General features: G+C 31.8%; 7 protein-coding genes and 1 pseudogene across 10 annotated transcripts in view; 4 read left to right on the forward strand and 4 right to left on the reverse strand.

The window, feature by feature from the left end:
• Window positions 1-4,612, forward strand: part of LOC105124332 (2-C-methyl-D-erythritol 2,4-cyclodiphosphate synthase, chloroplastic-like) — a 14,997-nt gene extending 10,385 nt beyond the window's left edge. Inside the window, exon 4 of the transcript XR_842026.1 lies at window positions 4,602-4,612. The gene's annotated coding sequence lies outside the window, so the exon portion shown is untranslated. The remainder of the gene's footprint in view (window positions 1-4,601) is intronic.
• A 2,334-nt stretch (window positions 4,613-6,946) lies between these two features.
• Window positions 6,947-9,684, forward strand: LOC105124333 (1-aminocyclopropane-1-carboxylate synthase-like). The gene is made up of 4 exons (XM_011024316.1): window positions 6,947-7,274; window positions 7,388-7,519; window positions 7,614-7,774; window positions 8,631-9,684. Exons 1-4 carry the CDS (start codon window positions 7,110-7,112, stop codon window positions 9,613-9,615), a joined length of 1,443 nt encoding a protein of 480 aa, XP_011022618.1. The 5' UTR covers window positions 6,947-7,109; the 3' UTR covers window positions 9,616-9,684.
• A 10,555-nt stretch (window positions 9,685-20,239) lies between these two features.
• Window positions 20,240-21,771, reverse strand: LOC105124334 (uncharacterized). Of its 2 annotated transcripts, none has more exons than XM_011024319.1 (4): window positions 21,551-21,771; window positions 21,031-21,106; window positions 20,483-20,869; window positions 20,240-20,430 (listed from the first exon to the last, which is right to left on the reverse strand). In XM_011024319.1, the coding sequence occupies exons 1-3, from the start codon at window positions 21,554-21,556 to the stop codon at window positions 20,502-20,504; spliced, it is 450 nt and encodes a 149-aa protein (XP_011022621.1). In that variant the 5' UTR covers window positions 21,557-21,771; the 3' UTR covers window positions 20,240-20,430; window positions 20,483-20,501. The 2 variants fall into 2 exon arrangements, with proteins under 2 accessions (XP_011022621.1, XP_011022620.1); XM_011024318.1 differs by having other exon boundaries at window positions 20,240-20,396; window positions 20,460-20,869.
• Window positions 21,772-32,707: 10,936 nt separating this feature from the next.
• Window positions 32,708-34,328, reverse strand: LOC105124335 (uncharacterized). Its single transcript, XM_011024320.1, has one exon. It carries the CDS (start codon window positions 34,084-34,086, stop codon window positions 32,893-32,895), a length of 1,194 nt encoding a protein of 397 aa, XP_011022622.1. The 5' UTR covers window positions 34,087-34,328; the 3' UTR covers window positions 32,708-32,892.
• Window positions 34,329-46,949: 12,621 nt separating this feature from the next.
• On the forward strand, window positions 46,950-49,304 carry LOC105124336 (transcription factor MYB46-like). Of its 3 annotated transcripts, XR_842027.1 has the most exons (5): window positions 46,950-47,188; window positions 47,340-47,469; window positions 48,158-48,786; window positions 48,889-48,979; window positions 49,060-49,304. XR_842027.1 is itself a non-coding variant. In XM_011024322.1 (4 exons), exons 1-4 carry the CDS (start codon window positions 47,056-47,058, stop codon window positions 48,921-48,923), a joined length of 927 nt encoding a protein of 308 aa, XP_011022624.1. In that variant the 5' UTR covers window positions 46,950-47,055; the 3' UTR covers window positions 48,924-49,304. The 3 variants fall into 3 exon arrangements, 2 of the variants coding, with proteins under 2 accessions (XP_011022624.1, XP_011022623.1); XM_011024322.1 differs by having other exon boundaries at window positions 48,889-49,304; XM_011024321.1 differs by having other exon boundaries at window positions 48,158-49,304.
• Window positions 49,305-53,611: 4,307 nt separating this feature from the next.
• Window positions 53,612-56,915, reverse strand: LOC105124337 (heat shock protein 83-like; annotated as a pseudogene).
• A 3,378-nt stretch (window positions 56,916-60,293) lies between these two features.
• Window positions 60,294-64,751, forward strand: LOC105124338 (mitogen-activated protein kinase homolog MMK2-like). Its single transcript, XM_011024323.1, has 6 exons — window positions 60,294-60,702; window positions 61,547-61,676; window positions 61,847-61,984; window positions 62,933-63,265; window positions 63,909-64,092; window positions 64,210-64,751. The coding sequence occupies exons 1-6, from the start codon at window positions 60,488-60,490 to the stop codon at window positions 64,380-64,382; spliced, it is 1,173 nt and encodes a 390-aa protein (XP_011022625.1). The 5' UTR covers window positions 60,294-60,487; the 3' UTR covers window positions 64,383-64,751.
• Window positions 64,752-64,967: 216 nt separating this feature from the next.
• LOC105124339 (probable polygalacturonase) lies at window positions 64,968-68,228 on the reverse strand. Its single transcript, XM_011024325.1, has 6 exons — window positions 68,167-68,228; window positions 67,620-67,952; window positions 66,487-66,607; window positions 66,232-66,406; window positions 66,037-66,107; window positions 64,968-65,878 (listed from the first exon to the last, which is right to left on the reverse strand). Exons 1-6 carry the CDS (start codon window positions 68,197-68,199, stop codon window positions 65,172-65,174), a joined length of 1,440 nt encoding a protein of 479 aa, XP_011022627.1. The 5' UTR covers window positions 68,200-68,228; the 3' UTR covers window positions 64,968-65,171.
• Between the last annotated feature and the right edge of the window lie 3,514 nt (window positions 68,229-71,742).

Here is a 71,742-nt window from a genome sequence, read left to right on the forward strand (position 1 = left end):
AATAAAAACAAAAAAAATTATTTATAAAAAAAATTTGATGAAAAAAATGATGAAAAAAAGTAAATGAAGAATGAATTAAAATTTGAGTTAATGGCATTGGTAATATGACATGCTTATCGATGGAGTTATTGATGGAAATATGCTGATAATTTTTTTGTGGCACGCTTTTTCCATATATAAATCCATTAGTGAGTTTAATTAGGGATGAAATTACTGACATAATAGAAATCACCAAAGATAAGTTTTTTTGGCAAACAATATCCGTCTGTGTTTCCATCAGGAATATTTTTTCTGATAAAATCAATATCTTAATATTGACGGGATGATTCGTTGGTAATATGTAAAATTTTAGTAGTGATGCATGCATACATGTATTGACCCACGATATATTCAATTTCATTTCATACACACATATAAAAGAACAATGGAGTGTGTTAAAGTACCATTTCAACCCAATAGCTTAAGCTGTTAAGTGAGATACTAAAATATGATTGATATTGTTTTCTAATACACCCTCTCAAGTGAAAACTCTTTTGACTTGAAACATGCATTTTCTCAAATTACAATGTGCTTAATTTTTATCAAATAAAGAGAGATTGTGAAATTCGATTTATCAAATAAATAGAGATTGTGAAATTCAAACTTGTGACTACTTGGTCATCAAGACTCTAATATTATGTCAAAGAACTATCTCAACTTAATAGTTTAAGTTAACAGATAAGATACCAATATATGATTTATATTATTTTCTAATAGAGTGATATCTTGATTCTTCATGAAATCACTACAATATTTCACAATTTTACCGATAAAAATATTATGTCGGTCTGTAATTCAGCGTTTAACAATAATTTTTTTACTGAAGACATCGCTGATAAAAAACATCTGTAGGCTTTACTTTCATCGATAATACCTCATTCGGTCGCTAAATCAATTAGTAAAAAAAACATTTGCCGATTGTTTTACAGACGGACATTGCGTGACAAAAAAAAGTTTCCCGCTTGAAAAATACCAATTGACGTGTTCCGTCGGTGATTATATGAAATATTGATGGAATAGGCTGTCAGTAACATTGGCGGTAAGTGTGTAAAATATCGACCACATATATCCGTCTGTATATTCATCGGTGATTATAACAGCTACTATGAAATGTCAACAGACTAAGTTCATTTGAAAATTTATCGGTATGATTGACAAATACCGACGGTGATAGTTCGTTGGCAAAACCTCCTAGGATTCTTTTTAAATATGCTTTTAAAACATTATTTAGAATACATAATATTATATAAATTAATAGTAAAAAAAACAATGATGCAAATAAATTTTTTATTAAACATTAAAAAAAATAAAGTTAAATAATTTTCATTACAACTAAATGTGTTTCAAAAAAATATTAAATTAACTATTAAAGTTAAATAATATTCATTACAAATTAACATAATGGTGAAGCTGGAGGAGGAGGAGGAGGCTAGCTGTTATACGGTCAAAAAGAAAGAGGCCCACATGTATCACCACTCTATGATGCCATGTTCTTGACCATTTAGCAAAGCTGTTCATGATCCGCTTTGAGTTGCATATACTCCGTTGACAGGTAGTCATATTTTTCGGTGAGATAAGCCGTGTGTTGCTGCAAGGCCATGAACTTTTTAGATTGGGTGCTCGATACTGATTGAGTGCTCCTAACATTTAAAAAACTACGGGCCACCCACAAGTCTTTGACCGTAGTGTTAGAGAGCCTGTACACTCAATTTTTATTAGGTTCACCGGATGATCCAACCTCTATCCATAAATTTGGATTGAAATCCAAATAGGTTGAAGGATTGTCTCCATATCTCTTTCTCAAACGACTATTATAGGTCTCTTAAAAATGAAAAAAGTAATCATTATATTCAATTCAATACAAATAATAACTTACAAAATAAAATGATTGAACAAACATATTACAAAGTATTGAGCACGGTTGTCAATGAACTGTTGCGTCCCTTTTTAGCGGTCTTAACTTCGCACATGTTTCTCAACAAAAAGCTCCGTTGGGCTCGGTTTTTTTACCTTTTTTATGTTTCTTATAAAAAATCATATAACCTACTTCCATAGCAAGAAATTAGATTTTGAAACATAATTTTTTTCTCAAAAAAATGTTGTATTGTTTTCGATGTTACCTAATTGCCGCCTGATTTTTCCACATTCTCCTTACAACAGTGTCTTGCGCACTGTCCCAATCGAATTTGTCCTATATATAAATAATTAATTTTAAATAAAAATAATAATTTATTTATAATTATATCAATAATTTATTAGAAATAAGCTGGAAATTAAAAATTAACACCAACCTTAAATCTATCAAACCATGCATCGATTTTAGGTATCCATTTAGGATGTTTGAATACCCAACTCCATTAAAATAATGGAATCTCCATCAATGATTTAAATGCCGATGATATTACTCAGGTGGCCTTAATGTTTGTGAACTTGAAAATAAATTGAATTAATGAAATTTTGATTAATTGTTCATAAATTATGTTAGAATTGAACTTAATGTTTGTGAACTTGAAAATAAATTGAATTAATGAAATTTTGATTAATTGTTCATAAATTATGTTAGAATTGAAAAAAAAACTAAAACTTTAAGAAACTTACATTGAAAGGTCGTCCTTCTAATATGTCTCGTACTTACAGGTGAATTGATTATGCTGTAAAGGCACATCGCATCTGCGCTGTGAAACTTCGCTGAAAGAGGCAACATCGGTTAAAGACGCAAGTGCCTCTTCTTGAGAGGCACCTATGGATATATCATCCTCGCTGCTAGAAGAACTAGCTGCGACCATACGTGAGCGATGAGCTATAGATTTCATTCTATGCATCTACATAATTTTATATGAATAATTATATAATTAAATTTGAATGTTAAAAAAATTCAACAACACCTTCCCTATACTGAAGACTATCCAAATTCACAAACCTAGAAATATTGACAATAACCACAACCAATTGACCTTATCTATCCTAATATTGTATATAACATAACGTCTTGTAATACAACAATAAAGTATATTCAATAAATTCAAAAAAATCTAGACTAACAATTAAAATGAATGAAAATAATTAAACACAAAAAAATAGAGTAAAATTACTAATTATTCTAACATATTCAATTACTAAGTCTAACGTAAATTCAACATTAATAACTACAATTCAACAAATTATTCAATTATTATGGCAATACAACAATAAAATATATTCAATATATTCAAAAAAACACAACTCATGCAATAATAGAGTAAAATTTCTAATTATTCCAACATATTCAATTACTAATTCTAAGATAAATTCAACATTAACAAAACAATTCAACAAATTAATTAATTATTATGGCTATAAAACAATAAAATATATTCAATAAATTAAAAAAAAATATAGACTTTATGAATGAAATTTGCTGACCTTAATAATGTGTTTATTTCAAAACTTTATCTACATTACAAAAATACACCAAAACAAAAAACATAACAAAAATGAAAATAGCTAAAATAAAGAAAAAAAGTACTTAAAGTAAAATGAAATAGAGGAAACACATACCTTTTAATTTGATGAAGATTCAATTAGAGATTACAAGCCAAACAAAAAAAATATTTAAGGAAATGAGAGGGAAAAAATCAAAACTTAGAGAGGATTCACGAAGCAGATGAAAAAAATGAGCTAAAGGGGCGGTCCCTAAGATTTAAGCGCAATTTTACCGATGACTTCATTGACAAAAAAAAAATATTTTAAATTATTCCATTTGTGAAGTTTTGAAAATCCGTCGATAAATTTTGAATTTCACTTCATCGTTTTTAATTACCCTCCATATTTTTCACAGTCTGTCGGCAATTCTGTCGGCAACTTTACGTGGTCAGAGATGCATTTAATGTACCGCCCTTTGAAATTCACACAGTTCGTCAGTTATTTTGTTGGTAATAGTGACCTGTCAATAACATACCGGCGGATTGGAATCCATCTGCCAATTTGTTGGTGATTGTGGCATTTGCAGTAATTATTTTTTAACTCTCTGTGAAATGTCGACAGACAACATTTCATCCCCAAAGTCATCAGTAATTATGGCATTTTAGGTGATTATTTTTCAACTCTTTGTGAAATACCGATGGATTTAATTCCGTCTGCAAAGGCATCAGTAATGATGGTATTTCAAGTAATTAATTTTCAACTCTCTGTGAATTGCCGACGGACCTTAGTCCGTTGGCATGGACATCGGTGATAGTGCATTGTACAAGAAAGATTATATTTGTGTTGCTTATTTTTGCAAACACTTAAATGATAAATTATCCATCGCACAAAACAATAACAACAATGCTTAAACAATACATAAACCTATAAAATAAATATTTCATGTTACAACATATATCATCCATAATATATATTACATGAAAAAAATATTATAAAGTCAACACCTTTATTACAATCTTTGATATGGATATCATTATTTTCATCGACATTTGCTTGTCCGCTAGAGCTCAAAACAATATTCAACTCCTCTACGTCAACATCAACAAGACTATAATTGAAAACATAAAAAATTGAATTTTCTTCAAAGTCAATTGAATGAGCAACTTGATATGGTTTAACCATCTTTTTAACTTGAAAGACTTCATCTCGTACACTTGTATCTTCGTTCTCATCCTGAACAAGGTCGGCACAACCCTTGAATTTTGTTTTTAAAATGGATAACTAATCCACTCTTGATTGATCCTTTCTAAAGGAAGGAGTATATGTGTAATAAACTTGTTGACATTGCTTTGCGAAAACAAAGACATCATTTACGTTGTGGAGTCTAGCTTTTGAGTTGATTGACTATCATGCAGATCAACTCCGATTCCTCTGTCAGTCGTCTCATACCAATAACATTTGAATAAAAACACTCTATTTTGCTCGCTATGATATTGTATTTCGACGACCTCTTCTAATCTACTATAGTAATCAACTTCTAACTTGCTACTAGTTGATCTCTTAACACAAACACTAGTGTTGTATATCTTTCTTCCATGCCCATATTCTTCACTATGGAACACATATTCATTGACAAAATACCTATTGTAGCACTTAACTTTTTTTTTTCCAGGGTCTACGCTTAGTGAAGACAATGACTTAGCAACACTCCTTCCTATTTGATAAAAATTAAAATGGACCTGTTAAACAAACTATTAATTATTTTAAAACAACACATGTAATTTGATAATTCAATAAAGTTTCAATAATTTACAAACAGATACAATTTTATAAAATCTAAAACAAACCATAACAAGTACAAAATTATACATTCATATACTATAAGTTTGTTTGAGAAATAACAATAAAATATGTACATATACTAAAAAAACAATAAAATTGACATTTAAATGTTAAAATTATAAAGATAGAATTACTTGCAAAAACTGATAAAATTCATCGTTAAATTAAAACACGGATGTTGTGACCCCAAAACTTTAAGAAATATGACTTGTTGTGCTGAGAAGAGGGTTTTTTTTTTTTTTTTGGGGGGGGGGGTGTGAGGCTAGTTGTTTGTAGTAGGGGAGAGTTGAGATGGGGAGAAAAAGGAGAAATAGGGGAGGGTCGGCAGAACAGGCATATATTAACTTTTGCCAACACATTCACCGATATAATTATTTCGTCTATGATTCCAATGGCTATTTTGACGGTAAACAGGGCATGTCACTGTATGGAGATTTCGGTTTGAATCCCTTGGTGATTTTGTTGGCATTTCAAATTGTGAATCAGTCACATCACCATACGGAGCTGCTGTTTTGAATCCCTTAGTGATTCCATCGGTAACATCACCAGCAAAAACCTTCACATCAGCGAACCGTTTTTTTAAATTTTGAATATTTTATCTGTCATTCTATCAGCAAATACCGATCAAATATGTCTGTCAGTATATACTAGTGGAATTATGAATAGAAAAAATACCATCGGTAATTGTGACCTTAAATTATCAAATTACCAACAGAAGTATTTCATCGGTAATGCGTTAGTATTAAATGAATTTCTGGTAGTGAATATGTTTTAATGTTATTTAAACTATTTTTTTTATCTCTTGAAATCTTAGTTTTCTTAATTGGAAATAAAAAAAAGTTGTTGGCAAGTTTTTCAAATTAGAGCCAAACATTTAAAAATCATGCAAACAAATAAAACGGTTTATCAGTAGGTGTTGAAAATTGCTTTCCTTACAAATAAACAACAAGACAATGTAATAAACATGCATGTTCTGTACCCATTCCCACGATGTGATCAACTATCGCTTGTAGAGATTGTGGTTTAACTATTATTTTGTTATTTTTGAAAAAAAAATTTGAAATTTTTTATGTAATTTACATTTTTTTACTATACTAATATCAAAAATCAATTTTAAAATTTTTAAAAATATATTATTTTAATATATTTATAATTAAAAAACATTTTAAAATATAATCTTCATATCACTCCTAAACACTTCCAAACAGAAACTAATCTTTTTTATACCTCTAAAGCATAAATAATAAAAAAAACACACCCTAAAAAGTCTATATGATAATCTATATTTTTATCATAAATCAAAATAAGATGTTTAAAAATATAGTAATAATTATTTTTAAAATATTTTTTGTTTGAAAATATATTAAAATAATATTTTTTAAAAATTAGTTTTTATATTAGCATATTAAAATAATTTAAAAATATATAAAAATTTAATGTTAAGTAAAAATTTAAAATTTAAAATTTCATGAAATTTAAGCGCCAAAAAAACCACCTACGATGAATCTTCATCATTAACTAATTTATGAAAAATTAAAAAAGCATGGCTATCTCCGGCCACAAATATCCATGACATTGGAGAAAAAAGAAATTAATATTCACGCCTTAGCGACTATAAATACTCGGTGAATGAAAGTAGCAAGCTATCATTCTTGCAGACAGCTTGTCTCTCTTTGTTTACCTCACCTCAACATACGTGTATTAACGCCAGCAATTACGACTGCATCAAAAGTTAAAATTCTCTATAAAAATTTGCTCTCTCAAAAACATATTCTCTTCTTGAAATTCTTGGTTGCAAACTCGTGGTGAATTAATTTGAAGAAAAAATGGTTTTCAAGTTGAATAACCTTTTGTTGTCTAGAATAGCAAGCGGCAACGGACATGGTGAAGACTCCCCATATTTTGAAGGCTGGAAAGCCTATGACAGTAATCCCCATCATCTCACGGAGAATCCAAATGGGGTTATCCAGATGGGTCTTGCAGAGAATCAGGTAAACTAACTAGCTGGGTTGAATATGATGTTTTAATTTGCTGGTTCTTGAATTTCCATGAAGATTTTTCAGCAGAACATAGTCACTGATTTTTGTTTCTATATGAAATGCAGCTTTGCTTTGATTTGATTCAAGACTGGCTCAAAAACAACCCAAAAGCCTCCATTTGCACTCCTGAAGGAGTTAATGAGTTCAGAGAGGTAGCTCTCTTTCAGGACTATCATGGCCTGCCAGAATTTAGAAATGTAAGGAAATATAAATTAATTAAGAAAAAAAAATGTTTTGTTATCTTTAAGTATTATGTGTAATAGCTAAATAATTATGGACTTTACGATACAGGCTGTAGCAAAGTTCATGGAAAAAGTGAGAGGAAATAAAGTTACATTTGATCCTGACCGCATTGTTATGAATGGAGGAGCTACCGGAGCTCATGAAACAATTGCCTTTTGCTTGGCAGATCCCGGCGAGGCATTTTTGGTACCTACTCCGTATTATCCAGGGTAGTCTACCATTTACTTTACCTTTTATTTTCTATCTTCTTTATTCTAATTTATTGTAAATATTCTTCAAATAAAGGTTGATTAGTTGAATGATTAATTATAACAGTAGTAAGCTTCACCTTGACATTGTGCCCACCTATATGTGGTGAGTGGTAAGCCTTGACCTTTTCTTTCCTCCATGGCCAAGAAGGGGAGAGTCTCAAGAGGAAAGTGGGAGGGAGGGTAACTGCAGAGAGATTAATTATAAATATTTGACCAAAATGAAAATACTATAGATTAATAATGAAAATACTATAGATTAATTTATCTAGACTTTGGCAACCATATCATTAAGTGCATACAAGTACCGATAATAAACAATTTGTAATGTTAACATCTTAAGCTATTAAAGAAATGCCAGAATCAATAGTTTTCAGACCTGCTTGTATAATTACTTTTGTGGGGGCATGAATATATACAAGTTGGGGTCCCAAAAAGTCATCAAAACTACACTTTGATTCTTCTCTGTAGCAAGGCTTATGGTGTGTCAGAACGAAAAATGCCAAACTAGGGGGAGGAAAGTGAGGCCAATCTTCTGCATTGGTCTGGTCTCCATTTATTTTGCTTGACTTTATAGTTCAGACATATATGTCTCCGCTATTGACTTTTGTGGAGGATAATTCCCTCGTTCCTTTTTCCTAATTTCTATAGCTGTCATCCGACAAAATGCTTTTGGCATATACGTAATTGAATTAAATGACAATAACTTTGCTAAACAAACTTAACATGAATGATTTGAAAGTGGTAGTAGTAGTGTTCATGACAGCAACAATATTAGTAATTTGTATTACTAATTAATTTTTGTGCTTCATTGCAGATTCGATCGAGATTTGAGATGGAGAACAGGAGTAAAACTCATTCCAGTTGATTCTGAAAGTTCTAACAACTTCAAGGTAACAAGAGAAGCCTTGGAAAATGCCTACGAGATGGCAAAATTAGACAACATCAAAGTAAAGGGCTTGCTCATAACCAATCCATCAAATCCGTTGGGCACCATGCTAGATAGGGAAACTCTAAGAAGCATTGTGAGCTTCATCAATGAAAAGAACATCCATTTAGTCTGTGATGAGATTTATGCAGCCACGGTTTTCAGCCAGCCTGATTTCATTAGCATAGCAGAGATACTACAGGAAGATATCGAATGCAATCTTGATCTTGTACACATAGTTTACAGTCTGTCTAAGGACATGGGGTTCCCTGGCCTTCGGGTTGGGATTATCTATTCTTACAATGATGCGGTAGTGAGTTGCGCCCGAAAAATGTCAAGCTTCGGATTGGTATCCTCGCAAACTCAGCACATGATAGCATCAATGCTATCAGATGATGAATTTGTGGGAAAGTTCATTAGGAAAAGCAAAAGGAGATTAGCCGCAAGGCATAGAGTCTTCACTTATGGACTTGCTCAAGTAAGCATTAAGTGCTTGACGACAAGTAATGCTGGCCTGTTTTTGTGGATGGATTTGAGTGGACTCCTCGAAGAGAAGACATTTGAAGCTGAAATGGCACTATGGCGAGTTATAATCCATGAAGTCAAGCTCAATGTCTCGCCAGGTTGTTCTTTTCATTGCCCGGAGCCAGGGTGGTTTCGGGTTTGTTTTGCCAACATGGATGACCAGACCATGCAAGTTGCTTTGTCAAGAATTAGAACTTTTGTCAACAAGGATGTCGACACCAAGAAGCCTAAAAAGACCCTACGCTGGCAAGGCAGCCTTAAACTCAACTCTCCTCGAATATACGATGATTTCATCAATTCTCCGCACTCTCCCATACCTCAATCGCCCCTTGTCCGAGCAAGGACTTAGATGGGAATCTCAATTTCATCCCTCCATTCCTATATGCGTGTTGCTTAGGGAAGATACTTTGGTTAATTCTTTCTTATTGATCGAGATATGTATTCAACCCAACACAGGTTGTCAATTTCGTTCTGTTTTATTTGAAATAACCAAAATATTTCATATTAATTTAAAAAATAGAATAATTTTTATTTTATTTGAAATTTTGATATGTTCCAGATTTTTCGATTAAATTTTAGTTGAAATGTTCCGGTTTTATTCTACTTGATCTATTTTGATTTTAAAAAATTATTGAATCAAATTGAACTTGGTTCAATTTAATTAATTAAATCACCAAAGAATCTGTTCCGGTTTTATTCTACTTGATCTATTCTAATTTTAAAAAATTATAACCTGGTTCAATTTAATTAATTAAATCACCAAAGAATCAAAATTCTTTTTTATTATTATTTTCAATAATAATGATATTAAAAATAATATTAAAAATTATTATTACTATTTCATTAACAATGATAATAATTTTTTTTAAATTAAATTTATTACTAATATATATAGTTTATATTCATGTTTTTTTTTATATTTATACTTTATAAGAATTTGAGCAAAACAATGAATGCTTTATATCCCATTAACCGTAATAACATTAACCTAACTTTATATTTAAAATATTTGCGTTAGAATATTTTATTTTCATAATATTTTGATATTTTATTTAAGTTGAATTACTTTAAATTAAAGATTTATTTAATCTTGACTATTTAAAAGTATTTTAAATTTTAAAATTATGTTTTTATTGTATAATATATAAATAATTTTTCTTAAATATATATATATATACATATATATATATATATATATAGTGTAACCTCGAAATAATATGCCAAAACACTTCAAAACTAAAATATTCTATTCTAATTAAAAAAAAAATTGTTACCAAAACAGAATTGACAACCATGATTTCCATGTTTTTTTCACAACAATTCATGCAATTGTGTGTGGGTTTGTCTATCTTAGAGTGTATAAATTTATGGTTTCCCATAGAAATAACGACTATCCAGGGATAATTGCAGGGTCATCCCATCAACTACCAGCTTTTTATCCATGAATGTATGGATTTTATTATTTCATTTCATTATATCAATTGTTTTTATTAATTATACATGATCAGGCACTATCATAAAAAATAGTCAATTTTATTATTTTTTTATGGTAATTTTTTTAGAGAATAATATAAATAATATATTAGGATTTACCTAATAATTTAAGTTATTAAGTTAAAATTATTCTTTATCATGGTATTTAAATTTTGATAATCAAATAATCACGAGATCAAATTTAGATTTAGATCATTATTTGAAAATTTTAATTTAATCAATTAACTTAAGGTAAATGAATCTTTTTTTTTCTGAAGCAAATTTCTTTCTAAAATAATATTGTAGATGATGAATAAAAATTAAATAAATAATTTTACTTATATAAAAAAAAATCTAACTATACCATTATTAATAAACTTCTTTATACGAAAAATAATTAGACTTATCTTTTATAGGTAGGGTCTATTTGGATATATGGATGCGGTTACTTTTTAAAATATTTTTTATTCTGATATATGGATGCGGTTACTTTTTAAAATACTTTTTATTCTGAAATACATTAAGATAATATATTTTTTATTTTTTTAAAATTATTTTTAAGATCAACACATCAAAGTAAAATTATTTTTAATATCAGCACATCAAAAGTAATTCAAAATATAAAAAAATAATTTTTAATAAAAATTTATTTTAAAAAATAAGAAATGACTTACATTCCCGAACGCTCTCTTAATCGTACTATTAATCACTAGCAGTCTTGTAAACAAGTTCTGAGATACATTAACGGTACACTGGATCATAAGCTTCTCATGAAAAAGTCTTCTATAATTACTTTTCAAGCATATTCAAATGCAGATTGTGCAAGCAGCTATGATGTTCGAAGGTCCACTAGAGGCTTTGCTATATACTTGGATAACAATATAATCTCTTGGTCATCTAACAAGAAGCCTACGGTTGCAAGGTATTTCACAGAGGCAGAATATAGAGACATGGCTAACGTTATTATTGAACTTTTTTGGCTTCAACTTTTGCTCAAAGAACTTGGCATCAAGCTAGCAGCAGCTTCAATATTATGGTGTGACATTATTGGAGCAACCTACTTGTCTTGCTATCCAGTTTTTAGAGCAAGATCAAAACACATTGAGTGTGAATATTATTTTATCAGGAAGCAGGCATCACAAAAGCTTATCCAAGTCTCATTTATTTCAAATGAAGATCAGCTAGCAGATATTTTTACTAAATCTTTGTTTAGACAACGGTTTATAGAGATTAGAGTCCGGATTAGGCTCATAAGCAAGCCATGATATTCTTCTGTGTTTAGTTAGTGTATTTGAACTTAAAGGCTAGATTAGCTCAGCATAGTCTCATTTATTTCCAATGAAGATCAGCTGGCAGATATTTTTACTAAATCTTTGTTTAGACAACGGTTTATGGAGATTAGAGGCTGGATTAGGCTCATAAACAAGCCATGATATTCTTCTGTGTTCGGTTAGTGTATTTGAACTTAAAAGCTGGATTAGGCTCATAAACAAGCCATGATATTCTTCTGTGTTCGGCATGATGTATAGGATATTTTATCCTTTTATCTTATTGTAGCGAACACAAACTCAAACACCAATAATTATTGGTGTATTAATGAAAAGTATTCTTGTGAGCCTCATTTTGTGCAACTCTATCAAATGAAAAGTATTCTTTTAAGCCTCATTTTGCGCAACTCTATCAAATATGTATATTATAAAGGAAGAAGAGGAGGAGGAGGAGGAGGAAAAACCCTTCATCTATGTAGACTGTAAGGGGAAGCACTGTTCATTCGGAACCTTGTTTTTTTTTTTTTTAATTTATTCCCTGGGATTTTTTATACTTTGATCCCTCAATTTCTTTTTCTTCTTATTTGGCTTTTTTAAATTAATTTGATTTGAGGTTATTCTTGGTAATTTATTTTCCAGACATATGTATGGGCGAGGTATCTAAAAAATTTTTGTTACTCAATTAATTCTTGATTCCTTTGTAAAGCAAATGCCAAGACAGGTGCTAGATGGAGTTTCATCTTCAGTGGCATTCTAGAACCGAAGTCGTTCAGTCTTTACTAGCCTTGAAAGGGCTTGCGAGTTTTTGCGAAACAAAATTTGATTTAATTCATTTAGAATAATTAGAGTTTCAGAATCAATTTTGAAGCTTAAAGAAATATTTAGCTTTTTTTTAGGCCAACATCAAGGACTGTTTTCCACGGTCAAGAGGGAAGTTCATATGTCCTTTATTTAATTTTAGTTCCTCAATATTTTTTTCTCTTGATTTAATCCCTTCATATCGATTTTATTTGAAACTTCACTTGAACTATTAGGATCTTGTAATATCGATAGAGATTTTTGGTGCTTAATTTTGTAAAATAAAATAAAATTCAACTAATTTAAAATAATTTAGAGTTAAAGAACAAAAACTCAAACTGAAACAAATATAAAGATTAAGGGTAAACAAGCACGAAGGTGGGAGGTATCTTCAGTTTTCAAGCAATGCACAAAGGTTGTTTAATGACCAGATAGTGCCTTCCACGACTGTGTTAAAAGTACTCTTCCTGATGGTCTAATGTGTGTAAGTGGTGGCACGCTGGTGGGTTTTCAATGACCTTTTGTTTTTTTTTTGCCTGTCTCATCTCATTGGAAGTCATAAAAATTAAAAGATATCTTGTTATTTATTTCTTGTATCAATTTTAGTTTTAATTTTTAAAATGTTATTTTTTAATATTTAATTTTATTTAAATTTTATATCAAATTTGGTTTTTATTTTTATTTGTTTTCCTTCTTATTTGTTATTTAATTGATTTTTTTTTCAATTTCATTCCTTAATATTTAGTTTCATTTGAGTTTTATATCAAATTTAATCCTTATTTTTTTATTGCTATTTATTTATTTATTTTATTATTTTTTATTCCTTATTTTTTTTATTGCTATTTATTTTTTATTTTTTTTTTCAATTTCACCCCTCAACAATTTTTTTGATTAGGGATTTGACTTTGTAATTCTTTATGGTTCTTCTTTTATAAGATTTGACTTTGTAATTCTTTATGGTTCTCCTTTTATAAGATTAGATTAGTCTCGGTTTCATGACTCGAGTTATGGATTTCAAAGATTAGCATAAGTTGACTTTAGTTTTTTTTAGTTTTTTTTTTAATTTCATTATTCAACATTGAGTTGATTGAAGATTAAGTTTTGTGACTTTTTTTACTTTCTTTTCTATAAAGTTATCTTGATCTCGTGTATAGGGTTGCATGATTAGTGGATTATCTTGGGTTGAATCAAGGTTTTTTTTTTCACGACTTATTTTTTTAGATTTTTTTTAACTTTTTCCCTTCAATATAGGGTTATCTGATATTTTAGCTTTGTTTTTTTATTTAATTTTTTATATGTTATTTTGGTCTCACAACTAGGTCATGTATTTGGTAAATTGATTCGAGTGGAATCAAGATGATTTTTTTGTATTTTTAAAATTTTTTATTTAATTTCATCATTCAAAATATGATTTGATGGGAATTGAGTTTTGTCATTTTTTTATATTTATTTTCTATAATGTTCTATATTTTTATTTAATTTTTACTTTGTTATCAAATAAAATTATAAAGACCTTTTAATAATTTTGGTAGGATATCTCTCTATATTATTGATAAGCATTGATAATTGTGTGTTTGTGTGTGTGTGTGTATATAAATTATATTATTAAATTAACTGCCTTCATTGAACAAAGCCGAGTTAATCAAGTTATTAATTTTTCTTACTTTTTTAAAATCATTAGTGTTGTCTCGACATATTTGTTTTCTTCAACATGGAACACGAAACTAGGAAAATCTATTTATTAGATTAAAATCTTTTTTAGTCACACCAACAAACAAACAAATAGAATCACATGTGCATCTAAAGTAAATAAATATTCAGTTCTTATACATATGATTGTAAAAACTTTTACGAAAGAATTGACTAAAATAGAAATCTGTCCTTTTACCAAATGGCGTTTTTTTTTAACAAATAAAAAAAAATATTTGTTTTAACTTGAAATATTTTCTATTTATTGATTACTATAATGTTTTGGAAGGAAATTCCCCTCTGATAAATCCAAAATTTAAAATTACTTGATCAAAATCAATCAAGATGGTTTTGAAAAAACAAAAAAAAAGAAAGAAAACGAGGGAGTCTAAACGAAAATACTTTGATAGAAGCACTTGTAAGAAAATTGAAGTCAATGTACTTGATTGATGGGAAGCGGTAAGTGGGAGTAACCATGCAACTTTCTCCCTTGGAGATATTGTAATCATCACACATGCATTTGTTCATTGTGATACTGTTTTTTGGTTCATGAATCTCCTTTGTATTTCCTTTTTTGAATATTTAGACAGACAGACAGATATAATAGAGATTATTGTTTTCAAGAACCATCCAAAAGCACATTGCACAATTATAATATGAAAGATGTTGTGGAGTTTTGCTAGTTGACCAAATTCGTTTAATCTGTATAAAAGTTTCTTTAATTTTCAAAAGGTGTTCGAAAGGATCAAACTAGTCATGAGGACGATTATACTTCCTCTTCAGCGTTTTTTGTTCATTTATGTGTGGACAATCGGTCCTTGAAATGTATGAAATCAAGCCATTCATTATGATTTTTTTATAAAAAAACTTCATAATGAAACTTTCATGCCCCGGCATTGAAAACTCGACATGGTTTATAAATTTTTGTTAAAAAAATTAGATTTGTAAATTTTTTTATTATGTTTTTTACATAAAAAATTTAAATATAAATTAAAAAAGCTATGTAAGTAAGATTAAGATATTTAATAACATAAAATGAGATATGTATCCGATTATAAAATTTAATTAAATATTAAAAAAAAATTAAGAAAAAATTTAATTGCACAAAAAGATCAAAACAAATGAGGGATGAGGGTTGGAAAAGACATTAATTAGAGAGATATAAATTGTCAATTCGAAGGTTTAACTAAATTGAAAAATAGCTTTAATAAAAAACAAATTAAAATAATAAGGTTTAAACTGAAAAAAAATAAAACAATAAAAAATTTAATTGAATAATGAAATTGAAAGAAAAAAACTTTCAACAAACATACAAAGGATAAAATTAAAAATTTTAAAAAATCAAGACTGAAATGAAAAACAAAAAATATGAGAAATTGCAAGTGAAAGACTAAATTGAAAAAAATAAAAATTATATAAATAGAAAACAAACAAAATAAAAAAAATTAATAAAATAGGGACTGAAATTAAAAAGTAAGAAACAAAGAGAACAATTATATACATTACTTGTTGAGAGAGAAAAAAATAAATCAAATGACCACCGGTGACAATCTAACCACCTTGGATTGCCACACACAACTTCAAATAGAAAAAGACACGATGTCGCTTATAAGGATATAACAGAAGACCAATTATATTCATTAGACAGCATCACACGTATCGCTTGAATGACATAGACTCCACTTGCTTAAATGACACAGACTCTACTTTCGTGTTGGGGTGTACTAAGCATGCTTTGGCATTTTAAGCATTAAGAAATTTAAAAATAATATTAAAATATCAAAATGTTTTCATGGTCCTAATAATTACACAAAATATATACATGAAAGTACAAAACCATCCTCATTGTTAAGTTTATATTTTGTTTTTTTCAAAGTTAAAGATGTAATTACACAAATATATTAAAATTTAAAAACCTTAAAAGGTCCATATCCAGTGACATAATAATTTCTTAACTCTAAAGTCAAATAAAAAAAAAAGATATTAACACCTTAACTTAAGAAGCTTAATTTTTTCGATCAAAAGACACAAAGTTAACTTTACTGTAACCCAAATACATTTTACTGTGAATTTGGCTACAATAAAGCACCCACAGCATTTAAAAAATAATTTAGTTTGTTCTAGTACGGAGTGTTTAATTTTTTAAAACCTGTTTATCAAACTGAGTCATTTGCTTGCATGTAACCTCTACATTACAATTCAGGTCATTTTTATAATATATCAGATACAAAATTTCTTACTTTTTTTTTTGAAAGTTACTAATTTCTTAATTGAAAACGTAAAGATAAGATACTCCTTTCTCTTCTATTTAGAAAAAATTATTAAGGTTTTATTTGGTTGTTAGAAAATAGTTTTTTGAGAAAATAAATTTTTAAAAAGTAAATTATTTTCTGATATTTGATAGTGTCATGAAAAATAAGTTGGAAAACACTTTTCAGTATTTGGTTATGTTATGAAAAATAATTTAAAAAATATCTTATTAATTTTTTATTTTTCTTTCAAGTTTAGTAAAATAATAAATAATAAATCTTACAAATTAAAAAGTTGAATGAGAATGAAATTTTAAAAAAATCTATTTTCATAAATGATCTCAAATAAAAGAAATAACAATTAAAATAATAGAGAACAAATCTAACAAATAAAAAAAATTAAATGATGATGAAATTAAAATAATAATAATAATAATTTTATAAATTATTTCAAATAAAATAAGCAACAACCAAAAGAATGAGAACCAGATTTGATAGACCAAAAATTTCAATTAAAAAAATGATAAGAGAAAAGCAAATAACAATAAAAAAATAAGAATTAAAGTTAATATAAAAATTAAATTAAATCAAATTTTAAGGAATAAAATTAAAAAATATATAACAATTAAAATTTTGAAGATCAAATTTGATATAATCAATAAATAATATATTATTTTTAAATTTTTAACAACTTCTAGAATGTGTTTTTTATCCAAAATAAAAAAAAATATTTTTCTGAAAATCAAGTTAAATTTTTATTTAGCTGGAATGTGTTTTTTATTAACTATTTTTTTAATAATAGATAAATACAGAAACATTCAGAAATGTTTTTAAAAAAACTATTTTGATGAAATAAATAAATAGGGCATAAAAAATTAATAACTTTCTAAAAGAAAATTAAGAATTTTGTTCATGTCGGGCTTGTTAGTGCATCATACATGGGCTACAAGGACAGGACTGGCATAGCCCATATGAAAAATGTCTCATCATAACAATCATTTACAGTGATGTGGAGACACTTCAACTGCGAACAGGATGATTGAGTTCATCTCACATCATCACTGCTAATCAAAGTTGGAAGCCGGTGGATTAATGTCTTTTTAAACCTGTTCGTAACGATCCTTCTCCTACAAATTAATAAAGAAGTGCTAATAATTTATGGCAGAAAGGGGCTCTATGATGTGGGAATTAGGATTGAGTGTGATAGAACAACCTCAGAGTAGTTGGGTATTGGTGGACGAATTCCTTTGCGGACGACACTGTCTGCAATCAGATAAGCACATCCATTCCACGAGCATGCAAACAAGTTACCGGCACCAGCCAGCGAGTTGAAAACAGAGTCTGTGACATAAACATGCATGCCACTAATTAATTTGTGGGTTATTCGGCCTTCAAGATCCATCACCTGTTTTCGTAATCAAATATCTGGGTTTTATAGGGCCCATTGTGTAAAACTTGGAGTTTTTTTGTAGAATCTTGCGGGACTGATAAGTTTTTGGGAGGGCTGAGGATGGCCTGCCTACCTCTTGACGTCTAAATCCATACTTGGGCGATTTACACCTTCATTCTACCCCTATACGTAAAGTGCGATGTCCTTGTTAGCAAGGGGCCGGTCGGCTAAAGTCGAAAGGGACACTTTGCAGGTGCTTTTGCAAGTACTTTAATCTTGGAGTTTTTCCCCCCCCAGACCAAGGCACTTCTGAATTTTTATTCCCAAAATAAGATAACTTCAAAACTTATTTATTAAAGTAGGGTCTTTTATGATTTTAATTTGCAGGAAATTAATCAATATTCAAGAAATTCATCTTCTTCTTTTTTTGTTTCATTAGTTACCAAGAAGAAAGATGAACCTGAACATGATCAAGAGATCCCTTGTTATTACTTAAACCTTCTTTGTTTAGGCTATGCCGGGGGGTGTTATTATTATTATTATTTAAAAATTATATTTAAATATCACAAGCATATATATTTTAAAGAAAGAAGAAAAATCTATGATTTGGATTATATTCCCAACTATGTCATATATATTGGTTTCATTTTAATAAAATGATTAAAACAAAAAACAAAAAAGGATCTTATTACCCATCTAGGCCAACCTTTTGTGTTGAAAGAGACATAATTATCTTTTTACTGTTTCAATCTACAGTGCCACTAAATCTAGAGCTAAAAGATCTTACACTTTGGATTTCACCCTTCCATTTTATTTTATTTTGTTATTTGGGCTTCGTCTCCTCTTTTATGCAAACCTCATAAATAGTTATGTTTCTTCTTCTCTCCTTTCAAGCATATTATTCTTGTGTTTTTCATTAAAAGGATAAGTTACATACAAAGAGTATCTATATACCAATTTATAGACAAAGAGAAACAACTTTATCTTCTCTTGTTCTTAAAAAAATAAAGTTGTACCTCTATTTTACTTGGATTTTCTTACTAAAATAATTAATATTAAATTTTTATTAGGTAAAAATTATTGAGTAGCCTTACAATATTAGACAAATATTATCTGAATATATTTATTAAACTTGATTTTATTATTAAATTGTATTAAGCATTATGACATAAATGTAAATAAAGGTTAACAAGTTTGTTATTGAAACTAATTCTTGTTTAAAATAATTATAAAATCAAATCAAATGACTTGATAATTAAAATGATAATGAATAGTATATATTCGAGTTATGATCTTGTTGTTTTTTGTTTCCAAAGCTAACCTCATAATTTTTCTAATTAATTATGATACTTGAATAAAATTAAGATTTGTTAACATAACATAAGTATGTTTGATTTAAAAAAAAATATTTAAAATCTTTTTCATTAACAAAATTTTATCTCTTTTTATTCAATTTTGAGCTTAAATGTTTCTTAGATAATAATTCAAATTAAAATCACTTCTCATATTAATTTTTGCTTGAATGATGAATGAAATCCAATGAAAAAAATATGAAAGAGATAAAACGTATTTCAAAAGTCAACGGAGAAAAAATAATCTCCAAAGTATTCTTAAAGGGGGTGATAATATGATATGTCCCTTAATGACGTGTCATTCTTTATCAGGAAAAAAAATAAATAAAATACTATGATGATGAGATATCATTCATCCAATGAAAAGGAAAAGGAAAGAAAACTTTTCTTGTCAAATAATTAATGCAAGCAACAATCCCATGTTGACGTATTTAAGCATAATAAATCATTGCTTCCTGCACAACTTGTTCGTATTATATTGTAGAATTTCTTAGTGGATTTGTTGATCTATGCAATTTGTTCACCTTTAAATACTGAGATAAAATAATCTATGGAGCCACATCATTGCATCATATCCGATGTCATGTCGTAAAATAGATCTTGTAATATGTCTCCGTGACACATCTGCTTTAACGTCGAGGAAAAGGGGTTTTTACTGATGGAGCTGCTCATATTTTTCTAATCAGAGGACCCTGTGAAGTATAGAAGGTTTTGAAACTGAATTCTTCTATTACCAACATTCACTGGCAAATGATTTTGAAACCAAAGTTCGTTTATTTTCTATTAGTCTTCTGTACACATCTCTTGACTATTAAGCCTTATACTTTAATCAAACCCATCATCGTAAACTATACAAAACAAGCACCCTGTTCTTTCGGGTTCATCTCCATTGTGCTTCTAAGTTTTTTTTTTTTTGTTTTTTGTTTTTTTCCTGTCAAAAGTCTCCTCCATTGTGCTTCTAAGTTTTTTTTTTTGTTTTTCCTGTCAAAAGTCTCACACCACCATGTCTCTTTCTTTTAACAGATAGCACAAACATTTGGATTCTCCTCATCTCTCACGACACGGTAATGATACTGAGGTGGGTAAGGATTGTAATTGTAGTAGTTTTTGTAGAGTGCCATGAGATCAGCCATCTGTTGTTCGTTAGGGTTCTTTTTATCGCCTTCCTTCTTGCCTTCGTCTTTCTTGCCTTCGTCTTTCTTCCCTTCATCTTTCTTGCCTTCGTCTTTCTTCCCTTCGTCTTTCTTCTCCTCTTTAGCTGGTCCAACAGTCAAAATCTCTGTGTGCCAAGATTTTCTCAACTTGCTCACCACATCAACAGGATCAATATCTCCAACTACTGTCAATTTCCTCTCCTTCATGTCCATTGAAATGGAATCAATTCCTGCGTGATAAAACAGGGCAAAGGTATTGCTTCATTGGGATTGAATGGAATGAACCAAAACAGGAACGAATTCCATGCCCAGAACAGAAAACAAAGATATTTACACTTCTAAAAAGTGGAACTTGACAGGATGTACTCAGTAACTAAAGAAGTCAACAAACCTGATAAGCCCGAAACAGCTTTCATGGCCTTTTGTTTCCCCTTGTCATCATGGAGGTCCAATTTCAACACCACTTTCTGTAATAGAAATAGAAATTAGTGGGTTAGAAACAAGAAATTAAACAAGATACTTACTTCAACTACAGACAAGGACTTGTCGAAAGAAGGGGATTTTCCTATAAAGGACCAAAAGGGAGCACAAGCCTTGTATTAAACTCCGAACTACTCATTGTCTTTCAAAGAAATAACAATGAAGTGACCATGCTGAAACATCAAGAAAACTCAACAAGATGTCCGATTCCCTAATCTACACATGTAGTCACAACACTGAACATAAGCAGAAAAAAGACTGATGCTTTATCATATTTCAACGAGGGAAAAAAGGCGTAAATTTTACAAGAAATCATAGTTTTATAGCCGTAAAGAAAGAACCAATAAATTAAATCAAATTGAACTAAAACAAAGTTCATGTTTTTTATAGGAGGGTTAGCAAGAATGGAGACTGGATAGAGGAAGATTCACCTTCATTTTCAGTTGGGATTCAAAGCTGAGACCTAGACTCAAGAAATTAAGAGAGTAAATGAAAAAAAGGATAAATTAACAAGGACACGCAAAAGAAGAGGAAAAGAGTAGATATATAGGCACAAGAAGGCAATGAACGAAGCTTCTAATCCGTGTTGAACAAGTGTGTAGGCAGGTAGCAACAGGATTTCATTTAATAAATAGAGCCAAAACAAGTCAAACAAAATTAAGTCGCGCATAACCTCAAGAAACCCTTCTCAACATGGAACCAAATGAACTTGGAACAAGTCAAGCAGAGGACTTGGAGCAAGTCAAGCAGAGGACTTGGAGCCTAGCCATGTCCACAGCCTCTGTGAGTCTGTTGGGCTTCTTTTTTTTTTTTTCTTGTTTTTTACAGACACTTGAGGTTCTTCCAGTGCCTCAGAGTCGGCTTTCATTTACGCTAGCTGTAACAACTTGAATTTTATTTATTTATTTTAGGAACAACTCTGGTTCGGTTTATGTACTAATGGACATAGAGGAATTAAAGACAATTTGGGTCCTGAATTGATGAATTTGGATTTCGCCCATTTCGAAGGTAATTGAAAAGCTAACAACAATTCCACCTTTTAATTAGCTGAACCTTCCAATATTTTAAAGAAGTTTTATGTGATATCATCGCCTATGTAAGCCCTTAGAAGGAGAAAACATAAAGAAGATTGCAAAAGAAAAGGAAAAAAGGGCACTCGTTTTGTGATCATTGAACTGGAGTCGATGGTTTCCGCAGTTAAGGGGTAATATTGGAAAACACTGAACTACAGGGGTCAAAGTGGAATATTACTCAATATATATATATATCTTGCAGAAGTGTTGGCTTTTCGATTTCATTAATGTATTATTATGACAGAATCACACAATTCAAATTTGCTGTGTATAGCCACAGAAACTCTCTCTTTTTAACAAAATTGTCATTTCATTTTCTTCTCCGGCATAGATGCCCTCTACCCACTTCTATTTCGAAACAAGGTTTGAACATGATGTCTATGCTTCTTCACGATTGATGAAAGGAGAGTGATATTAGACTACACGTGTATATCAAGATATAGTTTTGTTACTTTAAATTTTGTTTAATTAGCTAGTCACTTTAATTCTCAAAATATAAAATTATCTTAGCTAAACATCATTTAGCTTAATTAGGGATTAAATAAGTCCAATCCAATTACAAATTGCTTATTTATCTATTTTAATTGATAACTAGTTCTGTGTTCTGTATTGGGTTATATGTATATATATTACAATACATCTTTGGTTGATTCACAATTCCAAGTTTTATTAAAATTTAAAAGTACACACAAAGCATTAGAATGGTAAGATCTAATGATCCAAGGATTTATATATACTCTTGGATTTATTTTGTCATCTTGACGTTCAGCATCACTTTTTTTTTTTTTTTCAAAAGAGTGATGCTAACCTGCTAGTTTGGTGACAAATCCATCTCACTTAAAAAATAGGAGTGATTTGCTTACATCAGAAGCCGAGTTGATAAATCATTATCAAGTTGGGACACTGACTCAGTTTAATTAATTAATTAATTATATATGTGTGGCAGTGGTTTTCAAATAAGCACCGAGGACGGAGGAACGCCCTAGACAATTGAGAGGTCGCAATTATTTCTTGCAATTGTCCAAAATATAATTCAACGAGTGACATACTTAACCTAAATCATCGACAGGCCGATGTTGAATAGCAAAACAGGCATGATGAGGACAGCCCCTAAAAAATAAACACCCTAACGTGGAAATCAAGAGAATAGAATAAATTAAAAAAGGAAAAGAACAAAACATGAATTAGTTATTAGGTGAAGCTCACAGGTTACAACGGCTGAAAATCCTTTATATATATATATATATATATATATATATATATAAAATACCCAGTAAATAATTTTGCTTTAAAATGGAAAAAATTTAAGCCGGTGCCCCCACTATAGAGTATTGACAAATAAACCGGCCCCTTCAGAACCTGGTTTTCCCATTGCTTATATTATTATCTGCACCCGTCAATCCCAATCTGTCTATTGATGGAGTACTTGGAAAAAGTCAAGAAGCCTTCAGTCCTAACCTTATACGCATGTACTTATCGTCAGCTGGTTGCACACAGTACCTAGCCTTAATGCTATTTTGTTTTTTCCTTTTAAAAATAATATTGTTTATATATTTATATTATATCATATATTTATATATAATTTATTTTATAAAATATAACAATACATTTAATATAAATATTTTAAATTTAATATTATAGACATATAACTATTTGCTAGTGTTTGGAGATCGTTGAGAATAAATTTCCTTTTTATAGTATTTTAATTTTATAATATAATTTATATGATTATTATATAATATAACATGTTTTGTATCGTAAAATATTTTCTAGTTATATTATCTAAATTAAAGTATTATATGTATTCAAACTAATATACTCTTATATTGTATATCAATAGATCTGAATATATTATTTTTAGTAATTTATTATCTTCTAATAATGTTATATTTTAAAGTATTTTATTAATATATTATTGTTTATATATATAAGAATAATAAAGTACTGTGTATTTGTGTTAATTTAGTTTTTTGATTCTCCACTGAAAGTGGTTTTTAATTATTTAAATAAAAATAATAACTTTCTCTATCTAAAATTTATGTTTTTTAATTAAAAATGAATTTAGTTGATATTTTTTACAATATAACTAAATATAAGAAAATCATCAAAGTGCTTTAAAAAAAAAAAAAAACCTTTCCATGGAAAAAAAACAATTCCTTTAAAGCCCAACAACCCCAGTCTATAGCCTAGCAATTAACAGTTAATCCTACTTAAAACAGATAGATGATGGAGTCCGTACACCTCCTGATTCTGAGAACCAGCCCATGTATAATTTGCCAGGCAAATGTTGACAGTGGTCCAGCTACCGGTTACAATCATGTCAGCATATACTTGTTCAAGTGCAACAACTGAAAACCTTTCAACCCAAGAAAAACATCAGAGCGAATTGAGCGGTAAATGATCATATCAAACTGTTTTCTACACACATTCTTATTCCCCCACCTTACCAGAGCACCATAGCGTTCAAATTTATAAACTCCCTACGGGCTCTAGTTTCATCCAGCATTTTAAAGAAGTTGAAGAAAAGAGATCCTCGACGAAAAATTTAACGAGCTATTTTAGGTAATTTTCGGATTACTCAAGCACTTTATTTCACCTAATACACAGAAGAAACCTGCAATTTGCAAAGTCTGCTCAATTGTACAATGATACTTCGTAATATTCCTATGATTCTTCAACTAAACTACAGCCTGTAGGGATGTCTGAGCAATTTCTAGGGCCTCTTTCACTGAAGATGTTGATGAAGTTTGGATTTATCAGCAATAGGCTGGCTATAATTTGCAAGTTTACGGAGCAGTTGAAATTCCTGAAACATTACATGAACAAGTTTATAGTTTGGCAAGCGGAATGAGCTGAAGTATCTGATGCAGGACCTTAATAATTCATTCATAAGGAGGGAAATGATAGGAAGCGTGCCGTTCTTTGTAAAATGAAAAACAACTGACTGCCGATTGCTTATCCATACCACCAATAAGTTAGAAACAAACCTCGGGACTTCCTCTTCCAAGCAGGAGCAATGATTAACTAAATCATCTTCCAACAAAAAACACTGAAGAATGATGAGAGACAATATATATATATATATATATATATATATATATATATATATATATGAGACAATATGCAGAAAAAACAAACTGCATTGCTAAAATCGATCCAGGTCGCACTTTTAATATGGATCAAAATTCCCAACTTCAATTGTCTCTCCAACTGCCAACAAGAGAAAACACGAACCAAAATGTAAAGCATTACAGTTAATTAAGACACCATATTGTGAAAAAAAATAAAGAGGTAACATGTTTGTACCATTGTCTCCGAAAACCTGCCACCATATTTTTCTTTAGCTCCCTTCATGCTAAAAAACCCCTGAATAAAAATATAGGAGATAATCATATCTGGATTTCATGCGTAAAGACGTTCATCTAAAAGGGCATTTCAACAAGGAATAATGCACCTTTTAAGCCCCGGAAATGTGAAGGTGAAAAATCCGTACTTGCGTGATAGTATGGGCAGTAAGTAATGGTTCAACCATGACTAAATAAAATATAATAAGGCAATCATGGATAAATACTGTTTTATCTTATTTTTTACAAATAAAAAATATTTTAATAATATTTGATATAAAGGGGTAGTTATAAGCATATGTCATTTAGAAAAAAATAAAAAGAAAAGGAAGCAAAAAAAAAAAAAAGAGACTAAAGAGAATATGAAAAGTTTGAATAACATGAGTAAAGGTATGCGGTGGAACAAGTCACTAACAATAAGTGGTTATATCAAGAATAAAAATGTATTGAGTGTCTTGAACTAATGATGGAAAGGATTTGTCTTTTTTTACTGTATCTAGATTCGAATTCTCATATGCATGTTTATCATTCTCATGGTACGTTATATACTTATTAGGTTTGCAGGGTGTTCAATAGATCATAGAATTAGTCATGGTACGCATAAACTAATCTAAACATCCACATAAATAAAAAAAATAAAATAAAAGTGTTCTAGAAATTGATTTTTGATTTATTTTATCGCATAGAGATTAATAAGTGTTAGATGACAATAACACAATAAATATAACTCGAGTATAAGTTCTTTCCAATCTAAGAACAGTATTATAGAATCTGAATTTAAAGATTAAAAATCACTAAATATATAACTCGAAACTTGTCATGCCTGCTTCTATAGTATATCCATTTTCAAGTTTGATTACAGCTACATACCCATCAAAAACAGTTTCTATGTTCTTAACGGAGGCTCATTGGTGATAAGAAAGTCAACATTTATATTATAAGGTTATTTTAAGAAAATAAGCTATATAGATACCTATTAATATAAATTAAGAGGGGGTAGTACCTTTATAAGGTTAACATCATTCTCTTGATATAATTCTTCTTATTTCTAAGCAAGTACAGGAGTTAAAATTCTTTGCAAAAAGTTATTCATAAGAAAAATGATATATCTCAAAGAATCAAATAAAAAGTACAGATTAAAGTTTACCTACCAGATTATCCAGGAAAGATATGCATCAAAAACATAAAGTAGTATTGCCTTTTTTTATTATTTAATTTATTGTAATTTTATTTAAAAAAATACACTTACAGCACCTTACACATCGTTTTTTACAACAAAAAATAATAATATAGCCACAGGACTGAGCCCATGTCTGCCTTTTACACATGGTCATTTAAAGGAACAGTTTGAACTTTCTTGAAGATGTGAAAAGCTGAATGACTATTTATTGCGGCCTTCTTGTCTAAGGCTATTCATGGACCTCATGAACTGGTTGGATCCACGGACCAACACATGTGAGCCGTACACGGCAGCCTAAGTGGGATACATGATGATTTGTCATGTAAGGTTTTTGCATACGAGGATGTTTGTTATTGGTGATTTTATTGCTTTCCTTTTTAGTTGTTGCTGAAATCTATCTAAAAAATAAACTGAGAACAGTAATTTTTATGTTTTATTTTTTTTTATTGTTTTGTATATATTTGTTTTTATGTGATGGATTAACCTTGTTAAATAATCTTTAAAATATTTTGTTCACAAATTTTTTTTGTCTTTTCAATAGTCTTAGTTATTGTGTGAAGGATGATTGATAATTTTTTTTATAATAATTTTGTTATGTAGGTTTTTTTTTCTTTTTAAAATTGTTTCTTACTTGTTTGTTTCTATGTTGTTAAGTTTCATTGTTGTTATACTTGTTTGTTTCTATGTTGTTAAGTTTTATAAGAGTCTTTTACGAAAAGAATTAAAGCCAGCATATTCCATGTTTCAGTTTTTCTAGTATTTCATGATTGTGTCCATACTTAGTTTTGTATGAAAAGTTTGAATTGCTGGGTGGTCTTTATATTATTTTATTGGTAGGTTTGCGGCTTCTTTATTGCTTGATCTTTTCTGCTTTCTCTTGGGATTGATTTGGATGTGCTTACTTTGTTTTGATATTGGCTTAGGATTTACGAGCTATATGTTTTAACCAAATAACAACATCCTCCTACTATTAACAGGAATAGTGCTCTGTATTCTTCAAGCTCTGTTCACATGCTCTGTATTCTTCAGACATATAGCTCTGTTTTACCAAACTGTGATGCAACATATGCTCTGTTCCCATGGTTTCAGTTGCCTGCTCTGTCGAGCTTTGGGAAGGGTTTTGCTGCTCGACATTTTCACTGCCCTCTTTTGGTTCCAGCAACAACAGTTTAATTAACGCTTTTTGATGAATTTTCCATTATAATGACATTATACTCATACACTACGGTTTTCTTTTTTATATAAAAAAATCTGTTATCTCCCTTTGAGCTGCCTGGATTGGTTTTTTTTTAGAATTTGTAAAGAAGCAAGACCTTTGTATATATACGTAAGCAGTGATGATTACATTATGAATTTTCTCTTTACAACAATTATGATATACTGTGTTGACGTTTTTTTGCTCTTAGCCTGGCCATTGTTTGTTTCAATTGAGTTGGAAAACTATTGTTCTAGACATGGTTTCTTTCCTAGCTTAAGACAACCACTTTAGCCATGGTTCTCTTTTCAAGCAATGGTCAGACGCCATTGCACGGCTGCACTGTTCTCAGATTTTATTCTCTCTTTTTTTTCCCCTTCAATTGACCTCTATTAACTTGATTCATTGCACCCATCTCTTTTGTTCCTTTTTTTTTTTTTTAATATCTGTTTTGTTTTCGTTTTCCCATCTCTCATCTACATTTGACAGCCTTGCTAGCTGGCTTTGCCAACATATCTTTATGTTTCTATTCATCTTTTCATGCCGAGAAAATGCACCACAGATCGACTAGGTCTCCGACTAGGATGCTTTGTTTAGAGGTGCGGCAAAATAGGTGGCTTTTTTGTTGGTTTTTGCAGATAAGAACATGCATAACACAGCCCCATTTCAGCACCTTCGTTGTCAGAAAATGCTCCGGGCACCTACTTCTGCTGGGAGCCCTATTATGTGTGCTTATTTTTGTCTTGAAAGGTGTACAAGGATTGTATTTTATAGATTCTTAATTTTTTAAACATGTTGATATCTTAGAGGTTTATTCTATTTTTTTTCCGAGTAATTTTTTACCTTGTTTTTATCTGGTTGTAATCACCACTAACTTTATAAATACCATATTTTTTACTGTATAATATTTCTAATTATTTTATCACTGTTTATTATAATAATTAAAATTAAATTTTATTTAAAACAACCCAACATTGCGCCGGCATCAAAATTAGCAATACTCCACAACGCATGAGAAAGTATTATTGCTTTCCTCGTATTTTTTTTTGTTTTTCTCCACATATTTTTTGTTTTTTTTTTTTGGTTTTACATGTTTGTTTTTTCTTTTTTTCCTAAGATTGTCTTTTCTTTTTTTTTGTATGATTTTTTTTGTTATAATTTTTTTTTAATTTTTTTTATCGATTTTATTATTGTTAACATTGAGCTAATTGAGAATTATAATTATAGATTTTCTTATTTAACACTATAGATTACTACAGTGTTTCATCGCATGATTTGTTTTTTTGTTATAAGTTTTTTCTAAAATTATTTTTATGGATTTTATTTTTTAATATTAAACTGAACCTCGTAGTTTTTTTCTTGAATTGTAAAAGTTTTTCTTCATATATATATTTTTTATTTTTTTATAAACCCATAATAACATACCGTAAGACCGTGGCATTACATGTACATGGCATGGAGTCTGTATCTTAAATATTTAATCCCTAGTGTGAATGCAATGAATATTATTTGGAGGATGTTTATTACAACCTAAAAATTTAATTTTTTAGTTTTTTTTAAATATTATGAATTGCTATAATATTTCCCTACATATTTTTTTTTTTCAAAATAATCTTTGTCGATTTTTTTTTATATTAAACTAGTTAAAAATTTTGCTTCATTGTTTTTTTTCAAACACTATGAATTACTATAATATTTTACCACATAATTTTTGTTATGCTATAATATTTCCTCACATATTTTTTTCAAAAATTATCTTTGTTAATTTTTTTTAATATTGAGTTGGTTGAGAATTTATCTTTAACTTTCCCCACATGTTTTTTTTTTTTAAATTTTTTTTATATAAATATAAATATAAATAGGAGTAGATAAATAAAGAAGCAACATGAATCATCAACAAAATGCAAAGTTCGGACAGGGACAGATTAATGGTTCTTCTTCTTTTCTTCTGAGAATTTAGTTTTGTATTTAAAAAAAAACACTGTGGATTGCTACTGTATTTCCCTTCATAGTTTTTTCTCTTTTTTTTATGATTTTTGTTATTTTTTTCTAGAATTGTCTATCGATTTTATTTTTTTATATTGAGTTAGTTAAGAATTTAGTTTCATAGTTTTTTTTAAAAAAAAACACTATAAATTGTTGCAATATTCCCCTACATGATTTTTTTTGTTATAATTTTTTTTTAATTTTTTTTATCGATTTTATTATTGTTAACATTGAGCTAATTGAGAATTATAATTATAGATTTTCTTATTTAACACTATAGATTACTACAGTGTTTCATCGCATGATTTGTTTTTTTGTTATAAGTTTTTTCTAAAATTATTTTTATGGATTTTATTTTTTAATATTAAACTGAACCTCGTAGTTTTTTTCTTGAATTGTAAAAGTTTTTCTTCATATATATATTTTTTATTTTTTTATAAACCCATAATAACATACCGTAAGACCGTGGCATTACATGTACATGGCATGGAGTCTGTATCTTAAATATTTAATCCCTAGTGTGAATGCAATGAATATTATTTGGAGGATGTTTATTACAACCTAAAACATATATATAAATATAAATATAAATAGGAGTAGATAAATAAAGAAGCAACATGAATCATCAACAAAATGCAAAGTTCGGACAGGGACAGATTAATGGTTCTTCTTCTTTTCTTCTTTCTAAACGCACCAGGGCAGAGATATTACTCTCACGATTAGTTTCATAGTTTTTTTTTAAAAAAAACACTATAAATTGTTGCAATATTCCCCTACATGATTTTTTTTGTTATAATTTTTTTTTAATTTTTTTTATCGATTTTATTATTGTTAACATTGAGCTAATTGAGAATTATAATTATAGATTTTCTTATTTAACACTATAGATTACTACAGTGTTTCATCGCATGATTTGTTTTTTTGTTATAAGTTTTTTCTAAAATTATTTTTATGGATTTTATTTTTTAATATTAAACTGAACCTCGTAGTTTTTTTCTTGAATTGTAAAAGTTTTTCTTCATATATATATTTTTTATTTTTTTATAAACCCATAATAACATACCGTAAGACCGTGGCATTACATGTACATGGCATGGAGTCTGTATCTTAAATATTTAATCCCTAGTGTGAATGCAATGAATATTATTTGGAGGATGTTTATTACAACCTAAAACATATATATAAATATAAATATAAATATAAATAGGAGTAGATAAATAAAGAAGCAACATGAATCATCAACAAAATGCAAAGTTCGGACAGGGACAGATTAATGGTTCTTCTTCTTTTCTTCTTTCTAAACGCACCAGGGCAGAGATATTACTCTCACGATAATAGTTGGAAATTGGATGCTTTTAATGCTCTTATGACTTTCCTCCTCTACAGTAGCCTTGATGAGGAGCACAGTGTTTTAAGCGACGCAGAATCAATTCAGTAAAATCCAGGTTTTCATTTACAAAAATCAGAACGCACACACGAGACTTTTCGCAAGTGGCAGGATATGTTCCCAGTTTGCAGGTGCATGGCTCCTTTGAAAATGTTTCAAACATGGCTGAAAATGATGAGAGACATGGACCACCTTGTGGGAAAATAATATGACTAATAATAACAACAATGAATGGATTACATGGTAAGGACTTGGGATTAAGGGGTTTGCTCCCTCTGTGGTCTCAGGTTCGAGTCCTTGGTTGCTCATATGATGGCCACTGGAGGCTTACATGGTCGTTAACTTCAGGACCTGTGGGATTAGTCGTGGTGCGCGCAAGCTGGCCCGGACACCCACGTTAATCTAAAAACAATCTAAAAACAATGAATGGATTACGATGAATTTTAATCATCCTATCGAACTAGACAATTGGCAAACAGGTGGTGCCATCTTGCAATGGCTAAGCTGTTTGTGACTCTATTCAGATGGCGGCTAGCTGGGCGATCCACAGAGAGGACTAAATTTTAGTTGTAGGCTTGTGGTTTGTAGCTGTCTTGTTGTCCATTCTCTCCCATCATACACAGATGGAATACTCTCAACAAGTTGGCAGGAGTTTTATATATAAAAAAACGTAGATTCCAAGCGAGCAGGAGAGGGTGGAAGACATAAATTCCATGTACATTTGTCTCTTCTGTGAATTTCCACAAAGAAAGTATTCACCTTCCCCTTTTTTCTTACAAAAATTATGGAAATAAAGGCCAGAGAAATTAAACAGAGAAATTGAGATAATCCAGAAATGATTCTTTTCTTCTCGGACTTGTGTTCCAAGTTGAAAAGCAAAGCACGCCATGAATTAGAGAGCATACAACAGAGGAGGTCAAACTACAAAACCTTAATTATGGAATTTACAGCAATATAGAGCCATACTAATGCCTTAATTGAGGGCATTTGCTCCACAAAAAGGAAATTGCAGCAATTTAACTCCACAAAACCAGCAAAACAAGTGTTGATCTGGTCTTTGGCTGCAAGAATCAACCACCTATACATTTGTTCTGCAACAGAATCAAGACCTTCTAGGGTAGAATAAGTAAAAAACAATTTTCCAGTCCCTCATTCGCCTGCCCCGATCATAAAACCAAAGGACTAATACATCCATTTCAAATCAGAAACTGCCATCACAACTCCAATAAATACAAAAGTAAACCTTAATTAGTACTATACATATCTTTTAAACAAAACATCTTGCACTCAACAAGAGAACAAATTAAGCCAAGAAAGAGAAGTAGAAGAGCACGTTTCACACATAGAAATGCATGCTAGAACTCTAAACTTGGTGTGTTGGAGCCATATAATCTCCAGTAATGAGGGGGGAAAAAGAGTGTGTTGGAGCCATATAATCTCCAGTAACGAGGGGGGAAAAAGAAAAAAAAAAAAAACCTGTATGAAGAATCACATTGACGTTCAACATATGCCCATGTTCATCTACCCACATGAACCTGCAATCGCGAAAGTACCTAAAATATTTTCAAACTTTCAAGTCCCCATCTTGGACAAAAGTCCGGACTTGCATTATATTATAGGTTGAGAAACTTTCCCATGATCCAACAAATCAAGTACCTCTGTCCTGCTCCTTACAATCCTATGAAACACCTCTCTGATCTGCTGCTGTAAAGGCAACAATCCTTCTTCCATTCTCCGGCAAATCTCTGCCAGCTCCGCCACCTGTGCAGCCGCTTCCTCCAACTTCTCATCCTCCGCAGGAAATTGGAATCCATCAGCAAATTCAATCAAACTCTGCCCCAACTTCTCCATCCTTTGCATCTCCTCTAGCAATCCAGCTGACCCTTTCTTCTCTTTCTTTTTCCATTCCTCTCCAATCTTCTCCTGCATCCCAATTATGCTATGTGCCCACCCAAATTGCTTTGGAATCTGAAAATGAGTCAACAACCCACTCCTTTCTTGACATGGTATCGCAGCCACAAGAGCCCACATCACAAAAACCATAACATTACTCATTATATAAACTGGCTGAACCAACCCTGTTGATTCTCCGCCTCTCGGTACCGCCAAATTAGAACACATGGCCTGAATCTGTTTTGCGGCAGACCAGTTTTTAGCCACAACCATTGATAAAGATCGAAAGGAGCCATGATTAGCTCGGTCCTTATGATTACCCCCACTGTTATTTCCTCTCCTTCCAAAAGACCAAGTTCTCTCTGCATACCTTGGATGATTACTTTCTTTATCATCAATTGCCAAAGCAGACATCAAAGCACTCAAAGCCTTTTTAGCTCGCTTAACTTGACCATCACCAATTGGTTTCTGCTCTAAAGCAGAAACAATAATCTCAGCCAATTTTTGGCATTGGCGAATAGAATCAACCCCACCAGAAACCGCATTACAAATGTCAAGAACTTTAACAGCACGCTCCATATAATCACTTAGTGAACGATCCAAAGGTGGTTTAGATATTTGAGAAGGGTCACGCCCCATAATTAAAACAGCTTTGAATTCTGCCTCACAGCACAGTAAAACATCGACTAGTTTTCTTAGCCAAGAAATTGAGAGAAATGACTCGCCAGAGAAAGGAGAATCTTGATTATCAGGAGGTGATAGTAATTCAGCAAAACGATCACCGATGTGTCTTTGAAAAAGCTCCAAGTCTTCTAGCTCTTGCTCATGGTTACCATCCATAGCAGTTACCTGATTTCTTCTAATGCTGATTCTGCCAAGAAATGATGGCTGGTGCTCTGTAGCAGGCATCTTCACTTTTTTTTTTCTTTTTGGATAAAGATTTTAGAAGGAAACAACACAAGTGATTGATGGTGCTTTTTTCTATTTCTTTTTCTTGAAGAATGGTGGATAAGCAGTGTTTGTGTTTGTGTTTGCGTTTTTAGGAGTGCGAGGGGAGAACGGAGGAAGAGAGGAAGAAGTCAGAGAAGGAGAGGCTTTGTTTTTTGTAAGATAAAGAGACAGTTGCGCAGTTATATACGAGGGAGCGGATGGTTTTATGCCCTTTTGTCTTGTGCAAGACCGTTTCTTCTTCTTACGGAGGCTTCGCTTAGCGATTTTTATTTCCCCAAGCTGCCCAAAATTGTTGGCTTGGCTGGCTCCTGGGAAATGAAAACCTTCTTTTTAGTGGAAATAATTATTATTATATAAGGAAAATGAAATCGACGGATACGATGTCTAGGTGACATAAATGCATGTAAATTGAATTTGGACTCGCTGTTTTTTCGAAATTTAATTTGAATTTAAAATATTTTTATGTTGTGATTAAAATTTAACAATTTAAGAGAGCACATGACTTATTATCTTCTTGTTAATTATCTCTTGATTTGAATTATTATTATCACCTCGTTGGCATTCACAAATTTGATAAAAGCAATGATGAAAAAAGATTATGATAAAAGGCAGGTTTATTTCTAACATGGCAAAAAGGTTTCAAACTTAAGAATTAGAGGTTTCAACAATATTAGTTATTTTTTAAAATATTTTTTATTTAAAAAAAATATTAAAATTATTATTATTATTTTTTTTAAAAAAATTATTTTTAATATTACATACAAAGTTATTAAAAAATAATTTAAAATTAAAATAAAATAAAATTTATTTAAAAAAATATTTTTAAAATACAAAATAAATGGTGCTTAGTATGTTAGCTAATTAACTAAGCTAATATATTGATCCTTCTATCAATCATTTGTATTGCTCATGACTCTTTTCCTTTTTTTCTTTTTTCTTTTTTCTTTTTTTCATTTGCAAATCAACACAATAATCACCTCCCTTTTTTGAAAAAGAAAAAGAAAAAGAAAAAAGTGGGGTTCTTGCGAGGATTCCCCTGTACACCAAGTGATATTTCACGTGGTCCATGGAAGGAGAAAAATAAATAAATAGAAAGAAAGTTGGCGTGTCACGGACAAAATGTATGCTATCTCGGTATCTCCATTTAGTGTCGTGTTATCATTCTAAAGCCACTGCAAATCAGAATTTTTGGATTGTCTTTGATATCATGGTTGGGAGAAGTGATTATTTTTTAAAATATTATTTTTGAATTTAACTTATTAAAAAAAATTTAAATATGTTAAAAAATCAATTTTAAATAAAAATAAATAATATTTTAACAGCAATACCAGTATAATGTTACTGCTGATGTTAATATTCTCTATTATAAATGGACAAGGGAAAACAACAAGAGAAAGAAGGAAATATTACTTCATCTATTAAAAAAAAGAGAGTTGTTTTGACATTTGCGTTAAGGATACACATTAATTGATTTAGATAAAATCCTAATTTGTAATTATATATTATTGATTGAATCAAGTAAACCATTCTATTTATATCAATTCACATTTATATTTAAGACTACATGTTAGTTGTTAGTGACAAAGCATTGAGCGAATTTAGTAAAACTAGTGGATCAACTAACGAGTTTTTTTTACAAATAATTAGATTTGTTCACATCATCAATTTTAATTAATAACGTTAAAAATTAATCTTTTTTTTTATATATTTAGGAACCTGATCATGATTATAAGATAAAATAATTAGCAATACCTTAATTATAAAATGACGTGGGATGTGTGAGAATCTTATTGTTCTTGCTCGTAATATTAAATGATGAACTGGATTTACCTGTTAATTTTTTCATCGAGTTACAATTAAAAAAGAAAAGAAAAGGAATTTTCCTTCCAGGTACAAAATGACTATTTGATACACCACATCCACGTGCATAAACCCAAACGGAAAGAGTCTCACACGTGAGAGGGTGAGCGTTGATGCATATACACCAGGAAAAAAACGTCTCCGGTGTGTAAAAAGCTAACGAGATGGCATTCTCGTTGTTAAATAGAAAAGCAAGGGCGTTCTGGTAAAATAAGAGCAAAGGGAGGCGTCTCTGGTCTACTCTCTACGCCCCATGTAGACAAGAGATTCTAGTTGAAACGTCAGGCACAAAATGATTAATTAAGAAAGAAGATAAATCATTTTCTAGTCTCTAACATCATATCTTAAAAAGGGTTAAAGTTGTTATTGTTAATTTTTATATTTTTGGATTGGGTCTACATCATGGTTTTAGTCAAGTTTAGCAATGCCTATACAATATTTATCATCCAACATGTAAGGATTTTAGAAATCTATAATATTGGTCTCAAACAATAACTATATAAAAAATCCATTATATATTGATGCTTCCTAAAAAATTAAGCCAAGTCAACAACAACTTAAAGATGATTTAACTAATTTTTCTGTGTTTTAAAAAATAATATATTTGATCCAGTTTAATTTTTTAATTTAATTTTATCATGATAACAATAAAAAAAGAACAAAAAAGAATTCAAGAAGTGAAATAAGAAGAAAAAAATAACAAGGTACTAAAAAGACTAGTCTTTCTACCTTTAATTGAATTATAATTCTTGATTCCATTACTTGTCCTTCATATCCTCCAGGTAACAAAAATGAGAGCAGCCAAGATGAAGTTTTCTATGATATTGATGTAAGAATACAATAAGCAAAAAAAGGAAAATAAATTGCCAAGGTCATCCCTCAAGAAACTATACCAAAGTGGGTAATATATAAGTAAGTATTAGGTATAAGATTACTCCCAGTCATCTTTAAATGGTACACAAGAAGAAGAAATAAAATGTCCCTACCCAAACAACCAAAAAGGCCACAATTGAACTACTAACATAGAACGATCGAGCATACCACTTGGCCACCACCTAAATGATTATTTATTTTAGATTAACGTGGGTGTCTAGGCTAGCTTGTGCGCACCATGACTAATCCAACGGGCCCTGAAATTAACGACCATGTAAGCCTCCAGTGGCCATCATATGAGCAAACCAAGGACTCGAACCTGAGACCACAGAGGAAGCAAACCCCTTAGTTCCAAGTCTTTACCACTTGGCCACCACCTAAATGATTATTTAAATACCTTTATTAATGAAGCTCTTTCCACATCCAGTAACCCTATATTAGGTCAATCACCCAACCTCAGAAAAGAAAAACCCATGTTTTTCTTCAAGAAGGGGGTTTGATCAATTAGAAAATCAATAAATCAGGTCAAATTAATAAACAAACACTCTTATACCCAATAAACCAACTCCCAATTCAAATTCTATAATCATATTCCCCAAGAAATTTCTTTGTTCAAGCCACACTCTTTTAATCAAATAATAAAGAGCGAGCTAGAAGAACTACGAGCTTAGCCTAAACATGACAAGCCTAATTTTTCAAGGAGTCCGTATGTTAATACTAAAATGTATAATTATTCCTTTAGTTTTCTAAAGCCTTATTCTTACGTTCTTAATTTAATTACTAATGCTTTTAGATGCTATCATGGATGACCAAATGGATGATATGGTTATGCTACTGGCCAAACCTATAACCTCACTCGTACGTAGACAAGTCTTTGAATGACTTTCATGTAGTCGTTCCTAGCTAGTGAAAACATCTAACTTGATAATCAAAACCTGTAAGATCGATGAGGGATGATAGAAGAACCAACACCGATTTCATTCATGAGGTGCAAGGGACTCCATGCTTCTTGGAATGACCCAATGAGAGCGAGCTGCCTCACAAGATAAGTTGGAAACATCATATCTTTCCTCAACCATGGTGAAAGACGAGGTCAAACTAGAAAAGTTGAGAAAGGAGGTTACTAGAGTTGACACAAGAGTAGCTCTTAATAACTGGTAGGCATTATTAAATAAGAAATAACAACTCCAAGTTCAAGCGACTGAAGCCATTAAATGAGAGGCTAGACGATCAATCTCAAAACCTCTCTATCGCTAAAGCACTCTCGGCTCGCTGAATGTAAAAAGAAAGGAAAAATAGCTACCCTACAAGAAGAATGCTTCAAGGAGGAAATATTGTCTAATAATTTATAATTTGAATTTTAAGATATCCTTACTTGCAGCATCAAGTAGACTGAGAATGACTTAAAATATTGAAGCTCTCGGATTTGTTGTTGTCACTTAACATTGATTTAGTCCTTAAGTATATTTAGTTTAAGGTAACCAATTGAATTGAGAAATTCATTGTCACGAATCTTACAACTGGTGATCTAACTCAAATTTCTCACTGTGCTGACAGCTTGGAAGATCATGTTATAGTCTAATTAATGAAATTAACAAAGAAATCCCAATCTGGATGGAATATTTGGCCACCATGCCCGGCCTCCATTAAAAAGGAAATAAGGCCCTCAGGTTGGTGGCAGCGAACATTGACCCACCTGGCAAGTACTCCTAGATTTGAAGTAGATCTAGCCGGCCTCGCTTCGATCGTTACAGATAAAAATAAAAACCTCTGGCAAGAGAATGGATGACGGGTGGATATATAGTGCAATCACTGTTACTGATCTTTTGGGCAATTTGATAATAAACCCCACTCCCTCACTCACTAACATTACATTACAGTGATTACCGTTGATTGTGGCAAGAAATCAGACAACGGAATAGAAAATAAAGTGATCGAGACAAGACACGAGGAAGAGGAACTCTGTGTCATAGACTCAATTCCTGTTTTTTTAGATTAATGTGGGTGTCTGGGTCAGCTTGCATGTACCATGACTAATCTCACGGGCCCTGAAGTTAACGATTATATAAGTCTCCAATGACCATTATATGAGCAATCAAGGACTCAAACCTGAGACCACAGAGAGAACAAATCTTTTAATCCTAAATTTTTACCACTTGATCACCACTTAAATAATTGATTAATGTGGGTGTCTGGGTCAGCTTGCATGTACCATGACTAATCTCACGGGCCCTGAAGTTAACGATTATATAAGTCTCCAATGACCATTATATGAGCAATCAAGGACTCAAACCTGAGACCACAGAGAGAACAAATCTTTTAATCCTAAATTTTTACCACTTGATCACCACTTAAATAATTTCCTGTTCTTTTTTCTTCATTGGAGATGATGCATGTAATGACAAACCAAGCCGACCATGGGTTGAATATCTAAACGCACTTTAGTCTCGGGAAACTGATGGATCTTTAATGTCTTGTTTCTTTATTGATTTTCTATCCTTCAATGCCGTTTTTATCGTTGATTGCCGTTGATGTGGTCTCCTGCTCAGTCAATAATTAACGACCTCCCCTCCCTCCCCTCCCCAAACTCATCTCTTCTTCGGATATTTATTTTTTCTCACGCATCACATGTTCACATGCTTAGTATAATCACAATCGCCGTATCTTGCCATAGATTTGGTGCATCAGTGCTCATGTATATTTTGCACATACTAGAAATATTTTATGAATTTTTTTATTTTAAAAATAAAATTCATCCATATAAAAAATAAAAAATAAAAAAATCTTTAAAATTTAAATACATAATAATAAAATGATCATCATTTAAAAGATATTATTTAAAAAAATAAAAAAATATTAATCTAAATATAATTAAAAAAGTTTAAAAAATCATATAAAAATATTACTTTAAAAAAGAATGAGATAAACAACTATATATATATATATATAAAAGCAAAGGCTAGCTATTGCTAGCCAGGCCAGCCCACCACGCCCTTTTCATGAAGGTCCATGCGCAGCTTGGTAGGGTAGACTCGTATAACTAGACTTTTATTATTATTATTATTTTTTATTATAATTGAGTTTTAGTAAAAAAAATTAAAAAAATCAGATGATGTATTTTCTGTATCGTTATGGTAACTGAAAAATTATGATTTAAGTTTTATTGGTCTAAAAACTTATTTTTAAATTAATTTTTGTTATTCAAAACACCTTAAAAATTATAATGATATATCCATGGCCTAAAAAATTAAAAAAACTGTCTCAAATAGAAATCAGTGTAAAATAAAAAATTAAACTGAATTTAGATTTGTTTTTTCACAACCTTAAAAAGTGAAAAACACCTAATTTTTAAACTGAATTTAGATTTGTTTTTTCACCTTAAAAAGTGAAAAACACCTAATATAAACTTTTAAAATATCTATTCTTTCAATTCTATCATGGACTAAAAATTACGAAGTAATTAGCTTTAACCATAAATTAAGATCAAACCTAAAATAAAAGCATGTTGACCAAAGTAAATTATAAAAACCGTCTAAGACGTAATTAACTTTAACCCTAAATTAAGATCAAGCCTAAAATAAAATCATGTTGACTAAAGTAAATTATAAAACCGTCCACCTTTTTGTTTTGTGTGTGGGCGAATAGTATTGGGTACTACAGCAAAACACCCCCACGTGTTTTAGATTATAGGTAATAATTATGTTTTTAAGGAGTTGACTCGTACAGCAAGTAAGAAGTAAACTTGTGAAGTTTGGAGGGTGGGATTCACATTCGGTGTATGCGCGCGCGCGTATCAGATAACTCTATTCGTGAAGATATTTTAAACTTTCGTTGGGGTATCAAGTAGGTTGACCTACAAGAGTCTCCTATCAAAAGATTGGTTTTTTCTTAAGAGCAACACGTCACGATGAAAGGATGGCTTGCTAGAGGGACTTGGGCATATTTTCCAGGGACTTATCCTGTAATTTGTATTTTATGTAACTTATCTAAAGGTGGGGCCAGCTACTGTGTTTTTTTTTCCTTTGATTTATTCCGATATTAGGTTAGAAAAATATTTGAACGAAAGGTGTGGTAGTGACGTTTCTCTTGCCATCGCCGTGGCCTGCTAAGGAAAGATAACTAGGACAATTATGCTGACCTGGCGGGGTGACTATGTGATTTTATTTTATTTTAGGCCAAACAGCCGTGCAGTAGATGTAAATCACTGTGAATCATAATAGTGGATTTACATTTTTACTCTTAAAAAAATTCGTTGAATACAAGGGTGTATTTGTATTTTCACAGGTTCATTTATCGTTTTAAAATCGTTGAGTAACATCCCTAGATTTTTTGTATAGTTAGCACATTTAAAAGTAAAATTTCGCTTAATTATGGCTGGGGGCATTCTCGATTTTTCATTTTTTTGGCACAATATAATAACTTTATCGCTCTTAAAATTAATATTTTCTAAGCATTTTTACAGGGATTAATTTTTCATAATTTTTTAGCAATAATTATCTGGTCCACGAGAGTAATGTTATCTTTTAATACATAAAAAAGTTGATTTACTAAATTACTCGAGTCTCTGATTTCGTTTATTTATTTGAAGATACTAGAATTGCTTTAATTTTTTTTTTCTTTTTAAGGTAGAGAGATTTTGTGCCATCTATAATGCGAGTTTTACATGAAAATCATAATTAATCCATTTTATTACCGTCTCAATATATTTTTTTTAAAATATATTCTGCAATGTCTCATCATTTAAGCATTTAAAAATTGTTTCAGCTCCTATAAATTAAAATTTAGACCTTCTGACATTTTTATATTTCTTTCGGGTTGAAAAACAAAAAACTAGTTATCCACTATTATGTATCTTTGTCCTCTCTGAAGAGAACCTGGAATCGATAAGCATGGGTATGCAGACTTTTAACATGAAACTAAGCTATTTTTATTTGACAATACGAAAAGAAAAAAGTCTCATGAATATCATGTGATCACCATGAGCATGCCCAAGATACCCACTACACTTGCCAGCCCCAAATGATAACTGAGTCAATAATCCTCCTAGCAGCAAACTTGTAGTCAATGCCCAAAGAAACAGACAGACCACTACTGCACTTTCACATGTGGGCATCGGCGATAATTGTGGTAACACGTTTTAGTTCCATGCCCAGAACATGAGCTATTTCACTCTCACAAATGCGAGAGAGAAAATTTTTATTAATATATTAATGACATTGTATCTGGCAAAGAAAAACACAGCTTAGATGGGGCAAATGCAGGGAGAGTAAATGCACAAGTAAAGGAAAATAAAGGAACTTGGCGTTGCAAAAAGAAAAAGAAAAAGAAAAAGAGTTAGATGGGCCCGAGTTCAAGGAGCTGGTACCCCTAGAGATGCCCAAGAGGTATTCACTTTTCAGCCATTTATCTTTCATTGGGCTAGTTCGTGGGCCTCCAGGAAGAGTCTCACTCTCAAAAACCTATAAAAGCCTAAGCCGGTGATTTCATTATGTAAGCCTAACTCAAATAGAAACCATGATGTAGATATCTTTGTCTTGGAATTGCAAATTTCACATTCACAATCAATTCCATGTTGGAAAGAATGATTGCAATATACATGCAGCTATATATCTATCAAGCCAATTAGTACGCTAGGGTGGCTTGTTTCCTTGTTCTATGAAAATTGCAATGCGTATGGGCCTACATGGATGGTGCTAAGGTTCCTTTCCAATCACTTTCTGAAGCTCCAAAACATGGATTGAAAAACGCACATGCCCCTTCGTCTTTATGCCCGTAGAGATGAATAAAGCCCTAAACATATCACACAGAATCCTGCAGAATGAGATAATTTCGTTCTCTTTCCAGCATTGGTTCGCTGGTTTGAAGAGATAAGGTTTCACTTCATGTGTGGTACGGCCTCGATCAGCTTAGCCATGATATGTCTACATTAAAATTAAATGTCTGTTTGTTTCCGGTCTTATTTGCAACTGAGTTTGTTGGACTTGGAAGCAAGTTATAAAATATCCATGTCGGATAAAGGAAATCAGATCTAAGATATGATATAAAGCAATTCAATTGGCCACCTTTAGACTTGCTGATTAATTTCGGTCACCATTTTTACCATTTCTAGCAAGCATGGTGGGGGCAGCAAGAGAGAGAGAGAGAGAGATGAAGCTGGAGTCCCATATGAGGATTAGCGGAAGGGAAAGGATGAGCACCATATGAAAGGAAAAGGGTCTGTGTGAAGATTCATGCATGGTGGGGCATGCATGAGTGAAGAAAACCATCATTAAAGTGCATTATTAATTATATTAAGATAAACAAGGTTGAGAAACCATGAGGACCACATCTAAGCAAGGATCTAAAGGTAGAGTCTTTCCATCCATGATTAATAACTTAACCAACCATGCTTTTAAAGGCAATGTCCCAAAAAATTTCTCTCTAATGGGCACTTGAAATTCCACAGTGGTAGGCCCTGTGCCTCTCCATTGCTCCTCCTTAAAGCTAAGTATAATCATTTCCCCTTTTCAATATCCTCCTAATGAGTCTCTTTTAAAAATGATTTGTATATTACTTTCAAAGTTTTAGCTTGCGATCCATCCAAGCAAAAGTCACATTCTTATCTTCACATCAAATATGGTGGATGATTTGCATCAATCAACAGAATACTATTGCCCTCGCTTTCATTCTCGACAAACTCTCTCTCTACATTTCTTTTGATCCATCTACGTAGAGTACAGACGCCTAAAACACCATACTCGAAGATATATACCAATTTCTGTTTATGTTTCTAACTAATCTGTGAACTTTATGTCATTAGACAAAGACCTTGTTTATTTAATACGCTGCACTGTAGTGGATTAGAATATTCAGTACTTCAAGTGTATCTTGGCATGTGCGTACGTACGGACAATATATATATGGGGTATCGTGGAATGATCGAAGAAGAAAATCACTCGCATCTCTGGAGCTATATTTCACAATCAAGCAATCTCAATGATTTATTAGCCCAGCAAAAGGGTGAATTTAAAAGGAACACATATGCTTCTGGAGCCTTGATAATTCGATCATGAATTTGAGTGATTTAATTACCATATCAATTCTGGAAATGATGTTTTTGAAAGAACAAATTCAGTGATATTCACTGAATTTCCAGTATACACAAGTGTGCGTGACAGTGATAAAGCACTCAAAACTCCATAATAAATAAGAATCCTCGTGCGCTTGTTTGAGAAAACTTTGCATGAGTTTCGCCAATTGAGCCAAAATTATTATTTAATTGGTCTGAATAGTGATGAACCCTTCTAATAATTATGATCTATCCACCTATTTTTTTACTGCTAGCTGCTAAATCAAGATCGATTTGGCCCCATTAACGGTGCCCGTCTAATTTATTTGTTTTTCCTCAACGAACCAATTTCTTCATCCAGGACCGATGTATTTGTTTAACGAACAGGCTGCTTGTATAATTTCATTCTTAAACGAAAATCATGAATAACTTGCCACACTATCTTAGCGAAAAATAAAATTGCACAAACTTAACTCAATTATACGGTTAATGAGCAAATTAAGTAGATAATATCAATTACGATTAAATATTAAGAAATGTAGAATCTGCTCGCGAGCTGAAGTCTTATCAAGGATCGAGTTGTTGTGGATCGACAACATTTGGATTTAGTGATGTTAACCATGTTACGTACAGACGTTATTCCCACACAATCAGCACATAATTTCTTGATAATTAAGCAAGGGGACAAAATTTAGTCAAACTGCTTTAAGTGTATTAATTAGACTCACTGCATTACGATAAAATCAAAAGTCCTTCTCAATGTCTTTCTTTTATCTTGTTATTTAAAAGGAAAAAAGAAAACAGCTTGTAGGCGCGAGGAACTGATCAAATAATGCTATTTTCATAGGAATATGATTTCAATTCATGCGTTACGTGATGCAACCGTCACCAATATTTATCAAGATGATTGAAGAATTAATATTAGGGATCGATGAGCTCTTTACTAAACTACGAATAAATATAAGTAAGTATTGAGGAAAATCAATATTAATTGATTTCATTTTCATGAGGTCTCTCTGGATGTCCCTTAACTAATCAAGAACGGGCCATGTAGTTATAATGTTTTCTTCTGTTAACATAATGGTATCGAATAATTTTGAGCATTAACGGTTATTGGGCTTTCTAAAAAAGTCTTTCTTGAATTATTGATCCTTGGAAATGGAAACTTCTTTTTTTTTTTAGTTTTTTTCTTAATTTAAAAATCTGAAGTCTTAAAACATCCAAGTTCAACAATAATTGAGTTCAAGATAGGTATAAATAAACTCCCATTGACAAAACATTTTATTTGGTGATGGTGTCGTCACTAATATTGGGTGAAACCTGATAGAGGAGCCCTCAATCATAGATCATGCATGTATGACTATAAAAAAAATAAATATAAAATGTGTCAATCTGGAGAAGAAGAAAAACAAATCTTTATTTAAATCACTAATAATTTAAAAAGTGCTTGTACATATTCACCAAATGAAGCTATTCCTAATCCAATCATTGCATCAGTGAACTTGATTAATTGGCGTGAATATAATAAAATTTTAAGGACATATAAGTTTGTTTGGCATTGAAGACAATTAAAATTTAATGTTTAACAATAAGTGTGATTGCAAGTAATCTCATGGAACGAGTAACGTTTTCTCATTCTGTCTAGGTATTGGCAAAATCTTAGGCCTAGCTCTTTAACACTAGTCTTCATGTTAAAAAATAAAATACAATAAAATTATTGGGCACTCTTGAAATTGTATTTATTTTTTTATATAATCATAGGATTCATCATTAAATTTATGAATGGCTCCCAACTTTACGTCAAATTAGAGGATAACACAGTTCCCAGCATGTAGTTATCTTCGGTGAAGTAAGGCAGAACTTCTAATTAATTAGAAAAAATAAAACAATATTCTAGTTCTTATATTTATGAAGTATCAAGATTATTACTTAATGGTAGATACAGCATGTAGTTATCTTCGGTGAAGTAAGGCCGAACTTCTAATTAATTAGAAAAAATAAAAGAATATTCTAGTTCTTATATTTATGAAATATCAAGATTATTACTTAATGGTAGATAAATAAGACCATAAGAGAAGAAAGGCAAAGATTTGTGTTGCTAGTTTAACTATAAACAGTCCTTGCTGGATTATACGTGTGTATATATATATGGTAAGAGAATATGTATAATTGACAAGATATACGTTGATTGGTGCTACATTAATTAATTAATCGATTTATACTAATTGAGATATTATATATATATATATATAGATATATATTCCATAAGTCTCCAGAACAAATACTAAGTATCATTTTGTTTCTCACAACAGTAGAAGCAAGAAGTGAAATTCATGGGTTAAAACTTGTAAGAAGAAAAAAAAAATCAATACTTCCATTATACCATATATAAAGTAGAACTCGAAAGGACGATCGAATAAATCAATTACTCCTACTTGTGAGTTGTAATCATTAGTTTGCGGCCGTTATTTGTGCGGCATTAATTGGGCAAGTTTTGTGTGGGTTTTGCCGCAGACGATCATCAACTTGAAGAGAAAAAACCTACCCCTCTACTTGCAACTTACATATCATTCATCATCATCGATCACACTCCGTGAAAAAAAATAAAAAATAAAAAATTACAGAGCTCACTTAACGTTTAAATGGTTTCTCCTAAGGTTCATGTATCTCTTGATCATTCTCCTAATGTGTCACACTATAATTGGGGATTAGATGACTGGACAATGCCAAGGGGATATTACAAAATCTTTCCTTGAGAGAGAAAGAAAGAAAGAAATGGCTAGGTCTGTGAAACAACCTGCAGTGCTTTTAGGATACGTGAATTTTGGTTACGTAATACAATCTTAACTCTACGTAGAATATAGTAAAACACAGACCCCAACCTTGAGAGAATGAGAAATAATAGCTGATGAAATGTCATTTTAAGGTTAGATGAATATCTGGGTCCCTTTGCATGGACCCCATCTTTTTTTCGATCCATTTCGGCTCCCTTTGTGCTCGTGTTACTTTTAAATGGGGAAGAGAGTGGCCAATAGTTCTTGCCTAGCCCCAGAAATAACCTACCGCTCTAACTCTCTAATCAAAGAAACCAAACTCAAAGAAACAAAAGAGGAAGAAGGGATCAATAAGATCAGATATATCATAATATGGGTCACCATTCTTGCTGCAACCAGCAAAAGGTTAAGAGAGGACTTTGGTCACCTGAAGAAGATGAAAAGCTCATCAGATATATCACTACACATGGCTATGGATGTTGGAGTGAGGTTCCTGAGAAAGCTGGTACTTGCCCCTCTATTCCTCTTTTCTACCACTTGTTTCTTGTCCTTCTTCTTTGTTTAGTTTCCCCCGGTAATTAAGCTCTGTATAATTTCTTGTTTGATATAGGTATTATTAGTGAATGATTTCTCTCTTTTTTGGTTGAACATTTTAGGGCTTCAAAGATGTGGCAAGAGTTGTCGTTTGAGATGGATTAATTACTTGAGGCCTGACATAAGAAGAGGAAGATTTACTCCAGAGGAGGAGAAGTTGATAATTAGCCTTCATGGTGTTGTTGGAAACAGGTCTGTACTATAAACAACATAAAATTAACTGGCATTTGCAATTACAAGTTTGGTACTACATATACACAGAGATTACTAATTTTAAGCTGGGCCGCATTGAATGCACTTGCAATCAAGTATACAAGTTCTTACTTCTTACGGTTTTTCAAAAAAGAATAGGACAAGTGCTCTAAAATAATCTTGAGACTTCCTCTCGCTCTCTCTCTCTCTCTCGGGGAGCTTATGGGGGAAATTCATTCTTTATTCTGTTTTTTATGGAAACTTGAAAAGTAAGTTTTGAGATGCGTTTCTATATATATATATATATATACAAAAAATAAGCTAGCTATAAGCAACCACATAATTAATTAATGTTTAAGTATTTCTATAAGCACCTATCAACTGCATTACGGGAGACGTTGAGAAAGCAATGTCAGAAGTTGTCACATAGGTTTTCAGTTGGAAATTAATGCCTATCTATGCTATGCACAGCACTAACTCAACACCGTAACGTTGTTTTTTCCCCTTCTCTTTCTGTAAGATATTTTATTAAATCATGTTAGTACTTTTGCTACAAATTCCTTGCTTCTCTAAATCCGGACAAGTTAACTAATTGATTAATTGCTTTGTCTGTTGTTTTGTAATCTATGATTAGTCACTAGCTAGTTTTGTGGTAAGTTTTCTTATATGCATGGTTGATCAATTGTAGATGGGCTCATATTGCAAGTCACTTGCCTGGAAGAACAGACAATGAGATTAAGAACTATTGGAATTCTTGGATTAAAAAGAAGATACGAAAGCCTTCAGCAACTGCAACAATAACCAATGCAACTACCAGTACTGATCATTCAAATATAAATTATACCTCAAACCAACTAGATTTAGGTCATCAAGATTTGACAAGGCCACAAGTTCAAGAAACCCTATTTTCGTCTTCAGCTCCCTTATTTATGTTTGACACCAGTACTGCCTCACTTGATGGAATTGTGGATAGTAGTGTACGTGGGGAACTTTTTCATGATTCGGCAAGCTTAAACACTGAAACTTGGAATTCAAGCCAGCACCATCATGTTCAAGCAGTACTGCCACCCCAAGCAACATTTAGTATTGGAATGGATACAAATTACCTGCCTCCATTGATTGACAACATGGAGAACATGGTGCCTATTGAGATGCAATCCTGTAGCATGAATGACGAAGGAGAGATATCATTGGAATGCTTACAAAGACAAGAGTTGAATATTGAATGGGTGGAATCCCAACAGTGCTCAAACTTTCTTTTTTGGGATAATGTTGAAGGACCACTTGGTGGAGAAGAAATTGTACCAACTTCATCAAGTATGGGAGCTGCTACACTCTCTTCTTTCCCTTCATCTCTATAAGATATTTATAATGGTGAAAACGGCCTCTCATTTCTCTTCCCTCTTCATCTTTTTATAGAGCTTTCAGAATGGTCCAGGGCTTCAGGCTTTTGAAGACAGCTTGTTGATTTCTTTTCTTTCATTTCTACCCCGCCTTTTAACTCCCACAGGTGAGATTGTGAGAATTGAGGCAATGAAAACAGATAACTGCATAAGGATGCATGTAATCTTGTTTTCTTGGCGTTTGCAGAGGAAAGAATAAAGGCAACACAACAAACCCCAGCAGAGTTTGATCATGATTATGGTGATGTCAACGAGTGGTTTTTTTTTTCTTTCACTTTTTCAAGAATTTTGAATAACAGTTCTAATGGACTTCGTGTATATCTTTCTTATGACGAGCTGATACATTGAAAAAAGAAAAAAAAAAGTTAAAGGAGGGCATACCACATGCTGAAATGTAATTTAAGAAATGATTATGGTATCGATCATTGAATGTTGAGTGTGTTTTTTTTTAAATCTTGACGATACTATCGAGGTAAGCTATCCAACCAAGATCATGGCGGTCTTTCTAATCCAAGAATTAATTGAGTATAATTAATGGCAGTGAAAAATACCTTCTTCTTTGGTGGCGCCTTAATTCAAAATTAAGATACTGAAAAGAAATTTAATATAAGGGGAATGGCTAGTAAAAATAATCTGGGATATAATAACTTGTGTTTAAAGGAATTTATGATTAAGGATATCATCTCATCCTGCATCGAGCTGATGGCTTAGGATTGAGCTTATAAGGATATCTCTAACGGATCTGCATTGATTAAGCACTAACATCGTGAATATAATTAATTAATTATGTTTTGCTTGATTCATGGTGCATGGTAGATGATCAAGTGACATGTTTTATACATGAAAACCATTAACTAAATCGATTATACGTAGACACCGTTTGATCGGACATCTTTCTACACATACATAGTACGTAAAGGAGCGTAGTGCTGTTGATGTTTATGAAGCTAATGATGACGTCGTCCTGTTTGTCCTCTGTCAAATGATAACTTTCATTATAACCATGGTTGTCCTGATATAAACTCCTTGTGTTAAAGGGAAAAACGTTATCATGCACTCTCCAACTGTTGCGGCCCTTCTACATATACCTGCTCTATGTCATGTTTTCTGTTGCATGGCTCATTAATTTACATGGTAGGATCATGCTTCTCAATCTTCGATGTCTTTTCATCATCACTTTCTCCCATGTTCAGCCTGTTTAATCAGTGTGACAAAATTGCAACATCTCTTAACAGTGATGATTATGTAACAATAATGCAACAACAACATTGATAATCATATCCCAGGGGGCACTTTTACTAATGATCTTTGGTAGTAGCAATTAAATGCTTTGAGTCATTTCTGCAACTAGCAACTAGCAACTTTTTCTTCAAAAAAAAAAAAAACAGTTCTTACTAAATTAAGGCACTTCAATGAAAGCATCTTACTAAATTAATGCTAGCATCACTAGCCCGATGAGAAATCCTGAGTCTTTTTTGTTGGGGTTTGGCTTGCAGAACCAATTAAGAATCTTCATAATTAATTTCTAATTAAGTGTCACTTATTTCAGGAACAGGAGCTCAAGTCATGTTTGATATAACATGATAGATCATGCTAACCTAGTACTAGTACACCTTTAATTTTAAATATTTTAATGACTATGATTTTATTATTTTTAATTGAAATATATTATTGTTTTAGATTTTTAATATCTCTTATTCACTAGCTTCTTTTTCTTTAGAGAGTTTGAGTTGGTATGTTGTTTTTTAAGCTGACTTTTGTCATATGAAAGCATAAAGAGTCTCATCTCATCCCACCCTTCCCATAATCCCTATAAGTGTCTTTGTTATACTGGGACCTTTTCCTCTTCCTGAAGCAATTAAATTAACACTATAAACACACAAGCCACATGTAAAATAAAATAAAATAGGGTCAATTATTAAAAACATTATATAGTTTGAATGCACCAATATTTTTCACACCTACTTTTTATATATTACACTTTATGTGTTACTTTTATATAATTAATTTAAACTTATATCTTATATTATAATTCTGTTTACTGTCATTGGTCATTGTTCTAAAAAATATTAATATCAAGTAATGATTTTTATTTTTTTACTGATAAATAATAAAAATTTCTTATCTTTTTCATATATTCTCGACTATTTTGATCAGAAAAATAATTGCTACAATGCTATACAAGTGTGACATCTAATACCAAGTGGTTCTCGTTGCACAATAATAGCTAGCGGTGGTGGTTTTGCTGGTTTTTGGTGACAAGGCTAGTAGTATTTGTTGTTTTGAGTTCATCTATTGTTGAAAAATAGTGTTGGTTTTATCATCTATTTCTATGAAACTTTTTGAGATATTCTCATAAAAGTAGTAGATCAAGAGAGAAAAAAAAGAAGATATGAAGTTGTGTGATGGAATACCTCAGGTTTTTGTCGCGAGTATTCTAAGTTATATTTTATGTACTATTATTATTTTGTGGAAGTGAACAAAAAGTACTATAATTCTTTTTGGATAATTACAAAACTTTGATGGTAGAAAAACATAGAATGAACCTATTTGCCTGATGATTCCAGCACTTGACTAGCTGTTGTTTCTAATAGATTTGAGAGGAACCATGTTTATGAGTTGTCTATGGCCTCCTTTTCTTCTATGAGGAGCGGACATAGTTCATTTATATTAGGTACACCATCCTCTAGCTCTAGAATTTCAATGAGCATTATGATCAAATTGTGGCTGTGAGAGATCAGAGTCAAATGATTGAGATGTAGGAGAAAAATGATGACTTGCTTAGCTTTTTTACATTTGAAAACAAGTGTAAGAGATCAAAATGATGACCATGCAAGCTATGAGTTTTTCTCCATATCCCCCCACTTCGACTATATTTTCTGCGATCCAACTGCATTATACATGAGATTTTGTTGTAATTTTAAGAATGTTGAAAACAAAGTTCTTCAATTTTATCAAGTATATATCTGGTTAGCATATAGCTACTTTGTCAGATATATTTTATGCATGTTGGAGATATCTTTTAAATTCTTTAGTGGAATATTGTTTTGCATATTTATTTCCATTAAAGTGAGAGGTGTGTTAAAAGTGGTTGTAAATATATATAAATAGGTGTGGTCCATATTATTCCAATGAGTGTGGAAAAATATAATAATAAAACAAATTCTTAGATATTTGTTTAGACAAAATCTCTTACATTCATATATGTTTTTTATGTATTATTTTCTATTACATTAGAGATTCATTGAATTATATTTTTTATGAAATTTTTGATGGAATGTTTTTATCTCTTAAGATATTTTATCAAAGATTTTGTCAAAAAAAAAAATTGATGGAATATGAATAAAAGATTTTAATAAAAGACCAAATATTTCATCAATGATTCTGTTGAAAATATATTTTTTAATAAAATCTTTGATTAATCAAGTAATTTTTGTGATTAAATTTTTTTATTGTTCTTATATAATTTTTGACAAAATTTGTGTAGCTTGCCAATGGAATATCTAGTTGACAATATTCAATTTTCTAAAAATGCTTTTTCCATTTTAATTCTTCGGCATGTCCTAATACAAATACAAATTTCTCTCGAACTTTCTTGCAATTTATCATTTTCGCAATTTATTTACTTTGTAATTTACTTACAATTTATGTTTTATTTTTTACACAATTATTTAATTTTTTTTAGTCTTTAATGCCTCACGCTTATTTAACTTTATTTCTTTATTATTTGTTTTTTTATTCAATACTTTTACTTGAATGTAATATTTTCTCTTAGTCTTTAAATTCCGCTTGCTCGATTTGAATATAGTAAATCTTCATGATTTATATATTGCTTGGTGAACTAATAAATAATTTTAATGACCTGTGGTAGTTTCGTCATGATGATTTCTATGATACTTAGTGAATTTTATGATTTTTTTTTTTACGAATAAATATAATTTTTTAGTGGCATGAAGCATGAGCACACCTTGTTTCTAGAATTGTATGAACACAAGAAATTATTAACCGATTTAGATATAATTACTTAGAATACCATCTACTCAAATGAACCTTGACTTGTTTGGAAATTAAATTAATTATGATTTCGAACTGATTTAATTTTAAATTATTGTAGATTCCATGTTCTATATACTTTTACATTTTCACATATATATTAAAGCTTAAATACTATTTTATATTTGTCAAAGAATTTAATTCATAACAGCTTGTTTACTTACAGAATTCAGTCTACCTAAAAAAAGGCCACAATGATGAAGAAATTAATGAATCTATGCTGATAATATTTTTTTTTTTTTTTAAGAAACTACACACTAAAACTTCCTGGCCTAATTTAAGGCAGGGCATCATCATAAATGGCCCTTTCTGAATTTTAAAAGTCAATATAAACAATTTGGCTAGATTTGTTTTTTCAAATTTGCATCCTTTAAAAAATTAAACAAAAGCTATGAAAAATATTAACTCTAAATTTTTCTGGTCTTCAAAACTTTCTGTCAACAAACTCAATTAATTAAATAGAGTATGCTGAAGTATTAAACTCTGTTGACATTTTGGAATCGATAAGGAAATTTTACCGTGAAAAGATTATGGAAGAATTCGTTCTTGCTCCAGACAGTGTTTCTGCCTAAAAATCTGGCCAAAAAATAAAAGGTCTGAAAATTGAGTAATTTTGACTTGCTGAGCTAGCTCCTCAAGATACAGTATACTGTCTGCGGTTGATGGTTTCTTACCACTGATGATGCTAATTAACACATGCAGAACTTGGATTGCAAAGTGCTTACATAGAAGAAAGCAAGCTTGCTACAACTCTAAACAAGAAAAGAAAGCAAAACAGGGAAACCTGAACCCAAAACGCAACAGAACCACAATCCAAAGGGAAACCGAAACAGAAACTCACTAAAAAGACGCAGACATTACTACTGGATCATGCTTATTGTCTGATGCCAGTGGCTGTTATACTTTAGTCAACTTCTTCCGTCTTGCTCTCCTCTTTTGCTTCTTCCTCCAATGCTGGCATTTGCGCGTCCTCTCCGCCGGTCTCGTCTTCATCAATGCTCAGACCCAACTTCAGCATCCTGTGAATCCTTGCTGAAAATGTGTTAGGATCGTCGAGACTGAACCCAGAAGTCAACAGGGCTGTCTCATAGAGCAAAAGCACCAAGTCCTTTACTGATTTGTCATTCTTTTCCACATCGGCTCTCTTTCTCAGTTCCCCCATGATTGGATTGTCTCAGTTGGTCTCCATAATCTTCTTGCTAGACACGGGTCAAAGCTTGAGCTTTCACGATCCTTTCCATGTTAGCACTCCATATCCATATTCACCTGTAACCAAACAGCAAGGAGAGTCCACAAGCCGATCAGATATCACTACTTTCTCCACCGTGTCTCCAAGGATTTTCTTGATTGTCTTGCACAAGTTCTCAAAAGACTGCTGCTTATCTTCTTTCTTCCTTCTCTCCTCCTCGTCATCTTCAACTGTCAGCCCTTCCTTGGTCGTCGCTGACACTAGCTTCTTGCCATCATAATCCTTCAATTGTGACACAACATGTATCAATGGCATCCACCATGAAAAGAACTTCATACCCTTTCCTCTTGAGCTTCTCAAGGAATGAAGAGTTCTCGACTACTTTCTTGCTCTCACCAGTGATGTATTGTATGTATTTCTGTCCCTCTTTCATTCTTGTAACATAATCCTTCAAACTGGTCATCTCATCACCACTTTTGGTTGAGTAGTGCCTCAGCAAGTCGGCAAGCTTGGTTCCGTTTTGGCTGTCTTCATGGATACCCAATTTAATGTTCTTCGAGAAAGCATCATAGAATTTGTTGTAGTCTTCTTTATTCTCAGCTACCTCATTGAACATCTCAATACTCCTTCTTCACCAAATTCTTCCTGATCACCTTCATGATCTTGTTCTGCTGCAGCATTTTACGAGAAATGTTGAGTGGCAGATCATCAGATTCCACAACTCTCTTTATGAATCCTAGATATTCAGGAATGAACTCTTCACAGTTGTCCATAATGAATATCCTCCTAACATAAAGTTTGATGTTGTTCATTTTCTTCCTAGTGTCGAAGAGATCAAATGGAGCTCTTTTGGAAACAAAAAGGAAGAGGATCCTCCCAATCATTGGTGAGGCTCTTGTAGGAGGCATATTCCTCCTTGCTGACTTCCTCAGGCTTGCGCAACCAAATAGGTTTCTGTTTGTTGATAAGTTCCCATTCATGGATCACTTCTTTTATCTTCTTCTTCTTGGAATCCTTTTCTTTGTTCTCATCAACATCCTCCACATCACCTTCCTCTTCTTTTTTGGTCTCCTCATCTTCATCATCATTAACCTCTTTCTCAATAGTCTTCTCAGTCCACATGTAAATCGGGTAGCTAATGAATTCAGAGTGCTTTCTCACAATGTCCTTCAATCTCCTCTCTTCCAATTACTCCAACTGCACTAGGGTGAGAACAAATTGAATTGATATCGTTACAAGGAAAGAAAATGTATAGATTGAAACCACATTTCAACAAGACATGCATTCAACAAAAAAAAACATTGAGGCTTGAGCTCTCATGCTATCATGGTTTTAAATACAGAATCCAAGACCAAACACCGAATATAAAGCTTCTAAGACTAAAATCACATTCTTGTTAACCACTCTGCTATCCTGATTGAATAAAATCTCAATCTTGTTAACCACTCTGTTATCCAGAATTCTCTTAATCGCAGGATCTAAAATAAGACTAATGCAAGTTGTTCTAATTGTTACCTGATCATCTTAGAGTGACTTTTGTTCCTCTACCCAAAGGCCCTCCAGCTTGAGACTCCCAAAGATACTGATCATCATAATTCTGCTTAGTGGTCACAATCACATTGTCAGCAACAAGGAAGGCGGAGTAAAAACCAACCCCGAATTGTCCACTAATGCTCACATCAGCCCCAGCCTGCAATACCTCCATGAATTCCTTTGTTCCGGACCTTGCAATTGTACCCAGATTGTTCACCAAATATAAGATCACAATTACCGGTTCTATTAAAGCTGACCATACAAAGACAAGTACAGAACAAGTTTCAAATTCAACATTTGTGTAATTTAACATTTACCTGCTTTAGTCATGCCAGCTCCGCTGTCAATAATTGGCAGGCTCTTGTTAACCTTGTCAGGGACAAGCTTGCTCTTATCTGTCAAGCTCTCAATTCTTACCCTGTCCGGTGCCTAGAATTAAAACAACAAATTACTCAAATAATTCATTAATCTCGGAATCCAAAATCCCCATCCATCCTTTTTCTCCCCTCCTTCTACCAAGAAAATAGAGAAAACTTAGCATCACGAGGTCTTAATTAATAATAATAATAATAATTCCTAACACCCACAAAAAAAGTCTGTTTTCTTGATTCCCGTTAGTTAGCAATTCTTTTCTCCAGGACCAACAAAACATGGTTGTAAGAAAAACAAAGAAAGGAGAGATTTAGACCCATTCACTTACATCAGAAGCATGGCTAATGAGTTCACGAAGGAAGATTTCCTTGTTGCTGTAAAAAAGTATTGATTATAAGACCGAGAAGCTGATTTATCTCAGCCTGGAACGCAAACAGCTCAGTGTCTTCCATCTTCACGTCTGCCATTTGATGATTCTACAAAACCCAAAATATATATAAAATAAAAAATAAAAAACAAGAAATATACGAATTTGCAGCAAGTAGGTCGCTTTAGTTGGTGATGTGTGGTTTATTGGATTTTGGATGATAATTCTTGAAAGGTAGAGAGGAAACATAAAGCGGTGCTTAATATTTGCATGTCTGTAAGAGAGAAAGGAGTTCTGATGGCTTCAGTTTTGGAATTCATTTTCCCGGGTTTCGATGCACCTCTTCCCTTTCCTATGGAAAAACTCATTGTGTTTTGGAATCATCTGGTTGAAAAGACAAAACTAAGGTTTCGGTGCTTCTTGGCCCAATGATTTGTGTCTCCATTTCGGTAAGATGTTGAGTCCAATCAATTGCTGGTGAGCTGAGACTGTGTTTTTTTCTTTTCTGGACCTGCTTTCCAGAATGTTGAATCTCTTTAGAGTTTTATAAAGCTTTAATGGGCTTAGCTTAAGCACCAATCCATGGTCCAAGGCCATTATAAATTCGAGATCCTCAGCCTGCACAGAGCAGCTCATAATGCATCAAGCTCACCTTTTTCGTCTCAATCTTATTGCAGTAATTATTCTCCTTTTCCATTTCTCGTTGGGTTGGGTTTTTACAGTCTCTCAAAACGGGGTTCTGTGCAGCAGGATTTAAATAATGATACTTCTGACTTGAAGATTAGATAAGGATCTACTCCAAAGTTTGTTAAATTTAAATTTATTTTTTAAAATTTATTAATTTAAATTTTATAAATTTTAAAGTTATTAAAAATTTATATAATTATTAATTTTAAAATTTATAAATTAGTTAAGCTTCATACAAGTTAACCTAAATATTTACATTAAAAATAAATAAATAAATAAATATGTGAAAAATATAGCTTTAATAAGTGTTAATTTTTTTATAAAAAAAAAGTAATAATATATTTAAAATGGTGATAGTGATTTTTTTAAATTAATTTTTTAATTTTTAAAATTTATTTTTAATACTATCAAAAAATACAAAAAAAAATATTTTTTTAAACTCTTTTGAAACACATAAATACTGTGGTATTTGAAATAGTGTTTTCCATCCCTCACACAACATATTCTCCTTTCAATAAATTTCTCTAGCTTATCTTATTCAATAGAAAGTCAATAAACAATGTGTTATGGATTCTTGGTATGTGCTAAAGTATAAATTTACACTTGAACACCCACTTGCCCCCCTCATCCTCTTGTTGATACTATAAAACGCCTCGTAAGCATCAAGAGTTAATGGGTTCAATAAAACCTTTTTAATAAACTGTCTAAATTTATATTTTCTTAACTTGTAATGATTTGGATTTGTGGTCGCTTTTTGTTCTTGGGTCGGATTATCAGATCAAACTGAATCCAATCAAACTTTATTTAAAGAAAAGTAAAGCAATGTGAGAAGATTAGAATCATCTTCTTCTTACTTGCTATCTACAATCATCCTTTCTCTCTACAAGAAAACAACATTCTTCAAACAATATACTATACTAAGCCATTGGAGTGTTTTTAAATTTTTTTTCCCAGGTAATTACACCGCCCAAGATTATCAACCAAGAAAGCCCAGTTGAGCTAAATTTATCTGAAGTTTTTTAACTGCTTATGAGATTGACAATTACAAGGGTTGATCTCATATGTCAAATTCTATTACGCTGTCCGCTTTATCTGATGAAGGCAACCGAGCAATGAATGCCCTGCATCCTCTCCAGCAAACTAAAAGGACGATTTTTTTCATTTTTAATTTTTGTGTTTTCGCCATTCTCATTGATTGCTCTATCGGCATTAAAATACGGAGGAAATGCCGAGAATCTGGACAAAGATAGGCGAGGCATGTGCATGGAAAAGCAAGGCAATAGAAGTTGCGATCATGCTACACCTGCCAAGTAAAAAAGAAACCAGGGCGTGAGGGATTGAGAGGCAAATGCACATAAATCCCATGACCCCGCAACCACCAAATCCATAAAGCAGCGAGTTTATTACTAGCAGATCGATCTGTGGATTTGCTTTGACACTTTCTAGAGCACGCACATGCACAGTGTTCTTAAAGTAATTACTGAAGAGGCTGGTGACCACATATGACCAAGACAACGGACCGCCATTGATGAACTCCAATTTGTTAATATATACATATGTGTCTGATAATGTATTCTACCTGGTCTTCGAAGTACAATTAACTGTTGTTTTTGCAACCTCAAAAATGTTTTTGGTCAACGAAAGAAGAGCATATAAGATTTGACCATCTTATTCATTTAAGAGAGACTATACTTCTTGGTCTTGCTTAGAAACTATAACGAAGGTGAATATAAGGAATTATCGTACACTATTTTCTTTACGGTAGATAATTTAAAAAAACTGACCAATTAATGGGCATTCGGAATTGCATATTTTTAGCCACAGATTTTCACTCCATTGTTAATTCAGCTTCAAATGCATGGAATATTAGATTGATTGTGCACCAATTTTTACATTTTTTTATCATATTATAAAATACAATGATATCTTTACTAATAAAAACTAAAAAAAAACAATAAACCAGGGTAATATACATTTTAAATCATTTGATTTACAGCTTATATATATAATTTGATACAAGGGTTCACATTAAAAATATCTTGGTAGATTTCGGTTATTTTTTTTCTTTCTTAATACGTAAATTCAAATAAAAAAACGATCATAAAAAAAGTCTGATTGAAAAGACCAGCAATTATTCTAAAATAAATAAATAAATAAAACACCGCCGTATCATAAAGAGCAATAGTAATTTTAAGGACAATTCTCCCTGGAACAACTATCTTAGAAAAAAAAAAATCAAACGTAATATACAATTGTAATTGTGAAATCCACTCATTTATGCATAATTATTAAACACATACGAGTAAAACTTAAAACTAGAATAGAGTAGGTTTTACGTGGAATTAGGAAAAAAAATTAATATGGTAAGATTTAGTTAACATCACTGAGTTTTAATGACTTGATTATTGTAGTCAGATATAATTTAAATTTTTTCAGGTTAATTTTAAGATTTTTTTTAAAATAAATAATATTTTCTAATTAAAAGAATAATTAATTCAATTACTCAAACCCTTTTCCATATAGATTCAACAATTATACATTCAAAAATTGAAAAAAAAACTTTTAATATAGTTAGTTTTACTATAAATAAAATCATGTTTTTTGATATAAAATAATTTTCAAATAATTTAAACTATAAAATTTAATCTATATAAAAAACCCATAACAAACTTAAAGAATAAAAACAAATTCAATCATGAATGATAACATGTCGTGAATATAAAATTATTAAGATATTATGAAAAATATTTTCACATAACTAAATTATTTAAAATATAAGTAATTTATGATATAAATGATTATTTTTTATTAATATAAGTGATTGGGTTAGTTTATACATATTTTAATTAATTTTATAAATTTTAAAATTAATAATTATATAAATTTTTAATAATTATTATATTAACTTAAATATAAAACTATAAAAAAAACAAACCTCTTAATTCTAATTCCAAGCTATTATTAATAACCACCTGTTAAAATAACCAAATTTTGATATAAAAAGAAATGGTCCAAAGATCTCTCAAACGGGACGAAAAAAGAGGCTAAGAGCATAGTATGGCCTCTCATAAATAATAAAAAAAAGCGTTAAGATCTTGAAATGAGGCACCAAAATCCATGGACAAGTGGCATGCTATTACTGGCTGCGAGGCGGCTGGGTGTAAAAACGTAGTAAATCAAACCATTCAAAAGTTTCATTTTCTTTCTTTTTCATAGGAAAAAAAAAGTAAGAACGTTAGAAAAGAAAAGGTCAGCTTCATTTCACGGACACTCAAACCTCCCGAGAAAGCTCCCTGCTTTTTATTCAACTAGGCAACAACGAAACTTTCCATTTTTTTTTCTTCTTCTACTCTGGAAAAGAAGACCGAACACAAAGGGAAAAGAAGAGATTTTGCGAGAGAGAAGCTTGGCTTTATGGCTGCTACTAATACCACTAAAGAGTCTAGCAGCGCTGGTTCAACATCAGAGGGAGGAGGAGCTGGTCATCACCATGGAAGTAAAATAAAAGGAGTCTTAACTCATGGAGGTCGTTATGTGCAGTATAATGTTTATGGTAACTTGTTTGAGGTTTCTAGCAAGTATGTCCCTCCTATTAGGCCTATTGGTCGTGGTGCTTATGGCATTGTCTGGTAAGTGTTTTCTGTTTCTGGGTTTTTGGGATTTTACTCATTCTTTCATGGTGTGATTTGATATATAACCTCCTCCGTTTTGATCTTTCAATTGCGGTTTTTTAACCTACATGGGAAATGGGTTTTGGAGGGTTTTCAGTTATCTTTTTGTTATTGGGTTCTTTTGGTTGTCACTTCCATGGCTATCGAAGCTTTCTTTAATTGATCAATTGAACTTCTTTTTTATTTTTTTCCCCGTAAATATGCCTCTTTTATTCAATCTATGCTTCATGTTGCTGAATTTGAAACTTGGGGTACATTTGCTGAATTTTTGTTTGTTAATTTATCTCATGCACACAGCTGTTGCTTGTGGGTTATCGATGTTACTTTCTTTAATAGGTTATTTAAGTTTTTTCTCAGGCCGGTATAACTCTTTGTGTTTTCCAGAAAGATCAAGACTTTCCACGGAGGAAAGAGAGGCAAATAGTTCCCAAAAATAAATAGTACCTAATGTATAATTTTGTGCTTTATTAAAGATCTTGAGAGAATCCGCTGCATTTTTCTCATGATAGTTTCAATTTGTTTCTCTGGGATCATGATGAGTTGTCATTAAGTTTCACGTTCATACCATGTAGGAGTTGCCGGTTCCATTTATACTTATCGGTGACAGTATTGCGTTTTTTCATATCCTTAAGGCATTGTTTCTATATATGTTATATTTTTCGTGGCTGGAACATAAGTTAAGTATACTTTCTTGTTCCTCCACTTCTCGGGAAGATTTCTTCATGTCCTCCATTCATTAGACTAGTATATTGAGTGGTGGGAAGAGTGGTTCTTAACTTCTTATTGTGCATGCTCTTTTCAGTGCTGCTGTGAATTCAGATACGCATGAGGAAGTTGCTATAAAGAAGATTGGTAATGCATTTGACAACAGAATAGATGCTAAAAGGACACTGAGGGAAATTATGCTTCTCCGACACATGGATCATGAAAATGTAAGCATGTAATTTACCTAGGGTTAAATTCATGATACTTGTTGGTCACATATGCCTCATCACTTCTTTCTCTTTTACCTGTATTATTTTGTTCACTAGTGGTTCTACATTCATCACTCTTCCATATGCCTCCTTGTGTGTTTAGATTTCCACTTCTTTCTTTTCTGCAGGTTATTGCTATCAGGGACATAATACGGCCACCCAAAAAGGAGGCCTTCAATGATGTCTACATTGTTTATGAATTAATGGACACTGATCTTCATCAGATTATTCGTTCTGATCAAGCACTGAATGATGATCATTGTCAGGTATGGCACCAAGAACAATTTTTAGGCCTTATACCTTGTGAATCTTTTAGTGAAAAACTTGATAGCTTATCTATGTGCTTGCCTATTGTCTTATTAGATTCTCTGATCACAACTTGGAATCATATAATTCAAATTTTCTTTCAATAAAGATCATAGCAGCAAGAAAGGAAATAAATGGTACCATAATGATTACTAAACTTGGGGATTTTATCCCTCAACTTATTGCAGTTTGAAGTGCTTGACTTTGTTGTGAAGAAATTTAATGAGAACAATTCCATATTTAGAATCTGAAAGCAGCCATGATAACTTATAATCTGTATAATACAGGCTTCCACTTCCCTTCCGGAGCTTCTATGCAAAAAGATAAATGAATGCTTGCATTAACTAAATATCATAATAGTATGGAGTGCTTGGCTCTCTTGTGAAGAAAATTAATGAGAACAATTCAAAATTTAGAATCTTAAAGCAGCATAACTCATAATCTGTTTAAATTTAGGCTTCCATTTCTCTTTCTGGTGCTTCTTTGCAAAAGGTAAATGAATGCTTGCATTGACTAACCTGATGCAGGTAAAACAGTTTCTGTTGTTTCTTCCTGTTGTTTAGTGTATGCAATGATAAAATAGCTAGTGAACTCAAATAACAACGTTATTGACTCTTCAGTCCAGAGTAACTAACAAGAATGCCAGCTTAAATAGATGTTGTCAGTAAAAAGTACTCTAAAGTTTAGAGAAAATAAAGCACCTTCATAATGTCCACTTTTACTATGACAATATGATATTTTAACAGTCATTTGTCAAAATGTTGAACTTGTGTACTGGGACATTACCCATGTCAAAATCTGGAATTTTTATGTTGTAAAATTTGAGTTAATATGTCATGACTTGCTTGAATAAAGTTGACTTTGACATTGCATATGGGATTAATAGATTCTCAATGAACCTTTTGCAGTACTTCTTGTATCAGTTATTGCGAGGATTGAAATATGTACACTCAGCCAATGTTCTGCATCGTGATCTTAAGCCCAGCAATTTGCTTCTCAATTCAAATTGTGACCTTAAAATTGGAGACTTTGGGTTGGCAAGGACAACTTCTGAAACAGATTTCATGACTGAGTATGTGGTTACTCGTTGGTACAGAGCACCAGAGTTGCTCCTTAATTGTTCAGAGTACACTGCCGCAATTGATATTTGGTCTGTTGGTTGCATACTTGGTGAGATTATGACCAGGGAACCTTTATTTCCAGGGAAAGATTATGTTCATCAGCTGAGGCTTATTACAGAGGTATGCCTTTTGGGCCTCATGTGTAGTTAATTTTTGCTGCATCTTCCTTTACACGTTTTATGCACTCTATGATATAGGATCCGTGGTTCAGTCATACTAGATGGAAGGCCAGTCTGGTTTAGTACCACCCTCAGCCCCTGCCACATCCTCACTCCTCTATATTTTTCCTTCCAAGAAATCTTGCTTTGAGTATAGCTTGCCATAATGGTTTTGTTAAGTGAACTTCGAACCACTGGTGAACATGAGGCTAGTAATTTATATATACTAGTTGATGTTTAGTCTCTTGTTAGATTGATTAGTAATGGAAGTGTCGATTTAGACATGAAAATCAACATCAGTGTTCTATATGCGTGGTGATTTGCAAATAGTCACACATCTCAAGATATTTGATTGCATGGCCTGTAAGATATTTGATTGCATTGTCTGTAAAGAAAACAGATGATTGGTTTTTGACATGGTGTTAGAGACATCATGACATGCACTGATGATGCTAGCCTGTGGTGCTGCTAAATTCTTATTCCAGAAAAGAACAGCACATGTCTCTTGATTGTTTTAATTGTGACAAAACTGAGGAAGAGAACTTGTTTATTTATTTAGTGTTCACTGACAACCATCAATTCATTCCTTTTATTTTTGTTTAAAGTTGATAGGTTCACCTGATGATGCTAGCCTTGGCTTTCTGCGAAGTAATAATGCCCGAAGATATGTTAGACAGCTTCCACAATACAAAAAGCAAAATTTCTCAGCTAGGTTTCCCAATATGTCTCCAGGAGCTGTTGATCTACTGGAGAAAATGCTTGTGTTTGATCCCAATAATCGCATCACTGGTATAAAAATAGAGTTCAAATTTTACTTGAGACATTTTTAAGTAGTGGCTTGTTGTTCGAGCCCTTTTTGTTTTTTCCTTCACTCTTAGATGGTCACGCTTCTTCATGTGTTTGCAGTCGATGAGGCTCTTTGTCACTCGTATTTGTCATCTCTCCATGACATCAATGATGAGCCTGTCTGCCCCAGGCCTTTTCATTTTGATTTTGAGCACCCATCATGTACTGAAGAGCACATCAAAGAGCTCATCTGGAGGGAATCAGTGAAGTTCAATCCGGATCCACCCTGTTAGGAGAAAAGGATTATGCTGCAGAAAGATGTTGGGAAATGGAATGGCTTCTTCTTCAGAATGCCCTCCATTCATCATTTTCTTGAGAATACGAACACCACATTCTTAGAACCTAAAAGCTGAACTTATTTAATGATCACGAAGTTAGCTTAACTTCTGACACATTTGGGTGCTTATATAAAATGTTAATGCCTGAAGTGCATTGTAAAAAGTAGAATTGATTATCGTGAGTACTAGAATTTGGGAATTTGATCTAAGGAGCAAAGCAAGGATCATATGTTGTATGATCATATGATGGATCCAGTATCTATTTTTTCCCCTTTATGATTCTCCAATAAAATTGAGATAATAAAAAAGTGTTTGTTTTTCATTTTTGCCGTGTTTTTTAAACCATGCTGATGTTTGCTGGTTTCTTGGTGAACTTGGGTGTTGAAAATTTGCTGCAGAGCAAGCTAGTGTTGAGTGCTTAAATTTTGTAGATGTTCTTTTCTCCTAGGACTGGTACTTTGTTCTTTTTCAGTGAATGGTTTAACAAGACATCTAAAGGAAAATAAAAATATAGCGAAGCTGCAATTATTTATGCAATCATTATATAAATTCCTTGGAATTTCAAATTTAGTGCTTGGAATACCGTTTGTCTTTTACCATTAGGTTGATTTACTTGTGCAGCCTGACAGTTACAATGGATATTTCATTTATCATCTCAATAACCAAATTTTGTTTGCTATATAAATCACACTATAATACCATTAGAACCAACAGAGAACACATTCCAATGTACAGGAACTTTTTTCATGTCACCAACATGGAAGAGCAAGTATGAACCTCCATATTCTCAATTGGCAGGTTATCTTCTGGATAATTGCATGCTCCAATCTTTCCTGGTCCCTGATCTGATAACAGATCACAAGGTTTTGGGGTCACTTCACTTGTAATCCCTGCAACATCAGAGCAGTTCCACTGAAGTTTCTTTCGATTCCGTGCAAGTCCAATGGTCACGTTAGATATGCAGATTCCAGTGAAGGGATCACCAGCTATGCCCTCTAATCTAGCTGCCATTGTCACATTCTCGGCAACCACATCACGATAATTGATATTCTGAATCACAGGAATTGCATTGGGATCGTAGTTGTTGTCAGGATGAGAACCATAATTTCCTGTCATCCAAAAGACCCATTTCATTGTTTTCAATGTCATCCCTCTTACATATATGTCTTTTACATAACCTCCTCTTCCTACAGCAGTTTTGATTCTAACACCTGATTCTGAATCAATAGCTGTGATGTCTTCTGCCCGAACATCCTCAATCCCCCCAGACATCTCGCTCCCTAGTGCAATCACTGCGCTGGTCGGTGAAATGCATGTCAGCCTTCTGATAACAACTTGCTTGGTAGGCATCCCAAAAGCAATACCATACTCATCCCAACCACTCTTAACAGCCACACAATCATCTCCGGACACAATGTAACAGTCCTGAATTCTGGTGTTTGTGCAAGAATCTGAAGTTACAGAACCAATAACTCAACCGTCACATGCATGTTCAGAATTTCAGAATGACACTCTGGCATTCTTTTCAGTTTTATGAAGAAGTACCAAGTATGAAAAACTATTCTCGCTTTATACTCTATAGAAGCAAATTCAATTTCTCCATGTTTACCTGGGTTGATCCCATCAGTGTTTGGAGATCTCACAGGTGCAAGAATTGTCAAACCTTGAACTACAACATTGCTGCATTGCATTTAATATATCAATACACATTCTTCCAACGGAATAATTAAGGGAAGTATCAACACCAGAGAAGTAAGAGCGAAGCATGCAACTACTATTAACAACCATGCACAAGGAGAAATACCTGCAATAAACAGGATGAACATTCCATGATGGGGAATCGATCAATGTAAGATTGGATATTTGAATGTTAGTAGAGAACATGATTTCTATCAGGTAAGGCCTGGTGTAATTCAGCTCTCCGGCACGGAATTTTGTCCACCAGAGTTCACCCTGACCATCGATTGTGCCATTGGCACCTGTAAAGCCGAATATGTTCATAGTCAATATGTGAAATACTTTCCTTTTTACTTTAGAAAGGGAGTTATTAATATTATACCAGTTATTACAACATCTGTGAGGTTGTTTCCAAAAATAAGACTGCCAAACCTTGCACCATCTGCATCTCTTCCTCTACCATAGGATGGCAGGGGCTCAATCAGTGGATATTCATTTTCATCCTGATGAAATGTTCAAAATGCAGGAAAAATTAATTTATCATTGCTATAATAGGACAAATTTATAATATTTGCAAGCACCAGCAGTGGAATTAAAAGAGCTTTGCCAGCTTTCTGAGTAAAACTGGAAATTAATGCATAAACCAGATGTTTTTTTCATTTTTGTTTCTCTGGTATTCGATATATAAGAATCTTAACCTAATGGAACTCATATTAATTAACCTAAATTGTTCATTTCAAAGAAGTTATGACGGTACTATATATTTCTTACCCTCATCCCCACATCTACAATTCTTTTCCCTTTCTTTTTCTTTTTGGTCATTTCGCACCTCTATTTATTCTTGATGATTCTGAAGTTGTGCTTGGTATGTGAGACAGAACAAGATATCATAATACAACTTCATACTTGTATTGGTGTTTGTTGCGGGCAAGGGATATGATATATAAAAGCTATCTTAATTTGTCCACTGTCATAGTTCCATTTTTGTTCCACCTCTCATACCCAGTCACCTTTACTCGCCAAACATATCAAACACAACAAAATCATATGGACACAGAGTGGACCTGTCTAGCTTGTGAAGCCGATAATCTTCAATCAGGCTCCTTCAAGGTGCACTTTCCAATTTAGGCCCCCAGTATTTATTGCATAAGTTTCTACTGGTAGTTACTGGACCATAGCAGCCTAGGAAAATTGGTCCCTTTATCTAACTGAACTACTTTCAACCACCATTTCAAGGAGACCCCCTTTTTTCTTTCCTCTTTATGAAAAATAACATCATAATGGAGAAGAACGAATTAGTAATTAAACCAAATTTCTGGCAAGAATGAAGAACTAAGTTATTTCTCTTATGGACCATGGGAGGAAAAAGGAGAGCATCTTCTAGGCATCCAAACAAATTTATATTCGTAGACCGATCTCGAGCAAGAACTAAGTAAATGGAATAAAGGAAAGAAAGAGGAAATCAGCAAGTTCAATTTACATTAAAAATAATTAAGAAACTTGACAAATTCTAACCTGAGAACCGAGCAGAACAGCGTCTTTGTCAAGATAGAGAGTGAAATAACTAGTGAGATTGAAACTCCCAGTCAACCATCTTCCTGGAGGAACATAGAGTATGGATCCACCTTTTGATGAGAACTGGCTCAAATGATCAATTGCAGCTTGAAAAGCCTTTGTGTTTACTGTTGTTCCATCTCCAACACCCCCAAAATCTGACACTGATGCACTATGAGCCCTGCAACTTACAGCTGCATGCTCAAAACAATCCCACTTCAAAGATTTTCTGCTCTCAACACCAATTGTGCATAACAGTACCAAATAAACAAGGACTGCTCTGACACCAATCACCTGTTCATTTAATTCAAGAATATGAAAGCCTGGTCAGGAAAATCATGCATGGAAATGAGATTTTTATTTCTCTTTCATCTATAAGCAGAGCAAAAGGATATATAACTGACGTCTCAGAACATGATCCTAAGAACAGCAAGGTGTTGAAAGTTGAGAAGATGCTTTAAAATGTGATGATGCTTTCATTGTTTTCATGATTCCAAATTTTTTTTACCTTGGATCTTCTTGCACTTGTCCACAACTCCATTGGTGGTGAAAACCAGGTCCTTTGGTTTATTATGGGCTATCTGTGCAATATATATACTCTGTGACTCATGGATATCAACCGTAAACAGTTATTTTTTGTCGTTGTGGATCAAACATAGAAAATTACAATTCTAGCCCTGGTCAGATTGCTTAAAATTCAAAACTTCATTTTCTTCTTGTGTAATAGAAAACTACAAGAGGAGTCTTCTAAGAAAGAAAATGTCAAGTTGTTTAGCTTCAAAGTACATGCAACCATGGAAAGCCGGCAAGTCCTTCATTAAATATGGACGTGATTTCGCCTTAATCAAAATTATAGGAGCAAGTTCATGAAAAACCCTACTGAGATCCGATTCTTTCTGAGGCTGGTGGATGGATTAGAAGGTTGGGAAAGTAGTAGTTCCGTTCATGAAAAACCCTACTGAGATCCGATTCTTTCTGAGGCTGGTGGATGGATTAGAAGGTTGGGAAACTAGTGGTTCCTTGATGAGCTTAGAAGACTCTCTGGTGCTTTAAATTAGCACTAGTGTAAGAGGAATGAAGCCTTCGAGAATATGTTGCGTGTGCGTTTATCAATTTAAAGAAGATGATTATAGAGAGAATTATACATGGTAAGAGGATGAAGATAGAGAGGTTAAAGATGACTTACCTTGAAATTCAAGGCAGTTTATATAGTTTTGAACGAATATCAGCATGTTTATATACATGGTAAAGCAGTCAATGAACTTGCTACCTGTAGTTTTGAGCTGCGTGGAGATAATGTTCTGAGTGACGACGAGCCTCTATAAAAGTAATCTGTTTTCTAGGAGAAATGTGGCTGGTTTGTGTGCTTTCATTTAATACATGTACCTTCAATCCTTATGATTGGTGACCAATAAATCAATTAAAATAAAATAAAACAGCTATGTGTACCGTATATTATAAGTATTTTTAGCATTTATCAGAAAGAAATTAATTGCTTCTTACTTTTTTTTTGGTTTATGAATATTTAATAGGCTATCATTCTCCTGATTTGTTCAATATAGAAAAACTAATAATTAGATATAAGTTTTATCTATGATGTACTGATTACGTGATTGTTCTTAAAATAGTGTTTGTCTGGTAGTTTCTTAAATTTTTATCTAGGATTCATTGCGTTTCATTTGAGCTTCTGGGGAATCAGAGTTGGTCCTCTGCCGGGGAGTGCTATCTAGTTGGGCTATGTGAACATTTCGGGCCCAATTTGTAGACTAGTCTGTGGGCTTTTTATTGTGATTGAACCATCCCTCCATAGTCTAATAAAGCAATAAGACACACATTATGTCCAAGCCCACAGATATGTAATCAACATTCAGAGTGGATCACAAGAGAGCTTTATAGCAAATTAGGGTATTAGGTCAACAATTTTCACGAGCCTTACTTCAGATCATGTGACAGTCATGGAAAATCAATTCAGGAGAGTAGATTCAGGCTCCCTTGTTCACAACCTCCCCACCTTAATATTTTTCCCTATAGCTTGGACTAGATTTATTGCCTGCACACCGCCAGCTAGGATTTTTTTCCGCCATAAAAATGCTACAGTAAAAAAACTCAATATCCGAGTAGGGATTTTTTTCCGCCATAAAAATGCTACATTAAAAAACTCAAAATCCGAGTAATTGATTGAATTAGTAATTTAAATAATATAAATAAAAAAATAAAACAATAAAAAAAATTTAACCAGATTTGAGCCCATTTCAATTGGTTTGCAAACCTTATTTTGAAAGTTCAAATTGTAAAAAAAAAACTATTTTTCTTAAAAAAATCCCCATTTAATCGGGTGAATTTTCAAACCCTGCGATAATGAACATAAGAATAGGATAATCTTAAAGAAAAAAAAGTAAAAAAATAAATTTAGAAGATGAAATTAAAATAAATTATTTTTTTTAAAAAAAAGGTAAACTAGCATTAACCTTTGAAACTAGTGATCCTAGTCATTTCTAGGCTAATCAAATAAAAGAAAAACCATAAAAAATAAAAAAAAATAAAACTAAAAAATAAGAAAACATCACCTTAAAGAAAGGGAGAAAAAAAATTAAGAAACTCGTGTAAACTTTCTAAATCTAATATAATCTCTAGAACTTACAACTCATGAAGTCCTGAACTCAGATTCAATCAAGACGCTTAATTCATATCCAATTTAATTTTAAATGTTAACTTCTTGAAAAAAATATTAATAAAAAAAACTTGCAAAAAAAAGATAGCAACAAAAAGAACAAGGATAAAATTTGATTAAAAAAACTCAAGTTAAATACTAAAAAAAAAATCACAAAAAGAATAAAGATAAAAAATAAAGATCAAATTTGAAAAATTAAAAAATCATAAAGAGTGAAATTGAAAAACATTTGTAATTTGATAGATTATTTATAGATTCAAAAATAGTTGGGCTAAAATTAAAAAATATTTGTAATTTTATAGAAAATTCAAAAATTTTTAAGAAATAATAATCAAAAGAACATAGATTAAATGTTTAGGAAAAATAAATTCCAAGCATTGGTTTGAATTTGTAAAGAGGCATGTGCAAGATTCAAAGTGGAGAAATGAAAAGGAAGAAACAATCATTGGCGTCAAACTCAAGAACCTCAAGAACCATTTAGGGTGTGTGCCACCCTATCACATCAAGAGCACCTAGACCTTTAAGATGTTATATCAAAAGGCAGCGTTTGTTGATCGAACGATCCTGCACATGTCACTTAAATTGCCCCACACACGCCACTTGAATGGCCTTATACATCCTGCCTGAATAGTCAAGGGTCATCCATATGCACAGAAAGTTTTTTAAAATAATATTTAATAAATATAAATTACAAAAATACCCTTGAGCCAGCCTTAAAATTTACAATAAAACTAATGTAAAATGATAAAAAAAAACTCTTATAAGAAAGTTATATTGGTTTTGTCTTTAAAAACATCAAAATAATTATATTATTTTAAAAAAAACTTGAAAGACAAAAGTGTCCCTGAGTAATAGGCATTATATTATTTTATTATAGTGTTAAATTAGTAATTTTACTATTAAATTTTTTTTTATTAATCTAATCCCATACAATTTATAAACGATAATTGCCCACTTTCAAGGTTTTGTTGAAGCACTTCTAACAATATCATCACCTGAGACCATCTTATTTTGATAAAAAAGATGCGCATCTTTTATTCGAATCCAATCTTGCTCAATTTAAAGACTTGTTACTTCATATTCAGGCATTTAAAATTATCAACTCAATCAGCTAAAATTATCAAGGTTGATTGTGTTGTCTATTTTCGAGGCTTTATCTGAGAAATTCTAACATCATTGTCACCTAAAAATACCTAAATTTGGTTGAGGGGATGCACATCATTTATTTAAATCCAGCGTTACTAAATTTAGAGGTTTATAACTTCATATTTATGTATTTAAAGTTGCTAAGTTAATCAGCTCCAAATCTAAGAATTGAGTGATAACCAATCAGGGGTAAGATATTAGGGACTCCTATGATAAAATTAGATATAAGCATCTAATTTTATGGAAATAAAGTTATACAAGGGATGT

This window comes from Populus euphratica, unplaced genomic scaffold, assembly GCF_000495115.2.
Source record: "Populus euphratica unplaced genomic scaffold, PopEup_1.0 scaffold4.1, whole genome shotgun sequence".
Lineage (NCBI taxonomy): Eukaryota > Viridiplantae > Streptophyta > Magnoliopsida > Malpighiales > Salicaceae > Populus > Populus euphratica.

What these genes read in the sequence shown, in the direction of transcription:
- LOC105124336 (XM_011024321.1), top strand. Translation starts at nt 47,056, where the DNA reads ATGGGTCACCATTCTTGCTGCAACCAGCAAAAGGTTAAGAGAGGACTT. An exon ending in TGAGGTTCCTGAGAAAGCTG is followed by an intron (nt 47,189 to 47,339) that starts GTACTTGCCCCT and finishes TGAACATTTTAG; the next exon opens with GGCTTCAAAGATGTGGCAAG. An exon ending in CATGGTGTTGTTGGAAACAG is followed by an intron (nt 47,470 to 48,157) that starts GTCTGTACTATA and finishes GATCAATTGTAG; the next exon opens with ATGGGCTCATATTGCAAGTC.
- LOC105124334 (XM_011024319.1), bottom strand. An exon ending in AGCTGTTTCGGGCTTATCAG is followed by an intron (nt 20,870 to 21,030) that starts GTTTGTTGACTT and finishes TTTATCACGCAG; the next exon opens with GAATTGATTCCATTTCAATG.
- LOC105124339 (XM_011024325.1), bottom strand. Translation starts at nt 68,199, where the DNA reads ATGGAGTTGTGGACAAGTGCAAGAAGATCCAAG. An exon ending in GTTCATCCTGTTTATTGCAG is followed by an intron (nt 66,108 to 66,231) that starts GTATTTCTCCTT and finishes AATGCAATGCAG; the next exon opens with CAATGTTGTAGTTCAAGGTT. An exon ending in CACTGATGGGATCAACCCAG is followed by an intron (nt 65,879 to 66,036) that starts GTAAACATGGAG and finishes CTGTAACTTCAG; the next exon opens with ATTCTTGCACAAACACCAGA.
- LOC105124338 (XM_011024323.1), top strand. Translation starts at nt 60,488, where the DNA reads ATGGCTGCTACTAATACCACTAAAGAGTCTAGCAGCGCTGGTTCAACA. An exon ending in GACACATGGATCATGAAAAT is followed by an intron (nt 61,677 to 61,846) that starts GTAAGCATGTAA and finishes TCTTTTCTGCAG; the next exon opens with GTTATTGCTATCAGGGACAT. An exon ending in AGCTGAGGCTTATTACAGAG is followed by an intron (nt 63,266 to 63,908) that starts GTATGCCTTTTG and finishes TTTTGTTTAAAG; the next exon opens with TTGATAGGTTCACCTGATGA.
- LOC105124335 (XM_011024320.1), bottom strand. Translation starts at nt 34,086, where the DNA reads ATGCCTGCTACAGAGCACCAGCCATCATTTCTTGGCAGAATCAGCATT.
- LOC105124333 (XM_011024316.1), top strand. Translation starts at nt 7,110, where the DNA reads ATGGTTTTCAAGTTGAATAACCTTTTGTTGTCTAGAATAGCAAGCGGC. An exon ending in TGGGTCTTGCAGAGAATCAG is followed by an intron (nt 7,275 to 7,387) that starts GTAAACTAACTA and finishes TATGAAATGCAG; the next exon opens with CTTTGCTTTGATTTGATTCA. An exon ending in GCCTGCCAGAATTTAGAAAT is followed by an intron (nt 7,520 to 7,613) that starts GTAAGGAAATAT and finishes TTTACGATACAG; the next exon opens with GCTGTAGCAAAGTTCATGGA.